The sequence below is a fragment of the Polyodon spathula genome, chromosome 19 (assembly GCF_017654505.1).
Source record: "Polyodon spathula isolate WHYD16114869_AA chromosome 19, ASM1765450v1, whole genome shotgun sequence".
Lineage (NCBI taxonomy): Eukaryota > Metazoa > Chordata > Actinopteri > Acipenseriformes > Polyodontidae > Polyodon > Polyodon spathula.
Genome location: NC_054552.1, coordinates 25,139,561 through 25,204,888, shown reverse-complemented (window position 1 = coordinate 25,204,888; position 65,328 = coordinate 25,139,561). Strand labels below are relative to the sequence as shown.

The window sequence follows — 65,328 nt, the reverse complement described above, 5'->3', positions numbered from 1 at the left end:
AATTGTTTTAGTGTTTCCCGTGTTTTAGATCCTACTATTTCTTCTGGTAGGCTATTTAATGTATTATAAAATTACAGTAGATAATAATAATATTTTTATTTTTATATAGGACCTTTCATAGTGGACCACCATCACAAAGCGCTTTACAGACGTAGGCTGTGAACTGTGCATTATGTGCAGAGTCACTTATAATAGGACATTGATTTAACATCTCATCCACAGGATTAACGCTTATTAACAACCTCTCAGTAAAACATTGTCATTAACCAAAAGTGAAAAGCCCCCATTTTCAAGTGTATTGATATGGAACAATGATATATACTGTAGTTGTACAAATATGGCACTGAAATACATGCATTTTAAATGTTAGTGTTAAAACGTTACACGAGAAACATGAAATACCCAAACATAAAACTGTTTACTTCACGCGTGTGTAAAAAAGGAGCAGGTTTAAATAGTACTACACAATGGCATATACTGAGCATCAACAGACACTTATCACTATTATAACATTTATTTTCGAAAAAAAATAAGGTAACAAATGATGGACAGTGACAACTTATTATTTATTTTTTTTATTCACTTGAGCATTCGTCCTTGACCATGACATGCTTGAGTGACTATGACTGAAGCATATGCACTTAATCACCTAATTAGTGAGACAGTTGATTGGACACTGGATATGGAGTGATTTCAGCTATTGAATTGCAAGACTGAATAAAAGCAATAAAGTCACAGAAAAACACCAAGATGCCACATCTGTCAAGAGAGCAGCGTCTTTGTGCAATCGGCATGTTGGAGGCTGGACTAGGGCAGCGTACTGTGGCTCGCCGTCGTGGGTACTCACAGGCAGCAATTTCAAACCTGGCGAGACGGTATAACCAGACACACTCTGTCAATGACAGGCCACGAACTGGGAGCCCAAGAGTCACAAGACCTGCCGAAGAGATCAACAGATCATTTTGCAGCATCTTCATGATGTAAATAGTTAATCAGCACAATATAAAGTCACTGCACCTGCTGTAAAACAGAGTTTGTCATTTTTCGATTACATCTGGTGAATTTTATCCAAATAAGTGGCAAGTTTCTTTTGCTGCTCAAATATAAGTGATACGTTTCTTTTGATGCTCAATATACTACAAATTGTCCTTACAACATAAAAAATGTGTTGTGCTTACAATCAATTCTAAAATAATTGTACAACATTGTCTGGTTTTTACAATGTACAACCTCCCGCTGTAAATCTCAACTTTACATGCAGCTTCTTAGCCAGTTTCAAAGCCACAATTCTGCCTCAGTCCACCAGAAATATGCAGTTGTGAAGTCAATGTGTTATAAAAGCGGGATTGGTTCCTGGGAAAATGTTAATAACCGAAAGTTGTCTTTGTCAGGGTTGCCAATAACCAGCATCCACTGTACTTCCTAACTTCTATTGTAAATGTACTTTTACTCAACTTCTACACTTGTATTGATATGTCTGTGCCAGTGCTGAGAGACTGCAATGAGAGGTAGGTTTAAGTCTACCTGCCTTGAATACTATTGGTAGCTGTCACTGAAAGTTGACATGAATGTTACCTCTTTACCTCCTTAGAGATGATGTGAAACCATTTAGAAATGTTGTCAAGCGGACAAATCAGCACCTCAGTTTCTTAATCAATTAGCTCTTTCAAGGTTAATCTGTGTATTGTGTTGCAGAATGAATAGATTTAACACATTCGTTTCACAGTACAACAAATTGAATTTCCCATGGTATCAAATAACCCAAGCTTGCTTCATTTATCAAGAGTTATTAATGCAGTAAGCACAGACAGATAGTCCAAATGCAAACCAGGTTTCCAAGGTTATGCACAAACAGTGATATATGCCAAGACAGAAGTTAGCTCCTGAATAAAATCCATTGAACATTGCTTGCAGCTTGTACCTAACTTATTGGTGCAAACAACATGCTCCTCTGGTTTGATGTTTATAATGTTAACACACACTCTCAGGAGGCACAGATGGCAGAACAGTGCCCTTCAGCCATACTCTATATGGTGCAAAAGATGATAATGCTGTCAGTCACCGGAAGGCTGTTGTTTTGTTGTGGTAAAGAAGACCTTTGCTTTGTTGCCATCTTCTGGATCTCTCTGGTATAGAGTTGCTTGAAATAGCAGTACAGATCAATAATGGTGTGGGACAACAAAACATGAACAATTGTGTTACAAGAAAGCATTCTCCCCCCCAAAAAACCAAACACATTTACAAATCAGACTGCTAATATCAAATGTTTGCACAACACATCTATTACAACGTGTCCCAATCAAACATGTATCCAATCAGGAAAAACAGTTGTGAAATGTTACTCGTGACGGAGGTTAGGTTCAGGTGTTTAAATCTTGCAACTGTGGAATGACTGCAGTTTAGAAAGGAATATAGGAAATACATTTCAGTTGTAAGAATTTAAATGTTTTGTTGTTTTTTTTTTTGAATAAATACTGCGTCATCTTTATTGTGAGTGAAGACAGGACTGCATTTGACAGGATTGTTGCTTCAGAATCAAGTCTGCCTATGTGCATCTTTCGATCTCTCCAATATTATTGATAGGGGTAAAGAATTACATGGAGAAAGCATAACAAATGTGCCCTTCAAATTCGACACTGTAGATAAACACATTCACACTCAAACTGCTCATTCCCATGTATTTATGGGAAACAGCACCTGTACAATCTCCTTTTCCTGCTTAGTCAGTCCTGGACCCTTGGATACCAAGCTATTTTCATCCCTGTCTCTAAGCTTTTCGTTTCTGTTTTAAAGTGCTAATCACTCTACTGTGCCTGGCAAGACATTGAACATGGGTGTGCTGGTGGGAGCTTCTTGTAGGTGCTGCTGTTTCCCACTAGAGGGCAGGCTTGTGTAACCCAACAGTGTATGTGAATGAAGATTGAGGGTTCTCATTTTGGCACGTTTGTGTTGAAATGTTAATATTCTTGTAAAAACACACACATTACAAAGATGGTCAAATAAAACTAGCTTAAAAAAAAAGGGCATCTGATTTTACACCCGATACCTAAAAATACCCAAGAAGAAGGAAAGAAGACATTGTTTTTTCCCCAGACACCTAAAACAGTATCACATTACTCATGATAAGTATGTCTCCCATGTGTTTTCTGCAACACAGTCTGAATATTCAAAATCAGGTCCATATTTTTTTCTGTTTTTTTTTTTTTTTTTTTAACAGTTTAAAACAAATACTGTCATGTAAAGACAGCATTTTGCTCTCTCTCTCTTAACCCAGACAATGGCCCAGACGAATTATATCAGCCTACCTGTGGAGTACCTGTACCGAAAACAAGGTCACATCTGACAGGTTGACGTGCTGGCGTTACCATAGATACCATCATTTTCAACCCTCGAGTATCAGCCACTCAATGGTTGCATTCAAAAAGACAATCTATTTAGAAAACATGTTACCTGTCTGATCTGATGCCTTTTCACGTTTCTGCAAGCACCACTGTTTACTCATGGCCCCTACAAACCATTCCCCTGTATCAACATCTTTGTTGTTTGTCAGGCAGCCGCCAAAATAACTTTTGCTGACATACGTGGTGCTTTCCATGTCTGACGGGGATGGAGCTATGTGTTGTAACTTGGTGAGGGCATGCCTTTCCTAATCACAAGGTCCTTGAGGTTCCAAAGGTCACCGTGACCTGTGCAGAAGTTGTGGTTGGGCTGTATCTTAGGAAACCCAATATGATTAAACCTTGCATGGATATTTGTACAATTAGTTATTCCACATACTGTGTGTTCTCATACATACTTTTTCATGGTACTGACATTAAGTATTATTGATATTTTATTTATTGTGTATTTATTTATGCATTTAAGACTGGAATATAAATGTGCATGGAGTACATTCACAGTAAACTGGTTATTCTAAACTATATTGAAAAACTTGCACGCAGCAATGGCAACTATTGCACTGTAGTACAGTTACCAGGCGCACCTCTTAAATTGGATTGTGAAACCTGCATAGCTGCTGCCTGTCTATCTGACAATAAAACTAGGAGGACATACATGTAAGAAGCTGTTTTGAGTGACAGAGAAGGGAAACATGTCTCCTAACTGCTTAGTGAAATATTGCACGTGTGTTTATTTGGTGTAAAAAATGCACATACATTTCAGCTTGCAACAGTATGCTCTTGTACCATTGCAGATAAGCAGGCAGTTGCAGAAAGACTCTGAAAGCCAGGTTATAACTGGTTTAGAAGAGCAGTTTACTAATCCAGTTGAGATACAGAGAGTGATCACCTAATCCATTAAGATAAGGAATTATAAAAACATTTAGAAATCATTCATGAAATATAGTTTGTGCTGTAGAATATACAGCTTGTATATGCAAATCAGATGATGGGCAGATCCCTAGAGCCAGACTGTCACGCCAGCCATATACATTTACATATGTACCGATCTGGGGGCGTGATGTGGAATGTTGTCAGGGCACACAAGGTATGTTTACACAGATACAAAAAAAAGATTAAAAAAAAATGTGTCCTGCAAGTCAACTCTTGTTTTGATGATACCCTGTCTTAAAGCTGCAGTTTAACTAAAGGATTTACACTAAAACGTGGTTTCAGTCTAGCCTGTACACCCAGAAACCAGACGTCATTGTCTTATCAGTAGTTTTAGTTGGAGGTGCAAAAGCTTTGACACTTTCTGGCTGCTCTGTCACTATGTGCAGCAAAATAGATTTTTTTATTCCCCCTCCTTTGTTTACATTTTTGGCAGTTTCAAAATGGCCTTGTGAAGTAACAGCCATCATAAAATATTATCAAATATTTAAAACCGTGTACGACAGTATTTACATTTCCAACAGGCACCCACTGAAGCAAGAGCAAAGAGTTTGTGTGTGTAAGCCTGGTAAGATATCCAAAACGTACTGCATATGGTCCCACTAATCCAGGAACTGTCAGGCCTTCCTATGATGAACAGTCGAGAGGAAATCCTTTAAACTAGTGCCACTGTCTCTTCGGTCTTCCAGAATCTTATAATAAATCCTCTGTTCTTCTCTGTAGCGGTCATTCCTCTGACTGACTCTGAACACAAGCTGCTGCCTCTGCACTTTGCTGTTGATCCTGGGAAGGACTGGGAGTGGGGGAAGGATGACAATGACAATACCAAACTGGCCAAGTAAGTCATCCAGCTGGAAATGGTAGACACAAGATTCAAAATCCTGCTTTTCAGTGGCAAAAGTTGGCCAGTGCTTGACAAGCCATATAACAAACTTTTTTTCAAAAATGCAAAAGGTCAGTGAAAGATCGCTTCTCTCAAAATGGCAATGTAGGAAAGAAGTCTCATATCAGTAAACCAGTTTTAGGTAAGCCCTTACATAACATATGCTAGGTGGTAACTTACCTGTAGCTCAGGTGTTCATTTAATACAGAAATAAAATAATTTCAATCATATCCAGACTGCTAGTCATACCTGTTTTATCTTTAATATCATATTCAATTTTGAAATCTGTTACACAACATTTGAATGAGAAAGTAGCATGCAACTAAAAAGTTTCTAGCATAATGACTGACCTCCAGACCCCAAGCTGCTAAATTTGCTGTGAAACTTTAACCATTAATCCAGGGAACCCATTAAAAAGGTAGCAACCCTAATCACACAAACGGCTTACTTCACAATCTACTGCCCCTAAGAAAGCCTTTGTTGTGTCACAAATAGCTTGGAATCCTGCATAAGTGGCAGCAGACAGGCCAAGTATTTTCTCAAGACAAAAGGAGTATACATGGTCTCTTTTACAGAATTTGCTCTTCATTAATTTTGATAGAAGTAGAGAAATACTAATCAAGCATTTGCTTAGAACAGGCATAATTAGTCTGCTGTGAATTTAAATGAGGACAGATCCCCGAGACACTTGGGTACCTCCAAGCTACTTTCTCATAAGTAGACTTGTCGGTTTCTAAATACATTATGGCATTACGTTTATTCATGAGGTTTTGCTCTTGAGGATGCCTGGACCCAATGATTCAGTATTGTAATGAAGCTGACATGACATGTTCCATTTAAATAATGAAATCAATAGTGATACAAGATTAAGCCATGTTTACTCATGTTGGGATTGAATAAGTACTCTGTATATACAGGGCTGCACACAAAAAAAATCTAATCAAATTGGCTGATTCCTTTTTATCGGTTGGGTTTTTTGGAAGATATTGCAATAGAAATAATGTATGCCCCACTGTACATAAGGCTGTAATTCTTTTGTTAGTTCCGTTCATTTTTTCATTGTTACAGCCATGTGTACAGTATGTTGGGTTGTATGTGTTATACATGTAGTATGTTGATGAATTTCTCTGGTAATAAATGTGTATTTCCTTTGATGCAGCATTTTGTTGACTGTATACACATCCAGATGAAATCATAATACCTTAATCTAAGCCTCATTTGATCTGATAATTTTGCCGGTTGATTTGCACAGCTGTTCAAAAAGCGTGGTCGGCAAGGATGTTTTTTTTTATTTATTAAACTACTGACTCATCCTATCCTACAAGACTTTTCACATTGAAAGAATCTCAGAAGGTTGAGGTGTTAATGTCCATATTGGAGTACAGTCTTTGCTGTAGACTTGTCTCTCCAGATCCTTTGCAACCTAATAATGTCAAAACGGTGCTATTCTAGCCTTACAAAATATCCACAGCATTTACTTGTGTTATTCTTAGGGAGTCAATAGCATACATGCACAGTAAACCTCTTTGATTTTACGCTGTCGCGACTAATGCAGACAGAGGCTGAGCTTTAGGGCTAAAAAGAGATGCTTGGAGATTCATTTGAAAAATGTTAGTGGTTGTTAATTGAAATTTCTCTTCTTCTCCTCCACCTGTAGTCTTATCCTGTCTTTGGAAGCAAAGCTTAACCTGCTACACAACTACATGAATGTAACATGGATCCGCATTCCATCTGAAACAAGGGTATGTATCTTGTTTTATTTCTCAGATCTGTTGCTTGAAAGGATTGAGGGGTAGTATATAATAGAGAATATCTGCTTACCCAATATTGCGTTTTAAGATTTTTCTCTAGCTCTGTCTGAACCTGTGTCTGCTTGTCTGGAGAAGTCTAATTCCCTAACATTGAACAAACTTCCTTATTCCCTTCAAAACTGCCTTTCAACTTCGATGGTCCCATCTGCTCAGCTTCTATATCAGAGGTGATTGGGCCAGCTGAGTTGAAAGGTCACATGGTTTCGAAGGACTAAGGAAGTCTTTCTAGTGCTAGGCAGTTAGAATGTTCCAGACAAGCTCAAAATCAAGCTCAAAGCCTATAAAAGACAGATTTGTAGAGCAATCATATTAACCCAATATTAGAGAGTCAGAAACACTCACGATTGCAATAATAAAAATGCAAGTGCTATTGTGAACCTTGTTATGGTGGCAAATCACCTGCTTTCTAACAATGGCAAGGTAAAACCTTCTGGGAAGAATCAGGACAAGCACTGTAATCTTATTCCCCTTTCAGGCTCCTCTGGCTCAGCCAGAGTCTCCCACAGCTTCAGCAGGTGAGGATGTCCAGTCGCTGGCTGACTCCATGGACTCAGACCGAGAATCTGTCTGCAGCAACTCCAACGTCAACAACGGCAAGCCCAGCAAAGAGAAGGAGAAGGACAAGCAGAGGAAGGAGAAAGACAAGAACCGGACCGACTCTGTAGCCAACAAACTTGGAAGTCTTAGCAAAACTCTGGGGATCAAGCTGAAGAAGAACATGGGAGGGCTGGGGGGCCTGGTTCATGGAAAAATCAACAAATCCAACTTGAGTAACAGCCGGAACGGGGAGAACGGTGAGAAGAACAAGAAGAAGGAATTAAAATCCCGCAAAGGGAGCAAAGAGGAATCCGGGCAGTCCTCCAGCACCTCCCCGTCGGAAAAGACTACCAGCCCATCCCCCACTGATAGGGCATCGGGAACGTCTCCTGTGGAGAAGCGCAACAGCTCAGCGAAACCCCCTGGTGAGAAACAGTCAGACCAATGGAAGTATAGCACCGACGTGAAGCTGAGTCTGAACATCCTCAGAGCGGCCATGCAAGGGGAACGAAAGTTCATCTTCGCAGGTCTCCTACTGACCAGCCATCGACACCAGTTCCATGAGGAGATGATTAGCTTTTACCTAACCAACGCCCAGGAACGATTCAGTGCAGAGCAGGAGCAGAAGAGGAAGGAGTCTGAAAAGAAGCCAATTGTCAGTGGGACAGCTGCTAAGAGACCAGAGCAGGAAATGTTCCAGAAAGAAAAGGCAGAAAGCTCACCGCGAGAGGGCTCCTCTCCAGTCTTGCACCAAAGCCATACTTCGCAGCTGGTTTTGAAACTGCAGGATCGGCACAGTCCCACGCCGGGTCCTTTCTCCTCACCTAGCAATGGTGCTAAGAAATCTAGGCCCATCCCAGTGTCTGCCCACTATAGCCATACCCCACCTATCCAGAGGCAAAGCGTCATTCATCTTCGCGATGTTAACTTGCAGTCCCCAAACTTCCAGGACAACACATACAAGCCCAAAGTTGGCACCCTAAAGACGTGTGCCACATACCCCCAGCAGAACCGCTCACTGTCCTCTCAGAGCTACAGCCCGGCTCGCTTGTCAGGGATCCGTACAGTGAACACGGTAGAGTCTCTGTCCTACTCCATGCCTGGGGATCACAAGTCCCACACTTACACCAACGGCTTCAATGCCAACGACGTTCGCGACTGTTTGGAATATGCAGACGGGGATTCTCCTCAGGCGTGGTTAAACCATGACAGAACCAAAGGTCGCAGCACAGTGGGCCCACCCTACTTGATCCATCAAAACCGGTGCAAGAAGGAGAACTGTTCCTTTTACGGTCGCTCCGAGACTGACAACTTCTGTTCGTACTGCTACAAAGAGGAGACAAAACATAGAGAAAGGGAAGGCAAGAACCACAGGCTTGGATAGTCCATAATGCCACACCAGCCCACGTTATCCGCTGGCTGAAGCAGCTTCAACAGGAGTCCTCTTTTGTCCTGAAGCACTGAAGGATAGAATCGTCTCCTCAGCACTTTGTGAATAATCTACAGTAGATCATAACAAATGTCCTACTCTATTAAAAGAATAGTTTTTTTTTTTTTTTCCTTGTTACTTCTCTCAATATCAAGGAACACTGTCACTTGATATTATACTTTGTGGAGCTGAGAATTCCATTTACAGATTTGGCCAGGGATTTTTATTTTTCCAAAATATAGTTTAGGAGATACGCTTTAGTTCAAAAAATCAAAAAAGGTAACCCACACTATACCTCTTGTTGCTCTTAATTGCCGACAACTTATTTGGCATAAACATAAATAACAGAGAAAAACACATTATGTTGCACATAAAAGATAAGAAATACCTGGGTAAAGCAAAGATCAGGGACGACATGCAAGGAGATAAAAAAAAAAAAAAGATCAGTAGAAATCACCACATTTAACTTTAAAACCAAATTATCAGCGTAAGGAGGATGTGTACAAGTGACGCATTAGAAATTAAATTTAAACTCCTTTTTATAATGCCACCATAAGGCTTATCCCTATGATTCTGTACAGGTTAAGAAAAGAAAAAAGCCATAGAAACTCAGTTTGGTTTAAGCAATACAGCAGACTGCAGACCTAAGCAATGTCTGCAACCCGACAAGATGTCTGGCAGCCGAAATTTAAAAATTTTAAAAATAAAGTCAACACAGGTTTTGAAATACAATATTTAAACCGCTTGCTATATCCTACTACTTTACATTGCTCAGCGACAATTCTAAATAAAAATACTTGTTTTAAGTGTTCTTTTTTCCTCTCATTGCTACGCTTGTGTTAGCTATAAAAAGCATTTGCTGCTAACATGCACAAATACCTGTAGAACACACATGTGCCAAAAACTATTTAAAAAATGGATTTTGCCCATTTGAAAAGTATAGATTTGTAGTTGTTCTCAGGTATAGTATAATGAAATAGAATGCTCCCCAGAGCGTTTTGCTTGCTGATTTCAGTTCTATATTAAAGGAAACAGTGTTCATGACACATGCACACGCAAAGACACACAGAAGTGCAGCTTGGTGATCAAAACAACCAACTAGAAAATACTGATGAGAAATAACAACCTACATTAAAAGCATCATCCAAGTTAGGCTACACTGAAAATATGTATTTAATGTTATAAAATTATACAGGCTTCAGTGGACATCGTAGGTGTGCCCAGTTTCTTTGATTAGCTTGTAAAGTTTAATGCACTGCCCGTCCGTATTAAAAGTCCTACAGCCACGGAGGTATTAGAATAATACGACTATAGCTTAATAAAGGTAACAGATAAGACTACCACAGTGATCTTCACACCCGAACAAAGGCTGGTTCATACTTCAGTCTTGCAACTAGATGTTGGTGCAGTGCAACCAGCTACAATTCAACCATGGTGATCACTGTCTCTCGGGCGAGCAGAGACAGGTCACATGATTAGTGAGACGAGTAATCTCCCTTAGCTACGGTTGCGTGATCATGGTATGAACTAGCCTGAATTGGATGAATCTTGGAGGTTTTGGTGTTATAAATTGAGCAATAGTAATAGCTGCAATTGCTTGCTTAAATATTTTTCCCAATGGAACTCAATGCCTGAATTCTGTCAAAACTGACATGCTGTACCACGCGGCGGCTGTATGACTAATGGGGAGAATTTGATCCACCTGTACTCCACAAGGATAAACCACAGCTAAATTTTATTACAGCGCATTTTTACAGCACTGAGGGAGTTGGCACCTGTTTTTAGTGGCAATTCTAAGATCTCTATGTAGGAGTTCATTTGTGCCGTATTGCACTGGATCCCAGATCCAGTACATTTTCGTCTGACAGGTGAGAACTGTACAGTTTGCAAATCATGAACCGTATGAACCAGCAAAAACCTAGCACTTGTTGCATCTGTTCGTCAGATTAGCCACTGGTATTGTTCAAACGTGCAGATTTTGTTGACCTGCAGCTACCAACACCAACAATAAGGCTGATACAATCCAGGAGGATCCAGTGTTGTAAAATGGTGATCAAATGGCCTCTGAATAGCGGGCAGGCAGGTGCTCCGGTCAAACTCTGGTCCATGCGTTAAAGATGCTTCAGGTGATGCTGTATAGCAAACCAACTCAGAAGTTTTGCTACAGTCTAATTTACAACAGACATCAGAATATACTGATGATTTTTCAGTCACACAGCAAAGTTTATTCCACTATTTAGCATAGTAGCGCACAGGTACAGTTTATTGAAGTGTTCCAAGTTGATACATTGTGTTTGGCTGCACTTAAATGTATTGGTATGCAAAATGCTATAGTGTAATGTACTGCTCTGAATGTTCTCCCTGACCATGACTGTAACAGTTTTTTCAGCTCAAATTCTATTTGTACTCATTCTGCAGTTATCTTCCTCTTTGTATGTAAGTTTCATGGCCTCTCACCATTAGAAATGTAGAATATTGTTTTATATTAATTTGAGAACTGTACACTACTTTAAATTATTCATTTGCACATTAGATGCTGATGTAAATAATGAAAAAAAGAATAGTTTATTGTTTAAACAAAACAGAGAGGTGTTTGTGTGTTCTGTTTGTGGACTAGAGAATGTGATGTGTTGGGAATTTACAAGCCAAGGTTAAATTGTAATATAGAAATTATTTTTATATTATTTTCACAAAATACCGCAAAGCAATATTTTGTGCTTTTTATTATGGACACAGTTGTCACTTTGGTAGGTTGTTTTACTGCAGAACTGTTAGAAGAAAATAATATTAAGAAAAATAAGAGCTTTGTAAAGAAGTGTTTTAGGTTATGAATATTTAGCTTTTGGTAGATTGAGACGTGTAATAATTAATATACATGAGGTTGCTTTATTTTTATTGTTTATTCTCTATGTATTACTTTATACTTTAACAAGCTGTCATTATATACATACAGGGATGGGCATGAATTTTTTTTTTATTTATTTATTTTTAAACACCTTATTATATGCAGCTATTAAAACTGGCACCAACTTGTCTGATCACATGTAAATAACCATGGGAAATGCGTATACAAAATTACTAAATGCAGACTGGCACTTTCTACTACATTTACAGTGCTACAGTGTGACTTGGTAGCTGAATACACACTACTAGCAATCCTCTATTCAAAATTTGAACAGAGTGACCAAATTCAGATCTGACAACTATGCAGGTCTTGTTTTAAATAAAAAAAAAAAAAAAATACCTCTGAACTCTTTTAAATTGATCCTAGTGTCACATACTGTGGTCTCTGGGTCTTCCACTTGTAATAATACTCACTTAGCAGGCTAGCAGTAATCAACTAGCATCATATTATTGCACTATGCTTGTGTATAAAATTAGTATGTTACTGTTTTGTTTTGCAAACAGATAACTGGTGACAAGTGACCAATGTAGTCTATTAGAAGTGCATTCTGCATTATGCTGAACCCACGAGATACAGCCCTCTGTTTAAGAGCAAAGCACTGCAACAAGACCTCTGCGCCTCTACAGAACTATTCATGTGTTATTCAATCGTACCTTTCAAAGGGTTTTGCTAAGGGGAACAGGGAGCCTAACCCTACATATTTGCTATTCATCCCCTATATTAAAAGCTAGTGTTCCCTACCAAAGACTTCAGTAGGTGAAGTGGTGCACAGGACTAACGTAAGAAATCCACTGAAAAAAAAACAAACAAAACAAAAAAAAAACAGCCATTACAACAATTGCAAATTGAAATAGGTTATAACCAGTCTTGTCAAGAACAACAACAACAACAAAAGCCTGTTGATTTACTATTATACTGCCATGTTTGTCAGACAAAACCTTACAAAAGGAGACAAAAAATAAAGAAATAAAATCTTCCCCTTGTAAAGCCTTCAGTTTGTGTTGTGGAATTTGTTTGACTCCTCAGTAAAGCCATGTGTGTAAAAGGTTAAATGAATGCAACATTTCCATCTGTACCATGGAACCAGGTCTGTCTCATCTGATCATGTTTCAGGCTGGGGCTGCACGGCATTATACAATCTGATCTACAACGGACATCACACAACAGTCAAAGATCACCTTCGAGGCGTGTTTTTGTATAACTGCCAGTTCGAAATCATTTTGCCAACCTCCTATATTTCCCTGACAGTATATTATATTCACAGCCTCCATGTTCAGCCTCCAGTTATATTTATAAGTCTTGCTGTTAACAATCAATGCCATCTACTGTACTGAGCTGCTTATTGACTACCGGATTAACTAACTCCACTCTGAGAATTTATTTGAAAAGTATGCACTAAGGACTCAAGGTTACAGTCCTAGTTCCCCCCTTAAAACGATAACCTGCAAAAGGTCTGGCAGCAGATTTACTCAATCCACACTATCTAAATAATGCAAGATAAACCTGTGTTTAAACCCCATGTTTACCATTCCCTGCTTTCACAATTCTGTTTTTAAAAGTGTTGTAGCTTAAAAAAAAAAAGGAAATCCTACCTTCCTCAAAAGTGCAGTTTTGAAAGAAGCATACAGTATGATACAAAGCATGCATTTTTATTTTAAAACAGGACATCTAGGGCTGCACTAGAACATTCTCAATTTGCTTGCCTTGTCTTCCAGAAAATGTTGCACTTGCACTGCCTAGATCAGGGGTCTCCAACCCTGGTCCTGAGGAGCCCCTATCCAGCAGGTTTTATAGGCGTCTTTACATCATCAGTGGCTAAAGACCTGGAACACCTGTTAATCTTGACTAATTAAGCCAATAATTGGTTCAATTGAGTAACTTTTAAAATGAAAATATGGGTTTGGTAAAAAGAAAGTTCTTTCAAAAAGTTCTTTCAAATCTACACATTTGAGACGTCGATTGTATTGGGAGTACATGGAGTGGAAAACGTAAGGAATCATTTTGCTAGTTACAATCACTTTAAAGAGTGATCACTTCATATTATCTATTCATTCAGCAGATCAACACTGTTTCCACTGGTACCTTTTATTTGAGAGCTGTTGCTAAAACTTAAACCAAGGAAATGTTGTTAAAGGTATACTCTGTTTAAAAAAACTCATCCAACCCCTGCTCTTTATAGGCTATCATTGTGCAGTTTCATTTCAAAGACTTTCATATTTTTAAACCATCTTCTGAAAAGCTTATCTCCCATATGTTCAAACCCTGTGTCATCCTTCAATCTGTGGAAAGATGAGTGGCGATCCTTTGACCGACAGCATCAGGAGGAATAACATAGAGGTGAGTGCTGCTCTGTGGCAATTTATTCTTCATATTAAATGGCAGCTGTGACTAGACTAGTGCAACAGCATTTTTGTTTATCCTTAAAACTAAACTAAATTACAAATGAGGATAAACAGAAAACATTATGGTTCTTGGTGGTATGTCAAAGATAATCAATTTGTGAGAAATGACAAAGACATCCGTCAGTGTTTATGTCTTCCCTCACATGTTGGTTATTTCTGCATTACTCACCCAGAAACACCGCATCCTCTCAGTGCCTATTGAACTTTACTGGAACTGAAGGTATCAGCAATAGAAACCACACCATAACAAGGGAAGTAGTCAAAGCCAACGAAATGCTGTGACACACGACGTTACTGTTCGACATTAACAAGCATTTATTTGAAGTTTCTCAAAATTAAATTGATCTGATGCTGTTACAGAAAAATGTCCTTACAAATTTGTTGCTTGAGAAGTTTTTATAACAAATGGTATGAAAGTTTCCTTTGTTTACATTGTCCCTCAAAGAATGTTTAATGGAGAACACCCCTTTTCAACCACAAACAAAGAGTTTCCATTGCAACCCTAAGATTGGAAATACAAACAACCCGTAGAGACTGCATTGTGCCAGATAGTTACTGTAACTAAGCCATCCTGCTGTTGTGGAAACATTTCCACAAGGGTTACTTAACCTTGCCAGTATTTGTAAAAAATTAAAACCTGATTCTGCTGAAAAGTAACTGATTGAAGTGACCTTGTTATAACCAGAACCTGCTGTGTAGATTAGACTTTATATTACAGACAATGGAGTCTATTTATAGATCTAAAACGCTGGCAGAACTAAAAACCACCATGTTTAATATGAAGCCTTACATTTTATTTACAGAAACCTTAATGATTTAAAACGACAGCAGTATTTATATCAATTGAATGGCCTGTAGGAAAGCTATTCAATTTACTGTAAAAGGTAACGGATGTAAATGCTGACACCTTAAATAGGGCCCTGCCCATGGATATTTTAAAGACAGAAAGACTCCCATGCACTGTTAGATGCTTTTGAATAAATCTTAGTGCACAACGTGGTCTGTTCTCTCTCCCCAGTTTAGAATGTCCAATTACATACCCACACCACAGCAATCTCCACAACAGCTCAGGACAACTGGAGATCAATTGGCATCCTCCAATCCCACGATCAAGCCAATCACCTCTTTACACCCAGTGGATGTCATCGAGCTTCCAGCTCGATATTGAGCAATACTGAAAATGTGCTCACAATTTTATATCCCTTAAGCGTGATTTATGCAGACATAGCAGATTGGTATACTACAATATGTACTTATAAAGTTAAATTATGGGGCAGGAATGCTGTAGTTTACAGAGCAATTTAAGAAAATGACTGCACTGCTGTGTGCTATTAAACTGTTCTTAGGAAATGAATCTAGAGATGTCGTGCTATAAATACAGTCATGTACAGGATTATCTTATTGCCTTGGTGATGTATTATGCTTTTAACAGCTGCCAGACCAGGAACAGAGAGACTTTAGTAACAATGTGGTTAACAAAACAGAGTACAGTCAACGACAATAAGCAGTAGGTTCTAGAAGCCTAGAGGTATTCTGTATCTTAAATACATTGCAGATTTATTTTTTCTATATAGTGTGCTGAAAAATGAGTATTTTATACTTTGTAAACGCTCCCATTGTTTGTCTTTCCTTAGGCTAGCTGGGGGCCAAATGTAATATGATGCATTTTGGGAGCCCTGGGTCTCCCCTGTGTATATGAAATTGAAAGCCTTTTTCTTGGTGACAAATCAGCATCAGTCTCTCATAAATAATAGTGTTCCAGTAATTTATGCTCAAGGAGGAAGTAACATGTTCTGCCAGATTAGAGGTGTATGCTTTTAACTGAACTCAGAGATTAATCAAACCTATCAGATAGCCTCAACAGTTGGGGAACAGGAGAGGCAGGTAGATTTTCACTGCGATGCCAAAAAAAACCTTCAACAGGTGTTGGAAAAGCCTCCGCCCAGAAAGGTGTAACTTGACAGACGCTACGCTTCAGGAGCGCATGACGATTTGTTGCAACAGCAAGTCGAATTGATGGGATACATTTACACTGTAATTGTGCAATTGCATGCATTGGACAAGTTGTATAAATATTTGCTCAATAAAGCCGATGTCATAAAAGGAACTGGAATTGATTACAAGGGAATGGAAATTGGAATTGGGAATTGATTTTTTTTTAAATTTGTTTTTATTTTTAAAAAAGGACTTTACCCCCACCATGACCAGCAGCATGGCTATTATTTGAATATATAGCAAGGACTGGATGTTCAGCTGTAGACGTTTTGTTCCCACTTTATAAGTTTCTGCAAACCTCTGCAGGGTTATCCTTTAGGCCTCATTCACAGCTGGTTAATGATCCAGAACATATGAACCATAAAAATCAGCTTACCAATTACAGTAAGACAGTTCTCATTCAACACTAAACAGCAATGTTTTAACATCACTTAATTCCAGGTGCATTATTACTAATTTAAACACAATCTAGTTTTACTCTGTAAAATAGCACAATGTAGAATGTACTTCTAATAAGTAAATATCATCTTATGATAGTGTGTTCTGAACAGCAAACATAGGGAATGGTCTGTGCTGTTTTGGTTACTTGTTAAACAAGTGCTTTTTAAAATTGTCATAAAGAAAAGGGATAAGTGCTCCTCTAATTGCAAGTTCACAAAACAGTGATTTTGATTTGCTTAACAGCTTTAGTTACAGCATTACAATCCTTACACCACTCTACAACCTCCAATATAAAGCGAGGCAGGGTAGTACTTGTTTTGAATCAGGGTACAGATTTTTGTTTTGGCCCCAAGTCAGCCTTCCTAATCTCATTCCAAAGTTCAGAAGGTAATACCTTCTTACAAATGATGGATTATTATGTGCTTTTTATTAAGGAGGTTGAAGGTTTGGTTCTTTTACAGTCACCAACAAAAGTATTGGCACCGTACACTTAATGTAAGATCATTCGAGAAAATAAGAGCTTTTAGTGAACATTGGCCACTAATTAATATGAAAAAGACCAAAAACAAACAATCTTTATAAAAAAAAAAAACAAAGGCGCTTAATTTCAAATATTTAAGTACCGGTACATTTACATTACAAGTCTGTAAAAATGTAATAGAAGTCGTTTAAAAATATATTAATTGATTGAAAACCATTTCACAGTAACTAAGCTGCATTATAAAGTCAATAGCCAGAAAAACAAGTAATGATTTCCAACTGTTGAACAAAGTTTTGGCAACACAGCAAATGATGGTCAAGACAAAATAGCTGGATTACACTGTGGATAGCATGCTAGCATTTGGGGGTTTGAAGATTACTGGTTTAATATTTGTTTATGTATTAATGTTTGACCTCATGTGAATGATACATGACGAGTTGTATAAAATTGGACTTCACCGTCCCAGAGAAAATTTGTACCAGGCAAAATATTTATCAGTAGAAATGTGTGTGAGTGGCTAACCAAGGTAACAAGCTATTGAACAGGCCAAGATCGGAGAATGAAGGTTGGCAGCTCTTGTTTTATAAACAGTTTTCAGAACAGTATTAAAATAACAATTTACATATCATATTCCAGCTAAATTGAAACAGTTTGGGGTTAATCGACTTTTTACGTCAGTGACTTAGGTCATTAAAATCACTTTTTGTTGGAAAATACTATCGTCCCGTCCCGTCCCCCATATGAAACAATAAGGTTATGAAAATTGGTATGCCTTCCTTCCTTTCAGACAGTTCACACCATGCGTGACATTAGTTACACAGCTCTTCTTTTGAATGTACAGGACACCTGCCCTGGCATTATTTTCTCAATCACAGGTGCTTTATGTATCATCAACCACAAATGGGGGAAAACACCTTACTAGAATTGGGTCTATTTCAGCTGGAACAGAGGAACTAAGAACCAATTATGTGTATAACTAGGTATTGGTTCCACATGTAAAATTAACTAGTTCACTGTACTTGCAGTTTGCAGTCTTTAAAGATAAGGGGGGTGGAGAGTGAATGTTGACCAATATCATACTTTTAAAAAACATGCTATACTTTGGCACATTAACTTACAAACAGAACTGGAAATCTGAGGAACAGTGAGAAATACAATCTCTTACATCCATTTGTTATCAGACATATAACAAAATGTGGAATGACAAAAAAAAAAAAAAAAAACCTGTATGCTGTTTCCCAAATGAAAACTACATTATACATGAATAATAATCCACAGTTTCATCAATTGTTCTCCTGCTATGGGAAATTGAAGTGAGGCTTTAAACCACCCTATTAAAAAGACTAGACTGTCAATAAGAAACAACAGCTCTGGAAACCCTTAAACTGAGATAATAGGATTGCATATTCACACTTAAAACAGTGGAGCTTAAAACATTTGCCTTTCCATCAGCTCTGTCCTTCTTGCCTTTATAAAATCAAACAACAAACTAAGAGGTTAATTTGATCATCCGGGATAAATCATGGTTAGATTTTAAAGCGTTTAACAGCACTGGGAACAAACCTGGACATCTATGGTGATTAGAGCCTTTTACTGCCCTGCAGAATCTATCTGGTTGTTTGCAATCTAGCAGGATTCTGTGGTGCTGTAAAGTGCTCTAAAAATGCAGCTGTGGTTTATCAGGGTATGAAAATCCCTAAACAGGATTTACAAACAGAAAGAGAGACCTACATTGAATGCTTTGTTATTTTGTTTTAAGAAAAGACTGAATTGAAAACCAAAATACCCAACCCTTCCCATTAAAAAAGCACAAATGTGTTTCAATGACACATGAGATAACATAATTTCCAGCCACCTCGACTAATATACTAACCTTAAAAGCAGGGGTATTTTCAACACATGTTAATAACAGAGAGTGGACATCCAGACCGTTGTTTCCTACTCATGCATTGTAGTTTCTGATAACTAACAACCTTAAAATTTCATGCATATAAATTATGATGTGAATTTGTGAAAAAATATAAGATGAAAGCACCCTTTGGGCCATTCTATTTTCCTATTTAGCCAATTCTAGTTTTTTCTTTTTATTGAATTCATTGTGCACTTCATACCAACTAAAAAATACAGGCCAGTGTCTAAAATTACACCATTTACAACGCAATAAAAATACAAATAATACTCTGAAATCCAATGTAGTTAAAGCTCAGTTTTGCCACTTGAATCTATCCTCTGAATTCCACCCCCCCCCCCCCCCCCCCAATTAAAATCCAGTCTTTCATGTTATTTTAGTGGCATCTGTTCTTGCTCTAAAGTAGTTTACCTGATTTAAAAAAGAAAGGTAACACAATAGGAGGTGGTGAGGTTGCTAATAAATATTCATGTTTTTGTACAGCATTAATCAATATTAGCCATAAAAAAACAACACTTGCATTAAAAAGTAGATTAATGGAAAACTGAAATTTAGCCTCAGAGTAAACGTGGGTGAAATAATTTTGTAGCAGAAATCACTGTGTGTGGGTTAAATGCAGATTAAGCTGTTGGTACATTCAGTTCCCATTCATTACACAGCTTTCACATAAATGGTCTACTGGCAAGAAAAGAAATATGGGTTGAATGATTCATTTGTATTTTGTAAGGCATGAAAGAACAGTGCTTTTAAATGACGTTTAACTTATTTTGTAAGCTTTCCCTTACCTTTTATGTTATTTTATAGTTCTAGAGTCCCTGGAATACTGATTTTTTTATGTGACCAGGGACAGCAGTTCTTTAAACTGTTTCAGTATTTTTTATAAGAACTACTGATACCAAAAATCAACGTGGGCACTTTTTCAAAGCTTTCACCTCGGTTAGGGTTTTAATCCTGCTTTTCGAAAAGGAGAAAAATCCACGTTATTAAGCCCTATTCAGAAAGCTTTCAATTACTTAAAGATGCCAACAACAACGGTCTAGAACATCTTCCAGAATATTCCTGAAAAACAGTCTATTTAAAACAACTCACAAGTTAAAGCATTGGGTTTAAAAACAAAAAGTTTTATTTGCTTAAGTCACTGTTAGTCAATTAAATTGGATTCAAATGAAAGCAGTTGAACAAACACAACAATAATTACGTCTCTAAAATATTAATTCAAATTCCAGGTTCTTCAATGGAATGGGAATTGATTTGAAAAAAGGAATTGGGAATGGACCTGAAATACAGGAATTGACCCCACCCTCGTTGTAGCTGTACAGGTGAATGGTGTACCATCTAAACCAGTGGTACCCAAAGTTGGCCTGTCCTGTCCTGGTCTTTGTTCCAACCCTGGTCCAAACACTAAAGTAGTATCTCATTGTATTTGTTAAAAGTGGAATGGAATGGACATGACATATTTAAGTGTCCTTTTAAGGCCCCAGGGATTCTTTAAACATATGCACTTTAAAAGCACCCAGGATCTGATGACTGAAACAGAAAATGATTTACAAAAGGGGAACGAAACAGAAAATATTTCATAACCATGCCAAGTGTTTTACAATTTATTTTCTGCAGTGTTCCAGTTATTTTGCATTGCTGTACTTGAACACATTAGATACAGCAGTGAGGACCATATACAGATGCCAGCTTATTTGTTTTCAGTATGTAGTCATAGTGGAAAAAGCCAAGAGTTGATTTACAAATTTGTGGAGCAGTTAAACATAAGAAGTTGTACAGGAAATGGCCATTAGACCCAACAAGTCTACCCCTTATGCTGCTCTCCCCTTGTACCCCTTTTAATCTCTCGTTATCAATATATGCATCTAGTTAATGGCCAACCATACTCTACTTCAAATGGCCTTCCTAAGTAAATTGTTCCATATGCTTATTAATCAGTTGTGTGTAACAGTTCAGCCTAAATTCCCCATTGACTCCCAAATATCAGACTTTTGTAAAAAAAAAAAAAAATTAAAAAAAGCATTGTCCCATACTATATATCTCAAGTCTCTTCTTTTCAAAGGAGACAGATTACCTTATCTTTTATATTAAAACCCAATACCCTTAAATGTTTTGTAACTTTCTAAACCCCCCCCCCCCCCCCCCACTTCTTTAGTCTTTAAATCATTCATGCCATCAGCGCTTTTTGCCTACTGTAGGAGTCCAGTATACAATTAACAACAGTAGTGTACATCAGCTATTTCCAGGTTTGTTTTGCCTAAAATGTTAATTAGGGTTGTAATGATGCACATCTAATGGTGTTGGGCTGCTAAAAGGATCCTTGGTGATAAAAAGCAAAACTTAGATGACAGAGATAGTATCCATACATACCAACTGTAAATCACATTTATCTATAATGCACAAACCATTACAAGACTGAAAGGAGCGACTAGTGCTTTTGATCATGTGTCACACTGCACCTCTGTAAACGATAAGGATGTTTCATGAATCATTAATACTGTGTGTTTTACATCACTTATTTTGTTATAACAAGCAACAGTCAAAATGTTACAAGCATTCCCTCATGTTCTTTCCTGTGAAATATGTTAGTAAAAATGCAAATTTAACAGCCTAGAGACATCATGACATGGAGGATCGGAATGTGGGTTAAATTCCTATGTCTTTTGATTCGAGTGAGGCCTCATGGATATACGCTGGTATTCCCTGATTGGATGGCACCAACTGCACACTGTACACACTCAGGTCATGTGTCTATGGCTGTGGCTATTGGCTGCTCCACCAGCAGTACGCAGGAACGCTCGCTGGCTGTGGGGAAGGCAAGATCTCTTAAAAATAGGTTAAAAGGATGGGAACATTTTAAAGCAGCCCACATAAAATGTCAAACAGCCTGACAGAACACTGGTCTGTGTTCAGCATAAAGCACTTCTCCTCTCTAGCGTTCCTGTTTTTGGCTTCAAAATATTCAGCGTGGGTGCAATAATTGGTACATACACACACATACAAAAAGAGTCAGTTTTAACGATTCCTTCCTACAAAGTGCTTCACCAGCCTACCTTGTCACAAATAAAAATGTCATTTGAATCCCGCTCCCCTTTCATAGCACGAACACTTACTCCCACGAAGTTCCAGTCCTAAGTACACTTCTGAGCCCCTTTTATACAGCTGTCTCGGAGTTTAATACTCATTTGCTATTCGTGATAGGTCGTGCTTTAAAAGGCTTCTGGTGCAAAATCCAGTGTTTGGAACTTTTCATTCTAAGCCTACAGTAAAAGCCACTGTTCTAAGTTCAAAAGCTGGAATTAACACAAACAGCATTTCCACCAGATTCCAAAGACCTTTTTCAACAACCCTGTTTGTGCGAGAGACTCGCAGGGCTGTTTATTGTATAGAGACTTTATAACATACATGGTAACTTTAGTTTCTTAAAGATTAGTGCTAACAGGGGTCTAATATGACTTTATATTGCACAGCACAAAAAGTTTGTAATAATTGTTATTAACCATATGTGGTAATGCATTACAGTATGAATAGGACATTACAGTGTGGACAGCCTCAGTTTAAATCTCCTACTTATCATACTCCTCTTGTTTTAAATCCTGGATTATTTACAACAGAAAAGTAAACAAACTAAAGCACATCACTAGCAAACAAAATCAAAAGAAAAGGCTGGTTAATTTCACAGGTGACCTTAATTAGGTAATGATTCAACTCAACTGAAGAGCTGTTTAGGGTCAATTCAATTCAAGTAATTGAAGCAGTTAAGACTTAAAGGGGTTCACAGGCAGTATACAAGTTGTTAGAAATGTGCCACATGCAAGACCACAAACACTTTTTACAGTAAGTGTGTTGAAAAAATGACAATATTTCAATAAATATTTTATTTTATGACTCCACACAAATTCATCATCATTATGACCATGAATAACTAATTTACTAGACACCAATGAGAGTGCTTTAGAAATCTAAATTTTGTTTTTATATGACACCAATATGATCTTGACAGACATGAAATCAACTGTTTCAGTAAAGATTTACAATGAAGATTACAATAAATCATAATACGTATTTTATCGGCTCTTTTCAACTGCTCCAGTGTACAACAATAATACAAATGAATACATGTAATCTTAAACAGCAGATGTAGCATTGCTTCCTGTTGTTACTTTTAATGTGTGCTGCATGCTTTACTGGAAATTAAGTGGGTGTTTTTTTTTTTTTTTTTTAAATAAGTTGAAAAAGCCCATTGTGATTGAATCTCATTCTTAAGTGGCAGTCCTAATTTTCATTCTGTCATTTTATAACACCCCACCCAAATGCTTTCCATATACTTTTTCCTGGACAAACATTAACTATTCAAGATGTGTATCCATGTCTGTCTTTAATTTATTCTGATCTGGGAACAGGCCTCATCCCAGAGACTTGGTATGTAACACAGAATAGTTGGAAGTCTGTTGCCATGGTTACTCGCACACAAAAATTCCAATACAGGAAAAATAGTTTTTCTAAAAGTAAATCTGATTTTAAAAGTCATGTAAACGTAGTTTATTGGAATAGTGTTACTGGGTTAACAGTTTCAAGTCATAGAAACAGAAGTGGTCTTTTCAAACAATAATTCTGATTTTGATTTCTGCAAACAGTCCCAACTCATGTACATTCACGGTCAAGATATGTAGAATGGAAACTGAAAATAACTCAGGGACCTATAAATGTGTCTCATTTTCTTTCAGGTCTTTCAGCTTGACATTTTTTGATACCACCTGTACAGATATTTTGTCAAGTCTGCAAAGAAAATATTCACATATGATCATTTTTGTGGCACTTAGTATTTTATGCATTTCTTGTCAGTGTCTTTAAGCAGTCTCTAAATAAATAACACTGCCCGTAATACATATGCTACAGATTCAGACCCACACACCCTGGCAGTCTGTCTGCTGATATCTGAGGTTGTAACTATAACATGTAGGCGGTTTGAACGGGCACACAGCATTCCTGTAGGCAGATAATAACAATGTCACAGTGCACTGTATACATGGCAGTTTCTTGTATGTTCCCATATTTACGGATTATTCCATTCTGTGGAGACAAGTCTTACCTCAGTAGATAATAACAGAGGAAGGCTGGGGCTGGAGAGACATTGACTAGCCGATGTCCTGTACTGAAAAAGACCAGGTAGAAAGAAAGTCTTTTTTCAATCAATTTTATATATATATATATATATATATATATATATATATATATATATATATATATATATATATATATATATATATATAGCCTTTCCTGTTAAAAGGAACAGTATCATAAAAATGTAACTTCTGACAGATGCTTTCTGAATGATACACCTGCTTGTTTTTCAATGCTGCTGCAGTTTTTTTTAGATGTCACCACCACCCCTTTCTCTGATGTTACCACACCATTTCAGTCCCCTGGTTGCAGCTACATCTCTGCGTAGATTTGCTGTCTCTTTGCACTCTCATCCACCATGCTTATTTTGGTCTATCTAAAATCTACAAAACCAAGGCCTTCACAAATGTCATTACTAGGGACAGCTGATAGTTTATTGCATGCTTTGAAAAAGTGAAGACTTTGCTTTTGATTATAAAGCTCAGTGTCATTGTCATTTTTTTCAGTTTATTTCCACTAGTTACTTAAAACAACAGCAAAGATCAATAAAACAAAATAAACTTCATATACTAGATACTTATTTAAGGAACAGACATTAGTACTGTATGTGTTGAATCATTCATCTATAAGTATAAAACATTTAAAAGATGCTATATTCTATGACAAACATTTTAACTTGTCTTTCTCAGTTCATCCTTCATGTGAATTCATTGTGAATTAAAGAATTTACCAAGAAACCATGTGTTTTGACTACGTTGTTATTAATATAATCTGAAGTAAGTTGTCTGGTGGATGTTATGAGAAGGATGCTAAAAAATAACTAAACCACCTCCACATAAATATTAATCAGAATGTATTCACCAGATATACCTGGAAATGTAAAGCCAAAAGGTGTGAGCCACCTGGCCGAGCTGGCAAGTACACTATTCCTTTCATAGCAGGTTGCTTTTTGCTTCCTTGGATTTGCATACAGTATTATCAGTTCAAGTTCCAGTAAAAAACTTTAGGATTACAATGGAAATTGCAATCTGTACTTCCTGCAATATATGCATAATTCAACAGGAATTCTGCCTTTCTGTCACAGATCGGCACCCGCGCCACAGGGTGAATGCTATAGTTATATTATTCAGTCAAGGGCTTTCCACCACAAACCATCTTTCTCTGAGTCTAGGGGCTCTTCAGCAGGTAGATTTAGTGGACCATAACCCCCCCACCACCCAACTTAACTGGATACCCAACCTCTCTAGTTATATAAACAGATGGAGGACTGCCAGGGTTTATCAATAATTAAACAGAGGATGATAACCCACTGATAAAGCTGAATACAAGTGAAGCCCTGCTGGCTAAGTTCTTCTGAGACTAGACTTCAAGGGCAGGTTCTGACATATTAATCCCAGACCACGTCACATAAAGTAGCCAAAAGTCTTGTTGGTTTATTTTAGAAACTGTTCACCCAGCAAAGCTCAACTAAGAGGAGACATGTGGTTTGATCATTTAAATAGGGCAGTGTGTAGGCTTCATAACACTGTCATAAAGTGTGCACAACTGTCTGCATAAATCATCCTTCATAATCATTTTGAAAACTGACACATGGGTTTGGAAGGTAAAGTCAGGAAAGACACCTGCAGGACTAGGCCTCCAGAGGCAGTAGCTCTTTGATATCCGCTGTCGTGCTTCTGGGTGTAAAGGGGCAATTGGCTTGATGATGGGATTGGAGGATGTCCACTGATCGTCAGTTCTTCTGAGCTGTTGTGGAGAGTTGCAGCAGTAAGGGAACATAATTAGACATTCTAAATTAGGGTGAAAGAAGGGGTACATTTATTTAAAGACAAAACTAATCATTCTGTTACTGATTTTTAAATCTCGCCCGGAGAGGCACATTAAAATCTGGTCTGCCTCAATCATGCTGTGTTAGATCACCTGTTAGACCTAACTTGGATATTAGTCATTACTTTTCTTTTGAAACACCACTAAAACAAATGCTAAACCTGACTTTTCATTACACTGTCATACATCAGCTCTGCATTATTAAAATCCCTGCACTTGGTTTTACATTTGTTTGGCTGTTGATAGTTTTAAAGGCCTGCAATCTGTTTGAAAGAGAGGTTGATGTTGTGCATTAAAAAATTGTGCATGAATATATTAGCCTCAAGTTTATCGTTAAAAAAGTGTTTGATTCATGAATGCATGCATTTAACATTATGGTAGTCTCACTGTGCATCAATAACATCATTTGAATTTCAGATCTCTAATAATTACCATGACAATGCAAGTGCAAAGGCAAAATTGCGAACCCTTTGAAAAGAATATAACTTTTTGCTCAGAACAATAATGTTCCTGTTCCTTGCTGTCCCTTGCTGTTTATTGGTAGTTGTACATAATAAAATGGTTTATGGTTTTAATCCTTTCAGAAACTTTGCCTTTGCCCTACAGGGTTCACTACTTCACATTATACAGTTCAACATTACAACTTCCACGTTCTATGATGTGCAATACATAGTTTCAATATAATACTTATATAGGATTATTTTCATTTGCCATAACTAAGTCTCCTCAAATGGATCACGTTTTATTTTAAGACAGGGTAACCCCCACCCCGTGGGTGTATTTGGGTTGTTTTGTATAGTTTGGGTTGTGTAGCACGGGTGATGTATGTTGTCATGTGTCCACAGGGAAGTCAAAATTACTTCATGTCAAGACTGTGCCAGTGCCAGCTTGAATGATTAGCAATCAAGTCCCTGCACAGCTGTTTAAAAACACTCAGGGTTGGTGAGTTCCTAGTGGACAATGGGAGAAATATATAAAATATATAACAAATGCTACTCATGCTGGAGGACCAGCACGATACTTGTTTTGGGGTCAGTTCACTGGTTTTTGTTTGTTTACTTTGGCCAACGTGCTGTTTGGCTTTGTCTAAATATTTAGTTTGTTTGTTTAGTAAATCAGCATCTACTCACAATACCGTGTCTTGCATTTCATGGTCTCATGTCACCATCAGCTATCCTGTTCACACAGCATTTTTATAGTTTCTTATTTTTAGCAACCAGCTTACTAACATGTTAACAAATGGTGTACACATTTTGTTAACAGTTAGTTCATATATAGTAACCTTTTTTTAATAAACTATTTAAAAAATAAATAAAAAAAAGACCATCTTAAACTGTCAAACATCAGGGCCCTTGTTCCTGGTAGCTGGCTAACTGAGTTAGCAGGATAACTCTCAGGATAACTTGACAGAAGTCTGGCTTTTTCCGTTCTTCGAAGCAAGCTTAAAGTCTAGCCGACTAAGTTACCATAGCAACACACCCTTAATCTTAAACCTGCTGGATCTGTGTGTAAAAACTGGTACTTCTACGCAATGAAAGCACTTGACACACCCCTCTAAAATGGCAGCACACTTCCTTAATGATCCCATAGATCAAATGAGGCGGATTTTGTGAACAGGAAATCCTTTCACAGCATTAAAATGTACAGGTACTTATGACGTTAACACTTACATGAAATTAAAAATTAGCTACAATTCAGCAACTGATGCAAATAATCCAACATTTTAATGACAATTATACAATGCCAGTGTTAGACAGTAGGTGTCAGAATTTGGATAATACTGTACATCATCCATGACTTGACCTCAGTTATTCTCAGATGATCTGTGACAGATCCTGCGACATCATTGTCGCATGTGCGGTGCTCCACAAAAAAAACAAAAAAACAAAAAAAAACTTACGCTTAAGCTTATCTGCAGTTTCTTTTCCATGCTTCCTCTTTGTACTTGGCAACAGCAGCAGTGGTGCATTTAGTTGTGATAATGCTTTTATATTCCTCAAAACTTTCCATTATAATCTCTGCTCACTCAGGACGAAAAAAACTGCTCTCTCTTTCGACGTCATCTTTCGTGAAGATCATTGATTCAGTGTTCTGCGATTCTCCCTTTTGAGGTAGCACGAGCAATTACCCAGATTTCTTAAGTCAGAATCGAGTTAACGAGACACTTTTAGCCTGTATTCACCGTTGAGGAATGGAGATAGCCTGACTTCAATTATCGAATCTGGCTAACCTCTGATTAGCCTGAATTAGTTAAACCAGCTACTAGTAACAGGGCCCAGATCCCTAGTTTGGGATTAATCAACACTGTCATGCTGTTACTGTACTAACGTTTTGCACAGGAGCACTGTATATAGCTGGGACAATAACTACTATTATATATTTTTCCCAGATTTTCAGCCTGGAATAGTGAACAGTGCTCCTCTTGCAGCTTGCAAGTCAACACCAATATAACCCCTTCTTATCCTATTTGGTTGCTTTGGGTAATCTACATGGCTGATTTCAAGCATGCTGGCAGACAGCTGGTATCACAAGAGATACATAAAAATCCTCATGTGTTGCTAAAATTAAAAAGCATGTTATTTGTTTACATTACTCAATATGTAGGGTCATGTATTACTGAATTCACATGTAACAGGGCCATGCTATTTATCCCTTACTTCTTAAAATGAAAGCTTTTTATTTTATTTTTGTTGTTGTTATTCTGTCAACATCTATCTGAGGGATTCATTAAATAAATGAGTTGATAAACACCCTATATGTTAATGACTTCCCCTCTGAATGTTTGCCATTCTTTAGGCGCATGTGACTGTGAAGTGCTCTTTTTTGCTGTTCATTGGTTTTCTGGCAACGTGTCTTCCCCAGAAGATTTCTATTCAGCACAAAGCATATAATGCTGTAGTTGGGAGCCACGCTTTAGAGACCCTGCAATTTGTGTTCCACCTTCTAAGGAGAATACAAGGCACTACAGGGTAAATGGGCGCCGTAACCTTACCGACTAAAAGCCTGTTCCTCAGTATAAAGGGCAGCCTTATAACAAGGGAGCACTGCAGTCTTTTTTTTTAAATTAGGCCCATATTCATAACATATTTACCAGCACACTCACCATACTAACTGCTAATGTTATAGAACTGCAGTGGCAAAAACGTATGAGCTTTTAAATGCACATTTTGATTTATTGTATATCAATGTCTTGTTTTATTTTTGTAACTTGGTGGTAAATGCTTTGGCAATATACCACCATTTGAGGTAGGGACTTCATATATGCACCCTGCATGCTGGTTACGTTCACTGAAGCTGTCCACTTGCAGTATAATATTAAAATAGTATTGTTAATTATCAACATCAATAATAACATGTTTAGATACGTTTTTATTAATAGATGGATCCTTATACTAAAATGTGTAAAATGATCTGATGTGTCAGTTTCAGTCTCACTTCCTTTCAACAGATCTAGTTGAGCTGGTGAGAATGACAACATTTCCTAGAAACAAGAGTCCATGTATTACAATTCTAATACTTTCAGTAACTAATCAATAAGCAAAAAGCACTGATAAAAATAATACTTACAATGCATGCCCCACTTTTCCCTTTTATTTTTATTGACTATTTAAGATGATAAATCGTCTCAGTAAGCACACTGACTGCAGAGTTTACACATGTGATTTTAGTGACAATAGTGTTAATGTAGTTAGAAATTCCTACAGGATAATATGGATTATGGATATGGATAATACTAGGATTTGAGTATTTGAACCGGGACTGGAGCACGCTTGGCAATACGAATAGAGCTGTATATTATGGGATCAAAGGGTTCTCTTCTGCCTTTTGTGGTACAATGTTCCAACAAGGACCTAGGGGACAATTAATGCTAAACATGGTTTTAACAAATCAGAATCAAAATTATTTTCTGATTGGATGTTGCCCTTAAAGCCAGGTGATGTATATGATTGACACCAAGCTTGTTCGCTTACGCTCACTCTGTACTCCGTAAATTCAATCCGTACCTTAATTACCTTTATATATATATGGGGTTCCTGAAATAATCATGCTAACAATTAAGAGAAAAGTTAAGATAACAGATTTAAAATCATTGGTTTTAACTCCTTTGAACCAATTGGCTGGGGCCTCACTCATTATTTTATAAATAAATAACATTCAAACATCTTACAAAAAGAGGAACACGCATCTTCTTATTTAAGAATTTATTTCCAAATGTAAACTTCACTAATTCATGCATACAAGTTAAGACAACATAAAATATTTTACAATTCTGTTAATTTTCTTTTGCATAGGACATAGTCACAATATATCATCTACCAAGTAAAAAATACATACATAATAAAACCTTACAGCAGAGAAACAACAAACCAGCACATTTATATGTATATATAATCTATGGAACTGTACAGCTGTAATACTTCAATGTAGTGATTTTGGTTGATTGAAAAAATAGGATACACTGCACGTTGGATGTCTTTATGGAAAATAAAACTGGCCCACATTAAGCAGAAGTTAAAATTACAAAGCAAGTAACACTGGTGCTTCAAACATTTTCCATAAAACAGCAGCACCAGCAGATTACTAAAACAGGCATCGCATGGTGAATTCAAAATTATAAAACAATTCCTTAAAAAGACAGGCTTTGTTCATTGTTAAGTAATATGCAATTCTGCTTTCAAGGTATTTAAAGAAGATGCTGGAATTACCATTCGCTAACATGGGGAAAGGCATGCAGTTTGTGTAGGGCACTTATTTCTCTTATTAATAAACCACTAATTGATTATTCTGATTGTGAAAGATCCTTTTCATAGTACTTTGCAGTACCATACCCCACAATAAACTCAAGGATGACTTGTATTAGTACCATGTCCAGCCCTTTGTTAATTATTATTGTTAATGTTGCATTTCTTAGTCATATAACAATCTAGATTTCTGCACAGTTTATCTGCAGTGATACAGATTCTAAACCCCCAAAATTATTGTAAGTTTATATATTTCATAAATTTACATGGGAAAAACTCTCATGTGCCAGCAAACGTTTGAAAGCTGGTTCGTTCTTAGTAATATTTTTAGCAACACTTATTGTGCTGAAGAAGCAAGTTAACTTTCCCTCACAAAACAAGTGTTCTTGAAACAAGAATATAATCTCTGACATGTCTATTAATGAACACTTTTACTTGACCAGCAGCTGTTGACACATTACGGTACAGTACACAGAAATCATTGTCTTTTTTGTTAGGGTGGTTTTAAGTTTCTAAATTAAAATTGCATTCTATAAAATGGAACCAGGTGCATGTTAACAATCCCAAGCTCAATCCCATGTTGGTAGAATAGCCATACTAGCTCAATGAGCTCATTATAAAGAAGCTTAATAGATGAAAGCTGGAGTACAATCAGGAGATGTTTTCCTTTTTACATCCTTCCCATTTGAAGTCTAGGCCTGAATGTAATCTAAATTATAGTACCAGTAGAGGCTGTGATACTATAAATGTTTTGTTGTTTAATACAGGAGTTAGTCTTAACTCACTTAAAGAATAATATATTGGTTACATAGACATGTCACACTTCCTAAAAAAAAAAAATAATAATAATAAAAATAAAATAAAAAATAAACAACACTATATAACTACAGTAATTTGTATTCCTGAAAAAAACCTGACTGGTAAAATCATTGCATTATTACCAAAACGTTATTTCAGCATATCACCAAGCACGTCAATCACAATATCAAATTGTAGCAATTTTTTTTTTAAGACAAACCAAAAAAAAAAAAAAAAAATGGTGCCTTTAAACCAATATCAAAAGCCTGTTTTTGTACATCTTAAAACAATAATTTAACTGAAAAAGTTCCCTTTAAGCCAACTTTGAATACACTCATTGTATTTTATATTTTATTTTGATTTCAACTAAAGTTGGGTGCCTGGTCGGACGATGTATCCATATCTATAATATATATATATATATATATATATATATATATATATATATATATATATATATATATATATATACCATTTTAATCAAATACACAGAACAAATACAGAAAAGAAGAGAATAATGACCTGATAAGGATATACGAAATGTGTTAAAACTACAATTAAGAAGTACCTCTACTGATCACAGCTCACAGTCAAATGTACAGTTCAAACAATAAAAAAAAAGAATGACAAGTTGGTTTAACGCAAAGCAGCAAACAGATTAAATATAATCCTTTGGAATGGGTAAGCATTCACTTTAAAAAGAACAGAAGATTCAAATCTACAGTTTTGTAGAACTATGCCACACAAAACTGCAATACAACGTTTATTGTATAGAAACATACACTACATTCTAAATGTTTCAAACTAGACCCACCTGAACCCAATGAGTTGGTTAGACACAAAACCCAGTTGTCTCAAGCCAAAGAATTCTAAATGCAGAGGGCCAAAGACATAAGCTATCCTACATACACAGTGCTGTATATACGTTAAAAAAAACACACGCTCACATACAAAACTAGATCATTTCCTGTGCTGACAAATTTGGATTATTGTAATTTGTATTTGTTTGTTATTTAATGTAATGGAAATAAAAAACATGTTTAATTAATTACAATGTGGCACCTTCAAATATTTTAAAGATTTTTTTCATCCGTGTATTTTTTGGTAATTGTTTATTATTATTATTATATTATTATTATTATTATTATTACTATTATTATTATTAGCTAGTGTTTTTCATTTGTTTTCATTTAGCTCTCAGCTTTCTGTTTAATTTCTTTTAAGTTTAAAATTTGAATTAAAAGACAACTACCACCGAAATGGCTTCTAAGTGCCAGAACATGTTTAAGATAAACGCCATACATTTCTAAGGTGACCATATGGCTCTGTGTTCAGCTGGGACAGTTCAGGCTTTTCAAATCACAACCCAGTGCATTCTGGTACATTTTATCTGTCTCAGGTACCATTCTTACCTTTAAGAGAAGCAGGACTACACTTACCAGATTGAACTGGGTTGTGAGTTGAGTTGAAAAGCCTGAACTATCCCAAACTGTCCCGCTGAACACAGAGCCATATGGTCACCTTATACATTTCATAAGTGTATAACGATGAGGATGTAGGCTAACAGAATATATTAGCACTAATACAGGTTAAATCTATAGAAATTCTAAACAGGGATATTTCAAAGCAACTTTTTGGATTTATTTTGGTAAAATAAAACTAAAAATGTTAAAGCTGAGAGCAGAGTCATTAAAAAAAAATCCTTTCAGACCTTCTAAGTAGTTGACTGTAAGGTTGAACACATTCCTTGTCGTCTCAAACAGAGTAAAAAGTTAATTTCACTGATTATTTTACTGTGCTGGGATGAGGGAGGCAGCACCATTACTAGACTAAAATTTGAGTGGCCACTATTTGCCGACCAAAACCAGAATTCAAACTGTTTTCGCTTCAGAAAGCGGGTTTGGGAAGTGAAAGAAACGGTCATCAAATTTAAGCATGGTAAACCTGAGTCTTAACCAAATACATGTTTTATCCTGTACAAACATGGCCCTCTCTTTTTTTTACCTAGCCAATAAAAAACAAAAGAGGAGAAGGCTCTATACTACTTCACAATGCTGTGGTCTCGGAGTATACCAAATACAATATGAAGTGGATTAAATCTGATCAAAGCTATTGAATACACACTTACAAAAAAACTAAACAAAGCAAAATAAAAAAAATAAAAAAAACATAAAAAAGCATAACAAGAAAATAGTTGCCCGAATTTAAAAGCTTGGAGAATTCCTTTCTTTGTAATATGCATTAGCAACTGCTCAAATAAGTAGCTTCAAAAGGGAGTTTTAGGAGAAGGTGACACAACTTGGGTTTGGGTTTGTTTACCATTTCGTGTAGGTAACCCAGCGAGATACTGTCAAATGCATCGAAACCACTGAGACTGCTGCCAAAATGGCTTCTCCAGTGGACAAATTATAAGTTACAAAACACAAAATAAAAACAGCATTTCCCCAGATTTCAAACTGACCTAGAAACGTTATGAAAAACTAAACAGGTAAATATAAAACAACACACGTATACATTAGATTTTAAAAGAAAACACCCTTATATTTTCAGTCAATTTTTGCATTTCTGTTCATTCGTTGTTCTTTGTACAATAACATGACAGCTCCCTACTGAAAGCGGACAGGCCTTTTATTTAAAAAAAACACAAACAACAACTTTGATTTCATTTCTGAATGACTCAAGTAGTTTTTGTAGGATGAAATAATATACTTGGATACATGGTACACCCCCTGAAACACTGTAGCTGTTAAATAAAGAGAAATAACCTTTTAGATCTACCATAAAGTTTTGAGAAAAAGGCCCATAATGCCCATTACCTACAATGCTGATAAAGTGTCTGTTGCAAGTCTGGTGTCAAAATGTAGTTCTCTGTTTTGTGAATACCTACATTAAAGGAAATATTGCTGAACTATCTATTCAACCAGTGAAAACGCTAACTTGTTTTAATGCAGACTAAGCAGCAGCACCCAATATGCTGTTTTCAACTGTTTTTGAAATAGTGATAGTCTGAAAAGCTACATATGGGGGAATTACAGGAAACTTATTTGCAAAAAGTATTTTATGAACTGAAACAGTATTTCCTATTGAATTCCAAAGCTATCATCAATTCATGATCAATTTGTCATATGAACAGCCTCATTCCAGCCCACTTGTAAAGTGTTACTGAGCTAGGTTTAAATACCAATCTAAAAAGATTTTCAAAACACTTAAGAAAAGAGGTACTTGAAGACATATGAAGAAACACTCTTTTCCCTGTCAAACTGTGAGAGTCTATAGCTGGATTTGAACAGTGCCCGACAAGTCTGCTTTGGGATCAGTTTGATAGGAGGATTAGGATTCCATATTCCAGTTTGTTCCTCCTTTCATCATCCCTGGAATAATTCCCTTAGCTTGTACTATCAAGGACTGCCTTCTGTTTTCTAGATCAAACTGGTTTATAGCCATGGGGCCTGAAGTCATTGGCTATGGGACCAAAGGTTCTAGATAAGATACATGGTAATTAGGACACAAGCATACTCACATTGGCGTTTCTCCAGCAGTATTACTTCACCAGACAGCAATACACCATTACTGTGCCCTTAAATTTTGTGTCATACTACAGTTTATGCAGTATATTTTTGTAAGAGAAGTTGGCTTTACAAAACAGAAATAAAAAAAGAGCTGATTATGTGCCTTTTGGTGGCCCAGAGCAGAGGCCTTTGGGGGAGGCACACAGACAAGGCAGCCTATTCACACACACACTCACACCTGCTTCCTTCATGAGAAGCATTCCTCTCAGTTTGCAGCTGAGGTATTTATTCCCACTTGACCAATCTCCTGTCTCTAACGAGGGCGTGCAGCAGCACAAAAGCAGAGGGGACTTGGCAGCAACACCTTAAGGACCCAGAGAGCAAATTCGTATGAGAAGAAATCCGTTTGCACTAACGGTCCTTTCACAATTCTGTTAACTCACGGACTTGTTGACAGCAAAAAGTATATGTACTATGCATACACTAAATATTTCACTTTAAAACCTTGAACAGTACTCTCTAGGGCAAATACACTACATGCATTTGTACAGAAGCAAATTCAGAATTCAGGCGTCTATGGTCATGGTTTGAAAGCTGCTGTTTGATAGTTTCTGAAACTATATTCCTTTTGAATGACTGGTATTCTATTCCATTACTGACTCTGTGTACCCTTTTCACCATATCAGCCCTTTAATGCTATTGTGATCGAATCATCCTGTCTGAAAGCATTTGTGATTGCAGCATATTATAAAAGTACCATATAGAATAAATCATACAGCAGTGTGTAGTCATATTGGTCCTCGAAAAACCAAGGAGAAGGGGTGAGGTGATATTTTTTTATCAGACCAACAAAATGAGAGTCACCCATTCCCCTTGTTAATCAATCAGATTGAAAGGTAATCCTTTTCAATGTTCCTCTGTGACAAAACAACCACCACAGTTATGTCAAATTAGATGTTATTTGCATAGGTCGGCGATGTGCTTTATATTTAATGATTTTTCCTTTGTGTGTAGACACTACCGAAAGTGATTCCTCATCCCTCTTATTTTGCTTGTTCTCCTGCAGATTGTTTTTTTTTTTAAATTTATTTAAACAGTTTCTTTCAGGTATCATTTCCTCTTCTTTAGGTCACATGCAGCAGTAACTTTCTTCTATAACGTTGTCTTTGATATATCTGCATATTCCAAATTGAAGTGTAAAATACAAGCAAAAGACATTCAACAAAACAAAAAGGGGGACCAGGGACAATTTTATTAGTGCTACGAGGGAAGACAATTGACTCCTTTAAAAAAAAAAAAAAAGTATTTTACTGTAAATAATTAATAGATTCCCACATTTTTCCTTGTAGTTAATGAAGCACTGAGAAAGGTTTCATATACTCGTCTTGGCAACAATTTCCTTCCCCTTCATTCCAAGAGAGACTTAATTCTCTATAATTTATATTTTCTGCAAGCATTGGGCCAAAGCAATCCATTTTCCATGCCTGAGGGGTACCTTCATTGATTAAATCACTGATTTATTAATTTTTTTTCCCCCAACAGCTTTAAATTGATGGGGAGAGAGAACAACAAATCAGCATGATTCAGAAAGCCATAATGATTTGGTACTGCTTTTGCGAATGTAATAAAATTGCACCATACCTTCCTTTTGGCTTTAGATTTTGAATTCCTGCTGCATAAAAAGCAGAAATCAGGACCTTTAAAACTTGAATTCCTCTTTGTATGCTGTAAATTACTCCTTGTGGGATGCAGGTATTTACAAATGCGAGCAGTGACCCAGCAAAGTTGACTAACAAGCTAAAATCGGGTTGTTGAGTAGGATAATTCAATAGATGGTTCTGTTCAACACCTGCAAACCAACCGTAGAGATGCGCACAGGAAAACGAAATGAAAGTCAGTGCTGCACGAATATTCAAGTACAGCCGATTCTTGTAGAAAAGGGAACACTATCGTTCAGCTAGTCTGATGAAGTAGATCTCCCCTCCTACCCAGTGATAAAAAGCATTTAATTTTTATGTTTTAAAACTATGAAACAGCTGCTTTCCAACAGGTAGAAATTTGCTCAGGTTTGTTAGCTTTTACAAATGAAAATAGACAATTCTTTAACCTATACTTCCCTAAAGCGAAGACATTCCTTTTAAATACCATATAGGTTTCCACAAGTCTGAACCGAACCTCTTGGGTGCAGGGAAATGTTTTGTTGAAACAAAAATAAAAAGAAAGGCCTGTGTGTTATTTCCAGTTGCAAAAGTATCAGCAAGTGGTCCTTTATTTCCTTTAGTCCCCCACTTTTCTTTATAAGTATTATTTCTAATATAAATTTAATAATAATTCCAGTGCTAGTTTTCCTCGACAGCGTGAAAACTAACTGTAACTAAACAAAAAAAAAGTCAAGAGTGCAAATTTTGTTGAGTGTAAGGCTGTAGTAAGGGTGTATCTTCATTGCGTTCATTCTTTCAACATGATAGGCATTCCCTGAGACGGGAAAAAAATTCAAAAACACAGTTGAATTTCAAAAAGAGTAAAGTGATGTTTGTATTGTGCAATCATTATAAGTTATCCTGAGGTGTAGACATGATTATTTTTTTGTTTGTTTGTTTGTTTAAAATACATTTAAATATACCTTTAACAGATCTCTGAATAAAAGTTATAAAAATGAAAAAAAAAAAAAAACAACCCCCCCCCCCCCCCCCCAAAAAAAAAAAACACCACTAAACAAAAGCACTACAGTTATAGAGCTAGAAATACAATCTAGAATCTAGAATCAACCGGGAGAGGTTGGAGAGTATTTTCCCGAGAGATTGCACTAATATTAGGCAGCTACGTATGCAGTACAGCAAGCAGATTATCAGCAGAGGGGTGCTCACAAAATGTGCAACACAAGTGTCGGGCTGAGGAAAAAGTGCGGGTGTCCAGTGCAAGGAGGGCTTAAGGCGAGCTGGCTGGACTGAGGGTGGGGCTGGAAGCGTCCGAGCGGCTGTAGTCGCTGAGGGAGCCCGTGCGGGTGCCAGTGCTGTAGGGCCTCTTGAGCATGCCAGGCTCGAAGTCGGAGTGGCGCCGGGCATGCTTCATCAGGTGGTCACTGCGCATGAAGCGCTTCTCGCACAGGGGGCAGCCGAACTTCTTCTCCCCGGTGTGTGTGCGGTAGTGGCGAGCAAGCTCGTCCGAGCGGGCAAACTTCTTACTGCAGTTGGGCCAGGTGCACGGAAAGGGACGCTCACCTAAAGAGACAAAAGCAAAAAATAAAGAAATAAATGGATCTAACGACATACCGACTGAAATTCAGGAGAGTGAGAGAAATATTTAACATGATTTAATGAACAGTAAATACAACAGACAATGGAATACATTGAAATGACAATATAATATCTGTGTGCTCTTGCTCGCTGGGCTTGGTCAGATGTTTGCCTGATATATATTTTAGGGTGAATAGAAACCCTCTACATATAAGCCCTGAGGCAGCTGTAAAGCTGGAGATAGGGGAGGTTGAGGGATGCTGAGGATAGGCAACAAGATCATGTGTGTCTTATTAAACTCATAGTAAAACCAGCAATGGATCAAACTTCTATGCAGTGGGAGTCTTATTTCCATCCTTGGACTGACTGGAATATTGGGAGATGTAGTGTTGGGAATGTGACTGGTGCTTGAGCTATCCCCCATTCCAAACTATGCTTAGCATGCATCACTTTTTCATAAAAAACATGTTTTGAGGCCCAAAAACCATTACAATACACACTCTATAACTTGAAATGACTAGGAGCATATTCATAAAGCATTTACCATAGTGCTAAGTATAGATTACCTAAATGTCTGTATGACAACATACATGACATGTTCCAAGGTTTGGATAAGACTACATATTGTTACATTATACACTAGGGTAACTCCTGATAGGCTATTCTAGTAGGTATCAGAACTGGACATCCCCCTGGAAGGGAGTGCATCATTAAATCTGATGCAGTCAACTCTATTTAATCAAAGTAGTAGTAGGGTTCACAACATACAAGGTCTTAACAGCATTATACCCTATAAGTATAGCTTATAAATGCAATATGACATCTGAGGACATATAGGCAACATTTCCTATAAAAAACATGAATAAGTGTATTTGACACTCAAGATAGATGGTACACACATACAACTGCAGCAGGTTTAATATGATGACAATCACCTGTTGAATAAATAGCCCATGGGAAATGCTGATTGTGCAGATAAGGTGAGCGGTTCAAGGACAGCACAGAGGTTCCCTGTTACCATGAGGCAGCCCTGGAGTTTTACCAAGAGATGCACCTGATACCTTTAGTAGCAGAGAATGACATACCACTGACTGTCAGTAAGAATGACCTGTTTCTCATACTACAGTAACACATCTGATGAATGATGAAATGCAGCACTAAAAACTGAAACAACTCCTTCCAAAAGACTGTAAAAAGGGAAGGATCTGTTGTTACATTTTAAAAGTATGCGGGTCTGCCAACCAAGCACCTACTAAAGTCTTTAATCTGCCATTTTCCCTATCATGATGCAATAAGTAATACCTAACACAGATGAAGGCAATAGCTGAAAGTCAACAAAAAAGGGTTTTACGAAGGGTAATACAGCTGTGTATTGTGTTACAGACTTTTTTTAACATAAACAACTAGTTTATGTATCAGGATGTGGTATACACGCTTTTAAACTGGTGTAAATGGGAGCAAAGACACAGTAGGTATGTAAGTGGTGTTACAATAAAGAGCCTGTCACTAAGGGAGCAATATCAGTGTTATTGTTATCTCAATTTAATTGGGCTGCAAGAAAAGCTGCGAAGTTATGATATTTTGAAAGCACTAGATCAGTTCATCTTGTGTTTTTCTCCCTCCCCCCGACCAAATTGCTAAAAATAGAAATGCATACCGGTACATTGAAAAAATTAATTCTGTAAAACAGACCCACACTGCGTCAAGCACTCTACTATCCCATAAATCACCCTGCACAGCTAGTTCAGCTTATCATAGGAACTGTTAGTTTGTTTGGAATCTTGTGTCCAAGGCAGTGCGACATAAACAGGGGTTACCTGCAATATGTAGCATACACTTTGGTGAAATGGGTGTTCCCTCCCTCGCATGACTGATTGGTTAATGTGTTATGCAAGTGGGATTCCTGGTATTGCGATATATAAAAAGGTCACCACCTTGTTAGTCAAACGCTATGAGCAAGGAAGGGTGACGGCCCTACACCTGACAGTGTGGAGACAGGTGTGTCAAATGTTGCACTTTCTCTTGTAACATGCACAATGCAATAAAAACACTATAAAACACCTAGCACAAATATCCTTAACTTGTACCGAAGATGTCCAAACACACAGTTCTCTCTCAAAGTAACAGCTGTGTGTTGCTCCTTTCAGCAAATCGTTATTTGTAGAAGGCATCAGAGAGTCTGAGCGCTGACAAATTCACAGGTTGCTCAAAGGCACTCCTCGTCAGTGGTTGTCGTTAACAAACTGGTAAAGGGGTTAAATCAATAAGACAGCTCCTAGAACATCAGTCTGGGTACACATAGTGCAGAAACAGAACAGAGCAGGAACCCATTGGTTTAATGCAGTTAAAAGGGAGCATAGTACAGACTGTACACTGCACATTCCTTACATTGTGTTAACTGAATATTGGAGGAGGTCAGTTAGAAAAAGTACATAGACCTCAGGTCTACTGATTCTGATACAAATCCGCTTGGAAAACTATTCTTATTGCATAGGTTAAAAGTGACAGTCCTGTAGTAACAGAGCCAGAGTAATCGCACAAACAGCTCATAGGACAAAGTTTGGGTTCAAAACGGTGATATCCCAGATATGGTTCCAGACCCAACTATTGTTCAGCCCACCTAGTACCACAGCCCAATCAGATAATACACTGCAGAAGCACCATAACCTTCTACAAAGATCAGTAAATCAAACCCTCTACATTAGTTGCAATACACTCAGCAGTCCTCTAGCTCATAAGAACCATAAGAGACATAACATTATTAGACCATTATAAATGACATGTGCGAAATCAAGCAATTGTGGCATAATATTGTACTGTAGTAGTTCCCTAGTAGTGGCTTTGTGATTTAAGTTAATCTGTAGTGTGACAGTGCTCACATTTTTTTTAGCTGGACTGCTTTGCAGGCTTCTTATCCAAAATGCAGGAGATGACATCTGTTATACAATAAGAGACTCCCTAAACACACTTATACTGCACAGTATAAGGGACAGCACCAACTGTCAAACCATTTCCTCTTTAAAAGTTATCTTGATGATTTAATTCCAGTCACATGAACAAGTGTGCCTAGTAACATACTGTACATATCCCCTAACATACATACACAATATACACATACAGTGCCGTGAAAAAGTATTTGCCCCTGTCTGATTTTCTGCATTTTTACATATTTTTTAAACTGAATGTTATCAGATCTTCTAAATCTAATATTAGATAATAGGGACCCTGAGTGAACAAATAACACAACATCTTGATATTTAATTCATTTATTTATTAAAGAAGGTTATGCAACACCCAATGCCCCTGTGTGAAAAAGTAAATCGCCCCCTTAGACTCAATAACTGGTTACGCCACCTTTAGAAGTACTCCTTCATGCAGAACTGCTTCAACTCAGTGACATTTGTGGGTTTTCGAGCATAAACTGCTCATTTCAGGTCCTGCCACAACATCTCAATGGGGTTTAGGTCTGGACTTTGACTAGGCCATTTCAAAACTTTAAATTTCCTGCCATTCTCATCTAGACTTGCTTGTGTGTTTCGGATCATTGTCTTGCTGCATGACCCAGCTGCGCTTCAGCTTCAGCTCACGGACTGATGGCCTGACATTCTCCTGTAGAATTCTCTGACACAGAGCAGAATTCATGGTTCCTTCAATGATAGCAAGTTATCCAGGTCCTGATGCAGCAAAGCATTCCCAAATCATGACGCTACCACTACCATGCTTGACCGTTGGTATGAGGTTCTTACTGTGGAATGCAGTGTTTGGTTTTCTCCAGACATAACGGGCCCCATGTTGGCCAAAAAGTTCCACTTTTGACTCATCTGTCCTTGTTCCAGAACTCCTGAGGATCATCCAGGTGCTTTTTGGCAAACTTGAGACGAGCATTCATGTTCTTCTTAGTGAGCAGCGGTTTCCGCCTTGCTACTCTGCCATCAATCCCATTTTTGCCCAGTGTCTTTCTGATGGTGGAGTCATGAACACTGACCTTAGCCGAGGCGAGAGAGGCCTGCAGATCCCTAGATGTTGTTCTAGGGTTCTTTGTGACTTCCTGGACGATTTTACGCCTTGCTCTTGGAGAGATTTTGGCAGGACGGCCACTCCTGGGAAGATTCACTACTGTCTCAATCTTTCACCATTTGGACAATATGGCTCTAACTGTGGTTTGGTGGAGCCCCAGAACCTTAGAAATGGCTTTGTAACCGTTTCCAGACTGATAGGCATCAACAACTTTTTTTTCCCGGAGGTCTTCAGGAATTTCTTTTGATCGTGGCATAGTGTACCTCTAGAGCCTGTGTGCTGACAACTTCACTCTGATGTTGAGGGCCAAAGTTAGTCAGATTTATATTGGGCAGGGTTGAACCAAATCAGGCCTGACTGTTAACCAAAGTATTCAAACAGCTGACCCTAACTATCCCTTTAATTGGGTTGAGTTAACTAGGGGGGCAATAACTTTTTCACACCTGAAGATTGCATGTTTGATTACCTTGCACACCAAACAAATTAAAGAAGCACCAAATTTTGATGTCATTTTTTTTCTCTCAGACTCCCTCTATATTACTACTACAACCCACAAAAAGTTTTGACCAAATTCAATTTGAAAAATGTGCAAAAATGCAGAAAATCAGACAGGGGGCAAATACTTTTTCACAGCACTGTAATTGTATTTAAGATGTGGCCAGTTTTAGGAAAACCTAAAAGCTTTCAATGTATCCATATAAAGCCTCTAACTCTGTACCATGCACCTCACAATTCATCTAGCAGTTATGGCTGCCTCCACTAACAGCTCGACATTGGGTGTCTACTAGCTATAGCAATGTTACTTTTAATGGGAAAGTTATATTTCTTTAGCCCAACCCTAGTTTAACAGAATTCTTAAGACCAGTACTGTCAATGTACTAAACACAAAGCACATATACTTTGCTGTACTAACACAGCCAGCAAATGTAACAACCCGCCCATGGGACAATTTGTGACAAAATTCTTTCCAGTGATTTTGTTGTGATAGCACCATTATCTAAGCATTTGAAGAACTGTTGTTAGTTGTGCATCGTACGTTCATAGGCGTGCTGGTGTTTTTTTTTTTAAAGTTAATGCCACCCACCAGCTATTTGAAAGAACCAAACCACAAAAAGCCACATCTCAGCTGCCTCCCTTCCCCCCACTTACTGCTAGGCTAGAAAGCCATAATAATTACTAGTCAAAGCAAGTCTAGACAACCCAAGTCTGCACCCTGATCTTAACGGATCTGTCTCCTGATGAGTTCTGCAGCACCAAGCCTCTGACAGACATTTACATCATCCCGTGATCAACAGATCAATTAATACACAGCCTGTGTTATGGGGCCCCCTCATTTTTAGTTTATAACTGAATCTATGACAACTGGCTACCCTTTTTGTGCTTTTTTTGCCCAATGTTATTTTGTACGGCAGACAAGCACGATTTAGTTCTAGCCCTGTATTTTGTTTTCTGAAAGACATGTACTTATGGTTATGTAGGACCTCCTATTTTTAATATTGTTACCAGAGCTACCTTTACCCAGTCTTATTTGTTACTCCATCTGTTGCTTATTTACTTATTTGACTTTGTTTTAAATGCTTCAATTACCCGGATGACTCTGTTGGAAAGTCAGCAGCAAGATTTTTGTTTTGTTCCTATAAGCTGTGTGGATGCTTGAACTGTAATCAAAGCAAAGTGTTTAATCTAGTTTAGTTCCCTTCTCTCAAAATGTAGTCATTGTTATGTTTTCACTGCTACTATATGCAGATTCAATGCTTTTGAATAGTATTTTACTCAATTTTTCACATCTCACAACTTCAGCTCTGAAATAGAGGTCAAACTGATATTACTTTTGCCAGTGGTTGGTCCTGGTCTAGGGTAAAGATTACATTATACACATATTTAGAGGCCACTACAACATACAATGTAGGATTTGGGGAGAGAGAAGAAATGGCACTTACTCATGACAGAGATGCATTAGGGGCTGCACACAAACTATGGAATTAGGGTAAGATAAAAATGGCATAGCCAACGAAGGGAGCATAATCCATACAAGATAAATGTGATTCGTATGAGAGTTTCCCCTTCAAGTAAATTACAGCATTTATAGGGTTAACAAACTAGACCTCTCGCACATACAGCAACATCTATTTATACAGTAGATCAGGCAAACCAGCTACTCAAAACTGATCAGTCGGACTTGATCCCATAAGATATCTGGTGCTGAACTAGACCAGACCAATCAACTTCACTGAGCCTTATCTTAAGAGGTTTGAATGAGAGAATACTAGTTTTTGAATCTGAAGAATGCCCCTCAAAAAACTATTTATAAAACAGCAAAAAATTTGTTTTCCTCAAAAATATGCAGCAACATGAGAAATGAACATCAATTTTCAAAATGCATTTCAAACTTGAACCTATGTGTTTTGTACAGGTAAAGTTTAAATGAAGATTGGAGTGAGGCTCTTTGCTGTGTAGACTCAAACCCTGCCTTATTCAGAATATTACATTCTGCATTTAAAAGAGTCCACTTGCATGTAAAGATGTCACTCTTGAATGTTACAGTATACATTTGAACTACAAATCGAGAGAGAGAAAGAAACATGCCTGAGCATTTTAAAACTCTTTCCAGTCAAACTAGCACTATTTTAGTTGTGGTGGCTCTACAGTACACCCCATTGACAATGTTATGGTAGGTGTTGAGAATTGTGCACCCCTGTTGACAGACAGACACCAGGGCTCTCAGGCAGGAAAAAGCTTTTTTTTATTTATTTTAATGCCTCTAGGTCCAAACAAAAGTTAGGTTTCCTGAATCTTTAAAAATGTACTTTTATTGTATTTCATTCATATGCAACATGACCACAGTATTTAAATACAGTCCTTGTACTCCAGCATTTAAAAAGAAAAGTGTTGAGAACATGCCAAGGATAGGCTGCATCAAGTACATCTTGTTCCTTCGAAAGAACACGAAGGATGCCTTGGGATGAGTGAAAATTTCTAGTCCGAATTTGTTTTGCTTGTGGCTTTCTGGCAGCTTGCAGTGTTCACTGTGAGATAACACCCTGCTGATAAGCAAGATATTTTCTAAATCACTGCCATGGGCTAACACACCAGGCTGCCTTTCTTGGAATGAGAGAAGTAGTTAGGAAGCTTTTGATTGTTGCTTTATTTTGGTGAATACATTTACCTAATTACCCTGAATGAGAGACTTATCAGGCATGTGAACCTAACTAGCTAACAACCAGCCAGACTTGAAGGGATGTGGTTATGTTACAGGTAGTTATATGCAATGTTCTCGCTCAGTGTCAGTAGGTCAGTAAACAATGCAAAAAACACAATGCCAGATTGTATGAAAATAAGTGCGTTATCTCTGGTTTATCAAATGGTGATACGGTAAGTAATGTTTAACTTCAGCACTTGGACACATACACATAAGAACACGAAGTTCACAAATGCTATCAACGTAAGATTCCTGAGAGGACTGTTCCAGTGCACCCTGCCCAAACACACACAATTATGCAGGAGCAATAAAAGTCTGTAAGAGGGGAATTTTCCTTACAAGTGCCAAAAATAAAGTAATTTGGCATCTTGACTTAAATGTGTTGGTTAATTAATTCTGTACTCAGTTAGCAAAACTCCCCAAGCAAGATATTGATATTAACTAAAGTCAATGCTACTACCGTTACTCAATTAGCTAGCTACATCTGTTCCAGCCTTGGCCAATGATTTATGTGTCTGCTGTAAACAACTGCTCATTTGCTTGAGTCAGCGCACACTTTCAGCAAGTTTAATCCTCAGAAAGTACAGTTGTGTTCAAAACAATTAAGAGCTTTCAATGCTAAACCTATTTTGTACAACACCTAAATAAGAATACATAAGCAATTGGACGATCTTAACAGCATAATATCTAATAGCACCACTCAGAAAATCCTTTTTAAATTCCTACTTGTGTCTGTTCCCAGGATACTAATGCATGCATTGCTCAAAATCCTGGTCATTTACATGAGCTCCTGGAGTTATCTGATTTCAGTTGAACCATTTATCAATATGGAAAAAAACACACAGCTGCAGAGTTCCAGATCTGCAGCTGAAACTCTTCCTGTTTACCTGAAACAGCACAACGTGTTCTTTGTCTGCATTGTTTCAAAGAGGTCTTTGAAGGGTGAGGTAAAGTGAAATGATTGTGAGCAGTGCAAAAAGAAGCATAAACGAAATACTAGTAAAACCTCATACTGCTCTATCATAAATATTTCATTTGATTGAATGGCATTGTTGAGCACTTCGGAAGGAATCCCCCCATCGCATCATGTCTGGGGAACCTAAAGCGCATTCCATCACACATGGCACTTGCAGGTTGGTGGGACTGTAAGAAGGGCAGCCCACGTTCTCATCGACACTGTCTTCTCACGGAAGCTTGTTTGCATATCACGGGCCTCCCTCTGAATGCAAAGCCCTGACCTCAGCAGAACCATACCGAGTGCAGACGCAAAGTAAGGGGATGACTTGGTGTCTCTGCGTAGACCTATTGTTGTTTTGTTTTGCTTTGCGGTCGCTATTAGTAGCACAGTAGCACATTAGTAGCAACATCTGCAACAGTTTAAAGTTCCACTCATCTTTCATATCAGCAAGTGTTCAAACATGTTTCATTATCTTTAAAAAAAACATGCAACTGTGTGCAGTAAGAAGTCTACACAATACCATTAGAATACCAGTTGTTACCCTGTAGAAATCTTACAGTTGCAGTGCACAACTCTGGCCCTCTAGGTTATCAAGTAAATAGATTGGGAGTTCTAGTTAAAACAAATAACTTGATATGTGTTTGGCCCTAGCTATGCACCCTAGCAGAACCATCAGCAGACCACATGAATACCAGAAATGGCAAATAATGGATTTGATACAGATACTGTACTCATGCAATGGCAGTAGTAGCAATATGTATAACTGGTATGTATAGGTTCACACTACTGATATGTCAAAACAGGAAAATATTACTTTGGAACAATTCTGCAACTGATTAACACAACTTGTAATTATGCTTGTGCTACTTAAAAGTCATCACATTGCCACTGTGGTTCCACTGTGATTGAAGGGTATCAGTCTGGAAAACAACAGTGTGACAAGAAAAGAAAGCCCATCTTTCTCATTGTATGGAGTTATTTGTTGACATGCATGTCAGGGACAAACACTGGTCAAATACTGACAAGACAGTAGGCCTCAGGCAAAGAAAACATCTTTATATGAAGGCCTGGGATTACTCCAGTCCTGCACCCCCGGCAGTAGTGTAAGAGGTATATCAAGGAGATTTCGATGTAAATAAATGCATCTGCGGATGTTCATTCATTTAGGCCCCTTTGTTGTGTCTTCAAAATAAACTCAGGAAGCTGCCGGAGGGTCGCAAGGAAGTGTAGTCTACTAGGATATTGTTGTATAATTGTGAACAGTTCTACATATTGTGTTTGGTTTGAAAACACAAACTGTGTTTCCATAGTAATGAGCGTTTACCCATATGTGTTTTACATTTCACCTACCAATTGTTTAATTTCTGACCATTCTTTGCTATTTGAATAAACAAAAGAGCAAACTCGAAGCTTCCTGTAACTTTACACTGTATTACACACTGTGTTAGGTTTGTGTTGTAACCTGTTTCCAACTGTCCCGCTATTGCCTAGATATGTCCTCAGGGGAATGGGGTCCTGATAAGAGACCAGATATGTTTCCATGGTAACATTAATATTTTATAAACAGAATATGAAAAATAGGCATCATCGTTGTTGCAGCAATTTCTATATAATTAAGGCTTCTGATTTTCAGTTTCAAATCGATAAATGATAAAAATGAAATCGGTGTACAGTCAATAAACACTGGAAAAACAGTGGAAATGCTTACTCAAGTCACTTTGACTTCACCCCTTTCCCATTTAAAAAAAAAGTATATATATATATATATATATATATATATATATATATATATATATATATATATATATATATATTTTTTTTTTTTTTTTTTTTTTTTCCAGTGCAGCTGGGAAATGTCCCTCCTTCCTGACTTGTATCTGTCATTGATTTGTTCTGAATACTTCAAACCTTTAAAACATATTACTGTGCTAATCTTTCTAAGGATGCTGATGTGTAATTAACTGATTAAATATAATAGATTCCCAATTTCACTTAAGGAAGTGAATGGCAATCACATGGTTTCAACATGTGTCGAAACCATTATTTAGGTAGTGTGGATCGGGTAAAAATTTGGAGTTAAGATAACTCCACTGCAGGACTCAAGTTAGTTCCCTAATTGTATAATAGTCTGAGCCATTCTAGGCTTCCTTATAAAAGTTCCCAATTGCAAAACATTTACATTATAGTGCATTTAATTAGGCTCAGGCATACCCAACAATCAAGCTAAAAAATTAAACTGCAATGCAATGGGTGTCCTAAACTGTATGATACCAAGCAATTTTATAACAAATTAAAAGATTTCTAAGCCCATTGCAGTATACAGTGGGCTACAAAAAAAAAAAAAAGCACACACTTTGTAAAACTATTCTGTTACTGTAGTGTCCCTGTTTTTTTGTGCCTAGAGCTGAATCCGTCGACAACTTAAAAGGTTTTTTAAAATAACAATAGCAAAATCCCTAGTCAAATGCAGATGTTATTAACTTATTATAGACTATGCCCGCAGCCATATCAACTGGGATTCAGATCTCGTCAGACTGTCGGACTGTCCAAAGAATAGCACGTGCAGTGGAAAAGTCCTCATAGCTACAACTCATCCTGTGAACAATGCTATGAGGGAACTATACCGTTGGGAGAGCCCTCATTATAAAGATGTTACTGATCTCCTTTCACAGAAGCATTAACCTCACGATGCTGGAGAAATTCAGGAACAGGAGAACAAATCATGACTAATTTCTAGCGTCTTTGCCTTTATAAACTGGGACACAGGAAATCCTTGTAATTTAAAAGTTTGTATGTTGTGCGTAAGTCATCTAATTTTTTTTTGCCGTATATTCTATGCACCGGACGATATCTGTACACAGGAAAAGATGTACTGGGATTTTGGCCAATCCTGAACATTAATATGTTCCTTCTCATGAGTGTGTTATAATGACATATAATGATGTTTTATAAAGGCTATCTTGTATATAGTCATAGATATTGTGAGCCAGACAGACAGAAATTGGACAGCTTCGCTATGCGCTCCTCACACCCAAACTGCTTGAGATTACATCTCTTTTACAAGGGGCGGCCCCCTCCAGACAACATATTAATTTATAGTACAGTGACTAACACACTACAGTTGTCCATATCATGAAAAGTGGTTTACCATGATTTATGTCCAGGGGTTGAATATACCGCATATTGTAATTTTTCTTTTATAATTTTATGAAGATTAAAAATACCCGGATGTGTTTTAACAGTATAGGGAAGGTTTAAAGAATATGAAACTTGACAAATATCAGCGATACTTATGAGGTTTTCTTTGTTTCTAACTGTGTGGGAGGCACGTCATATTCCTTTTGTGTAACAGCAGGAAGTATGAAAAGCTTGGTTCAGAACACTGTGCATCTTGTACAGGAATCAGGCTATTCAGTGTTTTCATTATTTTTCTGAAAACAAGAACTCTCCATGTTTAAGGATTTCTGATGGGTTGGGAGGTGTTGGAAGTTCACGTTTTTAAAGCTAAGAACAAAAAATAACAGGTAGTGCCATTTTTCTACAGTAAAGTTGATAATCCAAGGCCATTCATTTTTTTCTACCCCGCAACACATTTAACACTTCTTATGAGCATGATACTGCTTGACCCCGTTAGAATGTCACTCATATTGTTGATTTAGACACCTATTTATTTTGAGAAAGGGGAGAGGGGTGTGATAGCCCTAGGACAAACAGTCATGGTTGGGGCTTAAAGTTACTCATTTTACCTCCAATAGAGAAGGCCTATATGATTCTTGTGTCTCTATTTGATCTTTATCTGTTTAGTCAGACAAATGAAGGTTGTATGGCTCCAGTTAACCCACCGTTCCTGTTTCTAGCGTTATTGACATTTTTTACCAAGGGGGCGGTACTGATTATTACCCTCATCTAAAGAAAATGCCTGCATTTCCTGTAAAAAGTATCTACGGGTTTGTCTGTCTTTCCAGTTCCCCAACAGTAATACAAAGTAAGCATTCATTGACAGTTTTCCATATTTCTTCTCAGACAATTTAATGGGGCTTTGTGAACAGGGTGGCTTGGGAATGACAATACAGACTGGGAAACACAGGCACACACACACGGCCTGCGGAAGGGGCGACTCGCTAATGAGCTTGTATTTATTTATTAAATAAAACGTTTAAACAGAACAAAAAAAAATTTCATGAACAAAAAGGCCAAAACAAAACGGACAATAATTAGAACAAGCATCATGCCGGTGTAAAGCAGGCACTACTAGCAACTGTTTTTAGTTTTATAAAGCTTACTGTCTCTCCGTCTCCTTTCTCCAAACTCCCCAACTGTCATTCACCCAACAGGAGCGGCGGCTTCGTTTTTACATGTGGTCATCTCCTAATTGGTAATTACTTGATTAATTGGGAGGTGGTCACATTACACACGAGTTTTAGCTGGGGATTTTAACCCCATCTCTGCTGTAAAACAATAATAACAAAAACTGTGTTTTTAAACACTAAACAATACACTTAAATCACAATACAACAAATACCAAATACGCACAGGTGCGGGTGTACCCCGTCACAAGCTTCTACAGGGTCTTCTACATAGGACTTTTTGGGTCCTATTTTAAAAAGCTTACTCTACCAGTATGTATGTTGCAGCTCTTCTGTGAAATGTTACATTAGTGGCAGGGGGTTCCTCCATGTCAGGCACCACTAAGAATGTGTTTTTATTATTTTTTATGAATTGCCCCTGGACAACTAGCTACTCGGATCAACTTTAAAGTTTAAATGATACATTATTATTAAACATAAGTAGGGGTAATAAACAATGAATTGTGATACCCGATATATTGTATCATAATAGGAAGTATGTATAAAGGAATAGGAATTTGTATTACTGATGTTTGAGGTGATTCGATTCACGGTTGTGCACCGAATCAGTGAAAGCGTTTCCACTCCCTTGCTTGCGCTGAAAACATACATGGGTGCACACTAAGTGTGAGCAAGTGTTGAATCCGATATTGCTAGCCATGGCAAAGCAATCTGTGACCCAAACTGGTAAGTGTAAACACAGTATACATGTGGCCTTTGTATGTGGTGACTGATAGGTCTAAAGGCAATGTTTTTTTCACCTCTACATGGTGTTTCACAGGGTGCAATTTGTCAAATTTCCAGTGGGGGGATAAACTAGACAAACAGCAAAACATGAGGGCAAGCCTTGATACATCTGTAGTACACAATTTAAACAGTTAAGAGAATCACTAAAGTTACATATTTATACCGAATCAACCAATAAAACATCTTTAGGAATCAGCCAAATAGAAGACAGCTAGAATTGTGTAAGAAATTACACGCTTGGTAAATCCAGTTTAAAAATATACTCAAAAGGGTATTTAAATGTAAATCAAACCCACAATATCCTTACAGGGGTTTTCATTTAAAAGCAATCCTTCGTAAATGTACAGTAGCTACAGTAGTTATCTGAACCCATTCCAAGTTCTAGTATCTTGTTACCACAACTATACTGCCCAATCTCTGCAATTTCTTCAGCGTCGTTGGCTATTGGAGCATTTGTGTTTTGTATTGTTAGACGGTTATACTTGAAGCTCTGAAAAAGATACAGTTACATAATATCCTCTTCTCTACAGTTCCAGCAGTAACTGTAAATCCAAGTTGGCCAACACATTCATTTAGCTCATTAAAGTAAATCATAATGTTAGATAACCAAGATGAGCACAGCTCCATAAGTGTAAGGCACTGAATTTGAGTATGCACAGTATATCTCAATGTGTATCCCATTACTATCCCCCCTTTTTAAAAAAAAAAAAAATCCCAGGGCTGCAGTATGGGACTTCCTAAAGGCTGTGTTTATAACCAGAATGGTTAACTCACAAAGCTGCTGATCTCTCTCTCTCTCTTCCTGCCTGTCATAATTTAAACCCTGCAGACCTCAGCATTGTTCTGCTGGGGTCTTAAAAAAGACTGGCTGCCTAGAAAGTCCTGTTTAAGCATCGTCCTAAGGCTGCTGGGCAGGGGGACACAAGTTCTGTGTACAGGAGGAGAGCAGAGAATTAGGTGAGCCACTGGGGAAGCATTTCAGGGGCCATTTCAATGATTTTATAACATTTACGAAGATTTAAATGAAGACGCCATAAACCAACTATTCTTTATTACAGGGCTTGTGCAAACTAGCTATCCCTCACAAGTCTGATTAATTTACTATGCAAACAGAATTCCAAGCATGCTGCATTTGATCATATATTTAAGTCCTTCAAGCCTGTTGCAAACCAGCTGCACTCACAACAGAAATATAAAAAGTCAAGCCGAATAACACTGCTTGCTCATGATAGTCCTACACCCTACTGATATGTTATGGCAGCCTTTCTTTAGTTTATCACAACCTTGTCCATCAATTGATTAAACCCCTGCTGTGTTTTACTTGGTGCATCTGGCAATCTGCAATCGAGCCGTCTGTATTTAAGCATTCATGGCTGAAATCGAAGGAGTGTGTTTTTGTGTGTGGACGTGCTCAGTTTTTTTTTTATTTTATTTACTATAACAAAGCTTAATCTGATTACAGTTCAAAACAACATTCCCTTCTGTATCTATGAATCAATGTAAAACATTAGTCTTCCTTTGACTGCATAGATTATTTGTGTGTGTGTGGACAGTAAAACAGATATTATTATAGCCTTTGTTCAAGGGTTTTAGTGTTTTCTAAATGCACCGTTTCTGATTAAAAGTTTTCCTTTTTGTCATTGAAACAATGGAGGCTGATTTGTTTTACTGTCCCATTTTCAGCTCACAGAGGTGCTCCTCTAATGTGGAAGATCAGATAAAGAGTCTGGTAACCTTACACCCAAACCTGCTACAAGCTGCAAGCTACTGAAACAGGACACAACATAATGAAGCTGTTTGCATGCAACCAGACTGGAGATCGTCTGCCTCATTTGCACAGGTTCTCAAAGCAAATGTGGAACAGATTGTAAATGCTGAGTCTGCTGGCCGTCCCAGCCATGGAAGGTGCTATAGAGCTCAGCAGCTTTGCGATGGTTTGGTTTGATCAAACTTCAAAAGGGATGTGACCATAAATTTTACAACCTATACCATTTATACTTTGCTTCTCACGTACCCAGTCTTTTTTGCATACAGAGATTTAACAGGTCATTCGTTGTATTGAGCAGTTTCAGCATGTCCAGGTTTTACTTATTTAAATTTAAGCAAAGCATATAATAACCATCAAGTGCACACAGGCCACAGTATGACCTAGACAGGGCATAAATGTAAACCAAACAATATTATGGAAGGTAGAAAGCACTTTTTATACAGTCAGTTATGGAATAGCCTACCAGGTGAAAAGAATAAAATAAATAAACTGGTCTTTAGGCTACAAGTAAAAGATACTTTCATATTGTAATAAAACATTAGCTATAAAACAACCTCAAGACCATAATTTAAAAGTACATGCATGCATGGGAGCTAGCTGGAGCAGAAGCCAACAAAAAGACAATAAGCATTTGTAACCAATTAGCTTTTAGGTTTGAGCCTCCGGGAGGAGAGCACAGGCCTTGAACTTATTAATGCTGTTTACAGCCTGGAAAGGTTATGTCAGGATGCTGGGTGTAAAAAAACATTATGTATATGAAGTTCCAGCTCGAGCCTTGTGGTTTTTCTAATCTTGGCTCGGTTTAGCAGCACCAACTCCCAAGGAACTCACTGTTCTATTTTGAGAATTCCAGACTCCAACACGCAGGGGCTCAACTGCCATCTACAGATTCTCATGAGATTGGTTACTGAAGAAAACAAGGCACAGCAAAAACCATTTCACCCTACCAATAGTGAAATGGAAATATTGTTTAGACCATTGCCAACAATATGCAAGTCAATTACAGGTGCTGCAGTAGCCTTAGTGTATTGTGTACCACTTTATTTCAATTCAATATGTATTATTTTCCAAATACAATTTAATGCTGTACAAGGTCACTCTTATACACAAATACATTATTTTTAAAATCAACAAGATAAAATGTATATGAACATTCCCCAATATGTTTAAACTTTTGAAAATAAAAATACAATTAAAAAAAAAAAAAAAACTAGAAACACCACTAAAAAGGCAAACATATCGCCAGAAAATGACATAAATAAGGCATGCTGAGTGACGGTTGAAAAAAATGGAAGTGTTAACAGGTGAAACCTCAAGGAAAACATGATTATGAGGATGCAGTACATTTTCCAGATACCTGCCCAGTTCTTTAGTTATATGCTGCCAGCACTCCAGGTACTGCACACCTGTGCATTTCCAGCATTAGGAGAATCATTATCCTGTACTGAGCCTCAAGGTCTCCAGTCACAGTTCCAGTTATCCCAGCATAATTACTAAGAAGACAGCAGAGGTGATACATTTCACTGCCCTCATACCCCACCCTCTGCACTACTAGAAGCTTCATGCAGTAGAATCTATAGTATGGTTGGGCATTGCTATATATGAGGTAACCTGTGATACTACAATGATTGCTGTGAATAACATCAAGGTACAGTGATTTCTTGAAGTAATGATGTGTGAATAACAGCAACTAACCCACACAAACAGGAAACAAAAAAATACAATTTCTCATACTCATACAAAGACATACATTCGCTACTGAATGGCCTGCCATTTAGCACTACATGTTAAGGCAGAAGGAAACGTCTATGATACATTTTACTATATAACAGTTCATAGGTAATTCACCAATTTGACACAATGCTGCTATAATGACAAGCCAAAAAGCCAAACGCTGTTGTAGTGCCTTTAAAAAAAGATGCCATTCTGTATTACTTATTTTGGTATCTATCTTAAATTGCAGCTGTGTTTTATTTTCTAAAACATGAATATAAACAATTATAAACATGTATATTACTGTACATCTGTTTACAGTATGTAGTGAGTCTCCAGTCTCCTCCTCCACATTCCACAGTTGTGATGCTTAAGAATCTGAGTAACCATGCAAATCCTAAGCCCAGGATATGCATAATTAAACCCTATTTGAATCCATTAACACTGGGGTTTGCTTCCAAAACTTCTTACTTCAAAGTGTAAACGTACACTCCATGATGTGCTTTTTGGTTAGAAAGAAATAGCACTCCATCTTCGTACTGACGTTTCTGTGTCTATGGGCTGGGAAACCCTTTTTCCCTTGCTCCCTGGTAGAGGCTCTGCAAACCTGCTGAATGTGCAAGAACTGAAAACCACAGGATATTCCAGGCTGACTCAGGCCTGAACTGAAATGACCTACATTCTCTGATTACTGAACAAATGAGACGGGGAGCTCATTGTTTCACTCGACTGTTACCAACCAACCTGCATCAATATCAGAAGGCAAGTCCACCGTTTGGACTGAAGCTATTATGTCTTTCTTTTAATCAAACAAAAGTGTTTCTCCAAAGACCTTATTACAGAGCAACAGTTGCATTTAAAAACCCTGTACCCAACAAAAAAAAACCTAGAAATGCAACTCAGACAATGTAACATACATTCGTAGTGATAATTAATTTAAGGGAAGCGTGCCACATACCAAATGAATGCGAGGGACAACCCATTTACACAAGCGTCTGTACAATATATTCCAATTTTTGTTGGCTAATCCTTGTACACAAGTAAAATTTATAGTGTGTATCTATTCATTTAAATAATGGAGGATCTCATAGCCACTGTTTAAATGATGTATGTTCTACAGAGACCGGCTTGCGGGTGTTTGCTTTCATAACCCAAACAAAGGATCTAATTTCAATGCTTTAGTTGAACAGACCTCCAGTCCTCAGAACAAAAACAATGTATTGCTTATGGCACAGTACTGAATGGGCTTCAATACAATGAACCGGCACGTTAGTCACTGAGACAAGGTCTCATTCACAGTGAATGTGTGTGCTCGTTCTGATTTACTGCTGTCAGTTAAAGCATAAGGGGTCTACTAAATGGGGGAGGATCTAAATAACGCCACCGTTTAAATCCTTAAAAGAAAGGAACTCAGTGACGAACTTCTGTAACCGTGTTACTGCAATAGTATTTTTGTCTTTATAAGCTAGTAAAATGCCAAGTTTGGTCCTGTTTTTTATATTTAAAAACAACATACTTAGAGAATGTAGATGATGCAATGTGTGACAGAAAAGTTGCAGTTCTGGCAAAGAATGATTACAGTATATTGGTCATGGGCTCAGACAAATATTTTCTACAATGAGGCATTTGCTTTTGGCAGGAAGGCTGTATCACCATTCACAGATATGACAATAACAGCACATGAATTCCTTCACATAAATACACCTCTGTTTTAATGTCTGGTTAACTTCTAGTTGTCTAGACTACACAGTTTTAAAGCAGCTCAGATATAATTGCTAAATAGCCACATATGGGCTCAGGTGTCATACACTGTTTAAAGCAAGCTTGGCCAAACCCAGACAAGAAGGGCAAATGTGGCCATTTTACATGCCAGCATCTCTATACAATGTGTTACAGGCAACTTAACTTGGTTTTAGCATTGGCATACTGCTACACATATATTATACATCTGTATTAAAACACCACAGAACAACTAACAGGTTCAGGAATTGAAAATGTAGATATTTAGTTATAACACATATGTTGGGGGGAAAAACTTATCTAAAAATTGTGTGTCTTTTTGGTCAATTACCGGCCGTTTTCTCTGGGTTAAAACTGTTAAGCATTGCCATGGCCTCTTGTGTAAAGGGTATTCGATTTAATCTAATTGTGTGGAAGTTGCACCAAGGATACATTAAAAACAAGCAAAGGCAAAAATAATCACAAGAAATCGCAAACTTGAAAGAACAAGCATAAAACACTCACACACAAAAAAAAAGCCTTACTTCAAAGTAGTAAGAGTTTCACCATAAGTCATAATTACCCATAAGTTATACACTTTGGGTAAGTTTATAGTTACACACATTTCTAAATATATTAAAATGTATATATTCATTGTGCAGTCTAGACTGGTTGTCTGCAATAATTGTTTTCCCAAAAGTTTTTTCTTACGGTACAGGCCTACAGGAGGGGGGGGACATATTAACTGCAGCAGTATTGCAAACAAAGTCATGGAAAAGGGAAGGATTGTGCTCCTTTAAGGGGGAGGGGTTGTTTTGTAATTTAACATGGCACATGTACTACCATAATATAGAATATGCAGCAAATGCAATTGTTCTGTTTAAAATGTACCTGTACTAGGGGATTATACAAGTCACCTGGTCATTTTGCTATGCTGCTCTGGTAAGAAAAACTTAATAGAGAGCGGGCATCAACAAAAGGTGTTGCTTTTCTATTGCAGGGCATCAATTTTAAAAGCTTGCTATTGAAAGTAACTGTACTGTTTACATGACTGGTCTTCAGTTGCACTGCATGTTTAAGAAAATCAGTAGCTAAATGCTTCTTTATTCTTTTAATGATGCTGAAGTGCGCTCAGAGGTGACAATAAGTTCTTGTTTTAATGTCAACTCGTGCAAATTCTATACCTGATTATGTAGCTTGCAGATGTGGTGTTAATAAATCCCTATGACAGTTTGCATGCAATAGGCACAAAGCAGCTCATTGTGGATCTGGAGATGCAGAGCTAGAAGCAAGTGGAACTGTATGAAAAGGAATCGGTGGAGTGCTTGGCAGGGGGTTTGTCTGTGTCATGCATAAAAGAGTGTGGTGCTAGTCACCGACATGTCTGTGGAGACACCTTTGACTGTAGGCTGGTGTACAGATCACTAAAAGACGATGCCCATCTGATGATCTGTAGCTATTCCTAGTCCACGCATCAAAAGATGAGAAATGACAGCAACATTAGGTACTTACTGAAAGTTACATAATTGACTGTTAACAGCAATGTCCTGCTGTGTGTAGGTCAACAGCCACTAGAGATGAATGTTGCTGTCGTGCAATTGCCAGGAGCAATATGGCAGTGTTGTTGGTTAAAACGACTGTACATAACCCAAGGCTATTCAAATCTTTTTAAGGTAACGTTAAGAGGATGGGGCCTTTCTGAATAGAATCAACCCACCCCATTGCTTCTGAAGATGCAAGAAGTGCTCAAGAAAAGGCATGTTCAAGTTACAGCTGCAAACATTTAGTCCACCAAGAATAATGGAGACGAAGAGAATCGTCTTTTTTAAAATTCAGTCTGTTGAGCACCACATCAAGGCTGCAGCTCAAACCATGAAATAGACTTGCATCTTCCACCCACTTCACCTCATACACCCTCACTGCATGTGCACTGAACCCATGGTTAAAATGGTATTCAGGTGCATCCAAACGGGAGAAATTCACAACAGCTGTAGTAGTAACATATCTTAAACATAAAAAGGTGCCCTTATCCAAAGCATGTGGGGTGTACTGTACATGGAGTAATACTTGTGCTTTTACACTTTTATAGTGAGACTATATATATATATATATAGCATTGAGTGGGATGGGCACACTTTTGGACAGTGTTTGTAAATTGAGATTCCTGTTGCATACACTGCACAGCCCCCAACACATGCACATATAGTCTTCACTGATGAAAAAAGTTTAACAAGCACATGATAAATGCATATTAATGTCCAAGTAAACCATTGGAAGTGCACCCTTAGAGAATGACCCCCAATGGCAGTGATGTTACGATAAGACAAAGGCAGTTTCAAATTTAAGTTACAGAATGGTACCGTGGTAGTCTGATTGTGTTGCCATTGCGGGTAATAATAGTGCAGTTTCCTGATGGTTCTGTTAAAGCCTCTTCAATTAATACAGTGACAATAAATGTTGATGGGATTTGACAACTTAAAAACCACCATCCCGTTCAAACAGTATTACCTGGCCCCTGACATCAGCATGACTGAAAGTCAAAACACCAGGTTCAGAATTGTGTAGTTTTATTAAACACTGTATTTTATCCATATATTTACTATTGCCTTTTTTAAAACCTGAAATCTAATCGGTATAAATGTTAGCATGCTTTTCACTGGGTTTCTGTTCACCCCCACCCTACTGGTGGAGAGCAGCAGTCTCTGAGCTCTGCTAGCTGTGTCTGTTGCTGGCCAGATCAGCTGGCAGACTGGCTTGCGGGGGCGTGGCACACTACAACAAAGACCTGAAGCCCAGACAGGGAACTGCAGAACTGTCTCTCCAACTCCCTTTTTACATCGTTTAAGCCATATAATACGCCAAACAACTGAAAAGACAGTAACACTTGGTCTCTCTCTCTCTCTCTCTCTCTCTCTCTCTCTCTCTCTCTCTCTCTCTCTCTCTATATATATATATATATATATATATATATATATATATATATAATAGATATAATAAATATATACGTATATGCTTATTAATTTATTAATGCAACACACGGTAAATTTGGCCACAACAGGATAAAACACTTGAAACACAAATACGAAAAATTCGGCCGATGCATAAATACATTGTGTAAATATCCTCTGGACCACTCCAATGCGACTACTGTATGAAATACTGATAAATGTAGTGTTCATCGTTAAATGTACATGATGACATTGCATGTAAACATGTAGCAATTATATAAACTATATATAACGGGGACATTAAATATATATTGGGGATTTGTATATATATATATATACACACACACACACACACTTTTTTTGCATTATGATAGTGCATGGGTAGCTACAGCTATTCAGGATTACATGATCTTAAATAAAAAAAAATAATCGTTTTTACTTTTAAAAGTATACTTGTTGTAATGCAGCCAATGTAGTACATTACTATTTGGGGTTCATACGACTACATAATTCCACGTCTTAACCATTTTAACAACTACGATGTTTTAATGGGAAAAGATCAAATATGAACTAGACCTGAGGTAATGTGGGCGTTCTTTTCGCCGGCTGCTCTTAAGACTGCAAACTTAGCTTTCGTTTGAAGTACTAGTAATACAGCGCTCTACACTAGAGGGCAATTCCTAGACTAATTTAAGTAGTACAATTAATTTAAGTACAATTAAATTAGTACATGTAAACACTTGGTTTCTGGATATGTCATGCAATAAATAAAGACTGTCTTCTTAGTTTTTATTTGTCATCTATATGCTCTTTGTTCTGATAGAGGAAACTGAGAAATACTGTGCAGTGGGTGGAGTTGCAAGCCTGATTATCAAAAGCAGCAATTATCATTTTTTTATTATTATTATGTTGTGTTTTTAGTATTTTCTCAGCATTGACGTTCAATGACTTTGAAAAAGCATAACAGTTTATTGATTAAGACAAGTACGCAGCAGAAAACTTGACAATGAATATTATTCAAAAAATGTTTACTTAAAAGTGAAACTGACCTGTATGTGTCCTGAGATGGGCTTTAAGATGGGATGATTTGCCATAAACTTTTTCACAACCTGAATAGTGGCACTTGTGCTTTTTCTGGGGAGATTCGTGCTCAATTCGGCTTCTCCCACGCTTGTTTCTTTGTTTGGGGCCGGAGTCGGTGCAGATGGTAGGTGTGGCAGTGTTTCCATCACGTTTGCCGGCCAAGGAGCCACTTTGAAGCCCGGCATCTTCTCTGGGAGGGGTTTGTGTGTCGTTTTCTTCTGTTATTTTTGCCTGATCTGCATGATTGCTGGGGGTCTGCTGGTTTAGGTCAGCCAAAATTCTGGCCACCACAAAGAGAGACGAGTTATCTTTCACCAGTGGGTCTTTATTTGCTTCTTTAGTATCCTCTCCGTTTCCAGGGGCTGACATTGCTTCTGGTTTGATATCTATACTCCCTTTTGGACCATGGACAATCGCACGGCTGGACATTGACACAAGGCACTCTGCTGCAAAATGGTCCACACGGGCTGATGTTGCCATTTCGTTAAAAAATATACGAATACCCTTTTTATAACATGCAAATTCAAAATGCGTCTGTTTTCTGTGGATCCCTTTGTTGTTTTAAGATCAATCCAAAACTGGAAACAAAATAAAGGTATCCTGTTGGGGAAACGTTTAAAGGGAAAAAAAAAAAAAAGCCTGATTTATCTGATGAGACGATCCCAGTTTGTTTGTAATTTTGTCGATCAAACAATATTTAGAAAGTTAAATTAATTTAAAATTAGAACTCCCATCATTTCATCTACCCTCTTTCTTGCATGGTGACAGTATTATAAGGTTCTGTAGTCTAGTTAGTGCCGTTTCTATCCACGTTGGGGGCGTGGCGCTTTAGAACATATGGCAGAGGCGTCATAGACACAAGCTACAATTTCATTGGCGAGGTTCATATCCAGCAGGGTGTAGTTTTAACTTGCAATGCAAACAGAGTTGGGTTTTGTCAGACACTAGTTTTATCGTGTTGATGAATATTTGTTAAAAGTTTGCAATTTCTTAATAAAAAAACGATTTTGCTCAATTGTTTGACCACTGCTTCTTTGAAATAGCATTATGAAGTTATGTTTTTGGTTTTCTTTTGATTTTTGCAGTATAGACGCGTGAGTATTATGATGCAGGTGATGTGTCACGTTGTATAATTATATCGTACCAGTCTTGGTAAAGCCTAGGGCACTCAGTCTGGCATGCAGAATAAATACACCCATGTTCATATTCGATTCATTTGTTGCACTTTGTGTTACGGTTTAAGTTTTAAAAATAGCTTACATGTGGCTGTAACGTTGAAAGAACACACGTTTGCAGTATGTTTTATAAGTGGCACAGTTCAGCCTTCGTGGTTTCTAAGAAGTTCCCACTGTTTGTTTTTGCATTTTGAGACACTGGCAGTGGAACTGTTTTTTTTAAGTGGGGGTGCAGAGAAAACTGTAACCCCTGTATATGACGGAAACCATGCAAAACCAAGGGGGTGCTACCCTCACCCCCAGCACCCCTAGTTCCAGCGCCCTTGTTTTGAGAGCAATATTCAAATATAGGCAATACAAGGGAAGAAAGTCGTGTATTTTTAAGTTTGTGGCCGTTTTACAAATATTACAAGTGGGTGCATTCGCAAGTAAAATCACACACTACAGGGCCCGCAAATATGTTCAGTTTGACATTAAAGCTTGTATTTTATACATGTGTACCATCAGCAGACCGTTTGACAGTCCAGTTTGTTTATCTCAAGGTGCCATATGCATCATGCACATGGGAGGGGTCATACGCCAAAAAACACTTATTATAAGTAATATAAGTATTATTGAAGTAATGTTAAAACTGTACAATGCACTAGTAAGACCTCATCTTGAATATTGTGTGCAGTTCTGGTCACCTCACTATAAAAAAGATATTGCTGCTCTAGAAAGAATGCAAAGAAGAGCGACCAGAATTATTCTGGGCTTAAAAGGCATGTCATATGCAGACAGGCTAAAATAATTGAATCTGTTCAGTCTTGAACAAAGAAGACTATGTGGCGACCTAATTCAAGCATTCAAAATTCTAAAAGGCATTGACAGTGTCGACCCAAGGGACTTTTTCAGCCTGAAAAAAGAAACAAGGACCAGGGGTCACAAATGGAGGTTAGAGAAAGGGGCATTCAGAACAGAAAATAGGAGGCACTTTTTTACACAGAGAATTGTGAGGGTCTGGAATCAACTCCCCAGTAATGCTGTTGAAGCTGACACCCTGGGATCCTTCAAGAAGCTGCTTGATGAGATTTTGGGATCAATAAGCTACTAACAACCAAACGAGCAAGATGGGCCGAATGGCCTCCTCTCGTTTGTAAACTTTCTTATGTTCTTATGTTCTTATAATGCACTAGACGTATCCCCCCAACTCAACAAGAACGACCATCATGACAGTAAAATAGACACAATGAAGCGTTCCTATCTTTGTATAAGTTAGTGATCAACAGATGTGTCAGCCACACAAGGAGCACAGCGTGCGGTTTTCACTACTGTGCAGATTTATTTTTTTTATTTATTTATTTTTTTATGGGTAAATATCGGGACTTTCTTCCTATGCATCGGGACCCGGGGACATTTGCTAGGAAATCGGGACTGTCCTGACCATATAGGTACTGTTGGCATGTATGCAGTCATATTTAAATGCTTCATGCCTATTAACTTCTTAATAAACTCTTAAAGTACATTTTTTAAACAACTTAAAAATAAGGTCAGTGGTAGAATTGAATGTTACGGCATGTTACAAAGGATGTCAGGTTATTAGAGTAATCACTACTAAATCGTGTATTAAGATAATCAATTTTTATACTGCATATAAACACTTAAAACTCTGTAACATACAAGCTGTTACTATAAGCACTGCAGGCTCCCAGACACGTACTGTATATAATGCAAAGAAATACTATCGCTTTAAGGTATTAGAACTCATAATGCTTTGAGTTAAGTTTTATTTGGCTGCTGCCAGCTGGCCCTGTGCCAGTTAGCCATGTGCGCGCTGAGCTGTCAGCATCTTTTCTGTCCAGCTGAGCCCAGTGCAGAAAAGTGAGTGTGAGTACAGATATAGATAAAATAACAATGCTGCTATTGTCATTACAGTGACAACAATTTCATGGTACAGGTTCTTGAAAGAATCATTAGTGGTGCTCGCTCCAGTGTAATTTGAAGTCCATCTCAAATGAGTACCATGTTAAATACATAGTAGTTCACTAGACACAAAAACAAAAAGGCTGCACAAAACATTTTCGCTCAAACACCCTCAAATTTCAAAACATAATTTATATGCCCAAAAGTATGAACCTTTAATGCACCAATGCTAATCTAGCTTTGGGTTCAAATGGCTTTTTAAGTAGTTTAGGATTCAATAGTTTATGATTCAACTTATTCAATTCTAAATATGATGTTAAGATTCCATACACTAAAAAAAAAAAGATTTTTCTTCTATCTAACAACAAAAAGCAACTTTGTACTACTAACAAACTGCATTTCTATACAACAAAGAAAACAGTTTTATAGACATTAACCTTTCTGTAGCCTGTCATGTGCAGGTGAAACAGGTATTGCCTGGGTGGGTTTTCTGAGGTGTGTTAATAGAAGTTCCAGGTATTCAACTCTAGTGACACGCTAGACTAGTGGTTCCAAACCCTGGTCCTGGGGACCCCCTGTCGCTGCTGGTTTTCATTCCAACTGAACTCACAATTACTCAACTAGACCCTTAATTGAACTAATAATTAGCTTTTCTTTTTTCCAAAGCAGCACCTGCTAATGAACTCATAGTTTGTACAACTCTTTTTTTTTTCTTATGTACTTCAGTATGTAGCACACTTTCACATTTCATCAATCTTGTTTTAACTGACAAAGTACAGATATAGCTTTCGGCACACCCTTTGGTTCTCGTGTATGGTTAATCATGCTTCAACACACAAAAAAAAATGTATTTCTTACAATGCTGTCCACAAGAAAGGTTATGTTTCACAAACTTGGTACCAGTAACAGTTACACTACATTTAAATGTCACATGAGAAGATAGGTCAAACTAATATCATCAGCTTACCTGATTACCAACACTGTTTTGGTAAAGAATACTTTGCTCTGTTTAAATGTTGAAAGGATAATTTAGTCATGACCTGGGAAGTATTAAATATTATGAATGTTTGTTGTGACACAAATTGTGTATCAATGCAGACTCTATGGTCCGAAAATATGAAGCCTGCTTTGCAATTAAAAAAAAAACTTGGCAAAACAATTATTTTTCAAATGGTAAGCCAACACAGTATAAACTGATAACCAAAATCAGATCTAATTCAGCTTGGATAATTCGCTTCCTTTTGTGACTCGTTTATTTCCAATAAATAAGCACATGAAAAAAAAAAAAAAAAATGTAATATGACTCACGTATGAGAAAACAACCAATCACAATTAATGTGGTTGCAGCTAGAAAATATTTCCACAATCTTACGGTTTCAAATGTGCAGTTTTGAAAGAA

General features: G+C 37.5%; 2 protein-coding genes across 3 annotated transcripts in view; one reads left to right on the top strand and one right to left on the bottom strand.

The window, feature by feature from the left end:
• The window catches only part of LOC121294732 (OTU domain-containing protein 7A-like), a 119,902-nt gene extending 106,872 nt beyond the window's left edge, over positions 1 to 13,030 (top strand). For both annotated transcript variants that reach the window (XM_041218777.1, XM_041218778.1), the window contains 3 exons: positions 5,052 to 5,166; positions 6,869 to 6,953; positions 7,498 to 13,030. In XM_041218777.1, the coding sequence (XP_041074711.1) occupies positions 5,052 to 5,166; positions 6,869 to 6,953; positions 7,498 to 8,943 (1,646 nt within the window). In that variant the 3' untranslated portion in view covers positions 8,944 to 13,030. The remainder of the gene's footprint in view (positions 1 to 5,051; positions 5,167 to 6,868; positions 6,954 to 7,497) is intronic.
• A 24,778-nt stretch (positions 13,031 to 37,808) lies between these two features.
• Positions 37,809 to 61,630, bottom strand: LOC121295076 (Krueppel-like factor 13). Its single transcript, XM_041219390.1, has 2 exons — positions 60,819 to 61,630; positions 37,809 to 38,339 (listed from the first exon to the last, which is right to left on the bottom strand). The coding sequence occupies exons 1-2, from the start codon at positions 61,330 to 61,332 to the stop codon at positions 38,047 to 38,049; spliced, it is 807 nt and encodes a 268-aa protein (XP_041075324.1). The 5' UTR covers positions 61,333 to 61,630; the 3' UTR covers positions 37,809 to 38,046.
• Positions 61,631 to 65,328: the final 3,698 nt, after the last annotated feature.

Excerpts from the sequence above, each read along its gene's own strand:
- LOC121295076 (XM_041219390.1), bottom strand. The coding sequence starts at position 61,332 with ATGGCAACATCAGCCCGTGTGGACCATTTTGCAGCAGAGTGCCTTGTG. Across the intron at positions 38,340-60,818 it reads CCATCTCAGGACACATACAG|GTGAGCGTCCCTTTCCGTGC; the intron begins GTCAGTTTCACT and ends TTGTCTCTTTAG.